Here is a 72,089-nt window from a genome sequence, read left to right as displayed (position 1 = left end):
CCATTCAGTGAGCGGCAGGTGTCGCACGTGGGCCACCTGTTAGTTCGCGGTCTCCCTCCCTTTCTCTCTCTTCCTCGGCCTGACCCCTCATTCCCTTCTCCGACCTTGAGCCCGAGCCCGAGCCCGAGCCCGAGCCCGCCGTCATTGCCGGCCGTGGCAAAGGGCCCGCTCGGAGTCACCGGCAACGGGATCATTGCCGATGGATCCCTGGACGTTAAAAGTATATATTGAATTGAAAAAAAAGGTTATGTTGGACGAATCTAAAAAGTTTAAAGACTATATTGAATGAAAAAGAGTTCGTAAATCATATTGAACGTTAAGAATTTTTTCTTATGAACTATTAGAGATCGGACGTACTAGTAAATTAACTTAACGAGGTGGTGTGATTGCATGTACTACGAAGGTTTACATTTGCAAATAAATTTAGAGATAAATAACAGCCCCGGAACATTGGCATCATTGCGCAATAGCCACCAAACTTTGATATGTTATAATTACTTCCATGAACTTTGGCACCTTGCGTAATAAATCTCGAACTTCAAAAAGTTACCAATTTCTTCTTTGAACTTCGATTTTCTTTGTAGTCAATAATTTTTCCATCTACATTGCAATTAGGTGTAGCTTGAAGTAGGGGTGAGCATGATTCCTAGTAGAACCTGAAACCGGAGAACTTGATCGGTAGGAATATGTAGGTTCTAGGTTTCAAAGTATGTAGGTTAGGTTTCAGGTTCTAAAAATTAGGAAACCTGTTTTGTCGAGTAGGTTTCAAGTTCTAGATAGGCAGAACCTAGAATCTGAAACCTTAAATAAGTTTTTTGCGTTTTTTCTTAGTCTATGTCTTCGCTTAATCTTATGGTGTTCCATGGCATTAGATGATGAGTATATAATCTGAAACCACTAGTCTGAACTTCTATTTTATGACTTATTGATGTTTCATATATTTCGTGTATCTAAATATAAGTTGTAATCAATGTATCATAGAAGTAAATGGTGGTCACTAAATGTGAGAATTCACTGCAATTATTTAATTAATAATACATGGGGAAACTGGGTAGATACTGAAACCTGTAACAGGGTAGGTTCCACGTTCCAAGGTATATATAGTAATTTCCAGATTTCAAAAAATTAGGAACATGTTCCCATGGATAGGTTCCTGTACGGAAACGTGGAACTGTTCACCCCAAACTTGAAGATAGACTAACTCATATTTCTAAATTAAAAGAACCTCAAGAAACTTCCATAATTTCATCAACCATGTGTCATTCCCTAATTTTCTTTAAGTTCATTGATTATTACATGTTATTTTAGTAAAGAAAGATGAGTTACCCCATTTTCATGCTACATGTAAGTGTTTTATCACGTGCCATTACATCCACGAGACGGTTTCTTTTTTTTTCTCTTTTTGGGTCTCACTCCTCTCTTTCGTGTACATGTGTGTGCGATGCTCATGGGAATCGAACCCTGAATTTGGTCGAGCTTCAAAGCCCCAGCCTAGTAATTGAACATGGATTTTTTGTCCAACCCTGCCCAATGGGCCCAAAAAATTTAACAAGGACACCCTCCATTGATCAGGTTTAGTCTTTCATGACTTGTCGCTCAGGTTGTCACCACTGCATCGGGGGAACCTGGGTGCGCGCATGGACAGAAAACAAGCTTTACGGTTTTCCAAGAAGAAAAAGATTGGCTATCTCATCGGCCAGATATAGGTTGATTAACCCATTCTCATTAAAATTAACTTTGTGAAATAACATTTCTCAATGACATTTTAATTGTTCACGTCGAAACAAATGGAATTTTGTAGAATGGGGTCATGGGATAGGTGGTCTTTGAACTTTAATTGATGGTCAAGATGGTCATTTGAAATGTCTTTTCTTTCTCAATTTAATCGCCGAACTTTTAAAATCTGGTTTAGGACATGGCATCAAGGTCGTTAACTTGCCGTCAGTTTGTACACTTTGTCGTCTACGTTGCATGATGACCATCGAGGATGATGGAAATCCGAGACAAGGGTCGGATTGAAAGCACTAGAGTCGGCAAACAAATCACACTTCCAAGCAGAACTCACAAATGTTCGTATGAACCGGCTGCTACCCGCCGCCGCTAAAGGGCTGCCATCGACGAGTTTGTCGAAGCTCTCTCGAAATGCATTCCGGCGAAGGGAGGGTTCTCTTTGTTCGAACGCGCAGGGCCCCTTCTGGGAGAACTCGCCGCTCTGCATCGTGGCGGGTACCGAGAAAAGCCGCCGACGGTCTCCCTCCGCGCCTTCCTCGAGGTTTATCCGTGACGAGCGGCTTACCGCCAAGGCGAGCTACTGAGGGGGACACCACACTCCACGTCGCAGCGAGAGCTGGCAAGGATCTGCACGGCCGAGCTCCTCCCTCAGCCGCCGCAGGATCGTGGAATGGCGAACGACAAGGGAGGAGCATGTCGTTGCATGAGGCTGTGTAAGAGTAGTCGACGGTCAAGTTCAGTGTATCGGGAGGGAGAGAGAGAGAGAGACTAAACGAGATCCTCTTATGTTAATACCATGATTAGCATGTTCTTATGTTCTCGTGTTTATTCGGCGAAGATCGCCAGAGATTATTATTACACGAGACTGCTGTGGGACAGCGTTCAGGGACTGTCCGCTTTCTATGTATCCGAACTACTTTTGTGTCTCTTTTTATATGGTAACAACGGGCAAAATCCTCTTTGATTCATCATCATCATCATCATCTTGATCTGATGACCTCTCCCTTCATGGCGAGCGAGAGTGCGCTCAAGCTCCCTCCGCTCTCCACCGCCACTCCAGGCATGGCCACCGCCCTGCTCCCGACGAACCCGCCCTCCCCGACCACGATCTTGCCGAACTTCACCGCCCCGCCTTCCCCGTCGTACACGTGCCCGAACAGCAGAGCCTCCCTCTCCACGCTCCCGCCTCCCTCGACCTCCACCATCTCGGGGTTCAGCACCGCTCCCATGGAGTCCACGTAAGTCCCGTTGTCCAGCTCGATGTGCGACCCCATCAGCTTCATCCACATCAGGAACAACGCCGACCCGGTCGTCATCTCCACGAAGTAGTCCCCGACCACGGTCCTGATGGCCTGCCATATGGTATCCATGAACACCCCTCTGCTCCATATATGCACCGTTTCGTCCTCTCTCTTCTTTCCCACCAGGATGTACTTCGCCGCCACGCAGGCCAATGCGGCTAAAATCCCGGTTGACACCCAGAAGAAGGGGAACGTCCAGTGGACGGGCATATTCCTGGTGTTCTTGCAGTGGAGGAGCAAGTTCAGGGGGAAGTAGATGATTAGTCCGAGGAGAAAGTAGGGCAGTATTGTTTGCAGCAGCGGCTGAGCGAAAACAGCCCAAGTGGTTAAGTACCAGGGCCTCGAAAGGGTCACTTTCTCGGCGTCTTTTCTCTCGAGTGAAGCGGCCATTGGACACCCGGAGAGGTTGACCTTCACGTCCGACTGCTCCAGGAAGACCCTCCATGCCTCGGGAAGAGGATCTCCATTCCTCAGGTGCTGGCAGATCTCATAGATTAGTGAACGCCCGTGATCGATCGATGCGCTCTGACTGCTTGAAGTCGCCCGGATTACATCCACCTCGTGGCATCGGAGGAATGGATTAAATTCTAGCCTTTCTGAGCCTTCTTTTGTCAGATTTTCATTGATAATGACCTCCCCAACATCAATGTAGGGAAACTCCGATTCGTCCCAAGGTTTCGTGCAATCGAGAGCAATGTCGCATGCAGCTTCGTCTTGTGGAATTGGCCTGACTTGAAGCTGGAATATGTAACGGACCCCATTCGGAGAGTTCACACGGTTCTGGAAATCTTCAGCTAGGAAAAGTAATGGGCGGGTGTCATTAGCATCTCTCGGTATCGCACCAGTTTCAGGCGGAAGGATCCCCAAGGGCTCCACCTTACCAGCATCTTCCCCAACGTTGTCATCAGAGGGCCTCAACTTGAACTTCACATACATTTCTTGTCCATCCTTAAAGCGGAAGAGCCTACAGATGTTCGAGTAGTAATGCATATCCACATAGGAGTCAGCTTGACGGAGGGAGGTCCACACTGCATCCCGCACGTGCGGCGCCCGCTTAACGTGCTCCTCCCTTGCGGCAAGCCCGCACACCAGCCAGGTTGCGAAATCGGAGATTGTGCGGGCATAGAATGCCTTCCCTGTCTTCAATGTCAAGTCGAGAAGTGGAGAATCATCCCCCTTTTCATCCGAGAGTATCCTTAGTGCCGCTCCTCGCGCATCTAACCTTGCATCATCATCAGCACTCAAGCTATTGCTGTGGCGGACAATGACTGTATACTTCTTTCCAGGGCCAAATATATTGTGCTCTGGCAATCCTTGAATGTCATCGTAGAGTTTCAAGTATCCCTTCCCGCTAACACCAATACGATGGAAGTATCTCGATTTCACCTTCAGAGTCGTCGCTGCCAAGTTTGCAGCCAAATTGCCAACTATCTTTTTGTATCTCTGATCCATCTCCTCTATCCTGTCATCCAAAGCGTGTATTGTGTTTTTTACCATAACTGGATTTTGAGACCCCATGTAAACACCACCGCTTTGGAGAACTGAATTCACTGGAGCAACTGAAATTGCCCCGAGAATAACATCCTTTTCGACTACAGAGCCGGGAAGTATAAGGCTTTGGCTCCCAGTAACTGAATTATCTTTTACATCAACATTACTCTGGATGTATCCACTCCGGGAATAGAAACCTGTGATGATCTTGCTAAAATCACCTAAATGGACACCGGCACCTATTGAGACCATCCTTGGATCCGCAATTGGGTTGATGGATCTGATGGAACAATACCTGCCTACTTTTACACCTAACAAGCGCAAGTACACGCAGAAGGCTTCTGTTCCAGAAAGAAGCTTTGCAAAACGGAGGTGGCAAGCAATGGCAAGTCGGTGGCCAAACCAGGTTTTGATTTGAGTCTGCTTCTTGTCTTTACCAGCAAGCAAATGGGTAAAGATGGATGTCAATAAACTAAGGACCAGGCCGTGAGCAAAGTATGCGATTGCCAAAGAAATGGCAAACTCGAATGGATTAGGCGGGGCGTTCGTAAACATGGTGGCGTATGCCATGATAGTGAACGGAACCCAGTGTAAGGCTCCCGAAATGCAAAGAAAAGCCAACTGTTCAAGGGAAGGAACTTTCTGAGATAGCCTCATGTAGAGCAAGTAAACGGCAGCGGCGGACAACGAGCTGAGGAAACCAACCATGTAGATGCCCATGAACTGTTGTATGGTCTCTTTCAGAGTTCCAGGGGAAACCTGAAATGTTGCAAAAGTAGATGCCAGATTATTGAATTGCACAATCAAAACAGGAACAAAAGATGCATGTATCATTCTCCCAGCAGTTTATTAATGTCACAGATACAACTCTGAGCATCAGAGACCTCATGAGCGACTGCCAAAACCAAAAAATTAGATTAATTACAACGAAGGATACTGATAAAAAGAAGAAAAACCAAATAGTTCGATTGACTATTTTGTCCTTCATTTTCATACATTTAACTGCTAATTTACCCTCAAAACAAAAACACAAAACTTTCAGCATCCTAAAAAATAAGTCAACCAATAGTGCACATGCTTTGGAAATTCTAAAAGGAACTTCAAGAGTAGGATGACTGCGAAATTTCCACCCACTCCCTTGTGAAATAACGTCAGGAAAACAATGACAGCTCAACTGGATGCTTCCATCAAGGGTTTGGAAATTTTTTCTTCATCTCAGTCCACATTGATTGAGTCAATTCACTATTTGTAGGAAGATATTAGATGCCCTTTATTATCCGGACCAAAAAGCAGACATCCTTTTCCCTTTTGACACCGTTGCAAATAGTAACCCCAATATACATTTCACTACCAAGAAAACAAAACCAAGAAAAGGTAATTAAAGAAAGTATTCTTACTAAGCAAGTAGATAAGATAGGGCATTATTAGAAATACTTACTAGAGACTATAGTTAGATTTTGCTATCCGGAAAACCATAAACAGATATATAACTATATAAATAAGTAAAAAGCATATTTTGATTGATTTGGAGCATAATGAAATTTTGCAATGAATAGATTTTGGTGCACAGACTTCGCTTGAGAGTGCAACTCTGCGTGCTCTAATTAAGTAATTGTCATAGTTACCTATAATCTAATCTATCATCAGGATGTTTTTATTATTGAAAGAAAGATAGTTGCCTCTCAGAGCTGACTTTTGGACCGATTAAACATATAAAAATGGGTAGAGCACAAACAGAGAGTTCATATGAATAAAACAAGTACCTATGAGAAGTGCTTAAAGTTTTTACCAAGAAACCTGCGCCTCTTATCAGAAAAGAAAAGGAAAACAGCATTTACCTTCAGTATGTTTTCTGCCTCGGCCATCTTAAGGGCAGACTTCCCACCTTCACTTTTCTGCAAGGCCGGTACTTCAGCTCCTTCTCCTAAAACACTTCCTTTCTGGACAACAGCATAAGGGCCAACTGAGCAATTCCTGCCAATCCTTATTGGCTGGAATCTCAAGACACTGTTCCGCACTTCGTGACTTTGAAGCAAAGCACCTTCTGCAATCACTGCTCCATCTCCGATTGAAACCAGAGAAGGGTCTGTTATGTCAACTGTGTCTAGTAAAACTGACGATCCGATCCTTGCTCCAAGCATCTCAAACCAGTGTTTAAGGAACACCGTTCCTCTGAGATGCACCGCGAGGACTTTGGAGGAAACCTCCTGAGCCTTGTAAAGTGCCCACCACTTGACAAAATCCACAGACCAGACAGATACTTCAGGAGTCAAGGCGTAATTTATGCGTAGGAAAGAATTACCGAACAAGGCAATGGATATGCTGGTCAAGGCAATACAGAGGATCCAGGAAAGAGGTGCAAGAAGCACGACACTTGTATGATGCAACCAGGGAAGTCCATGAATCATTGTTTGGCTGGCCGAAACCAAATTTTGAAAAGTGGAAACTGATAAATAAGCAGGGAAAACCAGAATGAAAGAGACATAGAGAAGAGCAAGAAGTTGGTAGGACCAGATACGCCAGCGGTGAAGTCTGGAAATTTCCTTAGAGAAGTCAGCAGTGAGGATTTCTGGCTCTGGATGGTTGGATTGGGTGGTGACTAGATGGGGTTGAGACTTCCTTAACAAATTCTCGGCAAAGTTTGCCAAGTCTGCTATGCAGGTTGCAGTGAATATGTCTACGGCTCCAACTGGGACTCCAAGAAAATCCGAAAGCTTTTGAGCAGCTCTGACCACGCCTATCGAATCAATGCCATAGGACACAAGGCTTTCCGTGGCTGAAATGTTCTTGATTGCGATTCCTGTCTGTTCACTGACTAGCTGCTTCAGAAACTCCACAATATCTCTACTGCTTAATTTTGGGCTTGGTGGTAGAGAACTTTTAGCAAGGTGAGATCGAGGAGTGTTTCCCTCCCTACACGTCCCAGTGGTAAAAGATCTGGTCAGTGATCTCTTTGTCACAATTGGATCTGGAACTATGTTGAGAGTTCCATCAATAAACTGCTTGAGGCATTCGAACCTCTTGATCTTCCCTGAGGTTGTCTTGCTTATGGTTCTAGGCCTAATCAACTTGACAGAGGCGACAGTTACCCCATGTTCTTCCACCACACGGGATTCAATTTGCTTTATGATGTCCTTCTCGACAGGTTTACCGTCTTTTAACTCTGCAATCACAACCAAGCCAACCTGGTCAGAAGCATCCGAAAGTGAAATGCCTTTTGCTGATAGGACATCTTCAGGAACACCGATGACGGCACAGCAACCAGGGCGTAGAAGCTCAGATGAGCTCTCAACCGTCTTCTCAACATCTGCCGAGTAAATGTTTCTCCCAGCTACAATAATGAGATCCTTGATTCTTCCTGTGATGAACAAGTTACCCTGGATTACCCGTCCCAAGTCTCCAGTTCTTGTGTACTTTCTTCCAGGGTACTTCTGAAGCTTGTTTCTGAAAGTTTTCTGGCTAAGTTCTTCCTTGCCCCAGTACCCAATTCCAGCACTCGGACTACTAATCCATATCTCTCCTTCCTTCCCATCTTCATCAACCTCTAAATCTGCATCAACAATTCTTATATCAACATCTACATCATCGGGATCCACGTATCCACAGCAAATTCTTCCCTGCCAATCTACCAAGATAGGCTTCTTTTTGCCATATGCACAGCTGACAAAGACACAATTTTCTGCCAAGCCGTAGCCTGGAGCCATCACCTCCTGAGAAAGGCCAAAGGGACGAGTGAGCTCAATAAATCTTTTGAGCGTTTTCTGCCTCACTGGTTCAGCAGCTACCATGAAAAAAATCATGGAAGAGAGATCATAATCGAGCACCTTGGCCTTGTCTGCTTCTAATCTTCGAATTACTAGCTCAAAGGCAAAATTGGGTCCTGCACTGTGTGTGCCCTTGTAATCACTGATCGTTTGAAGCCACAGGAGCGGATTCTTGATAAACGTCAATGGAGAAAAAAGGATTGCTGATCCGCCACAAACCATTGCTGTAAAAAGTCCTCCAATCAAACCCATGTCATGATACTGAGGAAGCCAACTTACCAGCACAGTGTTTGAAGTGCTTTGGTATCTCCTCCGCATCAATTTGACGTTATGAATGAGTCCACCATGTGTTATCATAACACCCTTAGCATCACCAGTTGAACCCGATGTAAATTGCAAAAAGCACAGATCATCCGGGTGAGATTCTGATTGAATGGCAACGTTTAGAGCAGGCAAGACCTTAGAGCTTTTGATCCAAGAATCTGTGTGCAGCCATGGAAGATTAGGCCACTGAGCTGTGCTTTTCGCAGTTTTTGTGGTGAAAGAGATCAGATTCTTTACTGACCCTGCCCTAACTGCAGCATGATAGCCAACGGTTGACAGAATGGCCACTGCATTGCACGACTTAGCAATGTTCTCAATCTTCATAAGAGCCTGTCCACCTCTTTGCAATGGATCAGGTGGAAGTACTGGAACGGGTATGACGCTGGCTCTTAAACAACCAAAAAAAGCATCAACGAAGTCCAGACCTGGAACATGGACAAGTAAAACCCTGTCACCTGGCTTGATAGTAGGTTTCCGGCTTGTCAAGAGCTTATGAGCAATACAAGAAGCATTGGAGTCAAGCTCTCCATATGTCCTCTGGCACACCACTGCCCCTTCTTCATTGATCCAAGTATAGAGAGACTTGTTTTGAGTAATTTCTTGAGCAGCCCAGTGCTTTAAATAGCTATCAAGTGTGGGGAGGTTGGGGAAATCGACTCCACATGCTTCACTCAATGTTTTAAGTCTGGTCGCTTCTTGGTCCAGTTGCAACGTGAACAAACTCTGCACAAAAAAAGTATATAGCAGTAAATCATAGCTGCAGTAATACTCTTTCCGTTTTCAGTAATCATAGATCTAGTGAGCTGACTCACCTTCACATAAGGAAATGTTGGGAGGGAATTTGCACTGGCAAAGTGCTTGCAGATTAGAGCCATGGCATAAGATGAATTTCTTTCTGTAAGCTCGAAAGCGAAAAGACCTCCTACGTAATATGTGTTTCGGTGACCCTGAAGTTCAGATTCTACTCTCTCATAAAATCCGTCCTTCATATCTGCGTCAAATCACAGAGAAAGTTATAAAAAGTTTTGTACTTGAGCTTGTGGCTTGCACGAATCACCTGGGTATGCGTTGTTTAACATACCTTCGCTGCCTACATGAGGAAAGTACTTGAAACGCCTCTGCAGAACGACCTTCTCAACTTGTCCACCCATTCTTTTAACTACTTCAATTGCGAGATCAATGACGTTAGATCCCCTAATATTCACAGAGTCGCCGTAGGACCAGAACAAGAAGATATTGGTGTCAGCATAAAATCTTTGCATTGCAACCGGATGTCCGATTGTTGAAGGGTCGTCCATGTATTCGCCCAAATAATAAAAGCCAACAGGGATGCGTTCAAGCCCCTTAATCTTCAAGACAGTGGTGTAATAATCTATTGTTTGCACTTTGCTGAAAAGCTCCCTTTCAAGGTCGCTCACATCCAACAATCCGATCTCAGCTTCTGCAGTGACAGCATGTTTATGAAATCCTTCCAAACAAAAGACAACTATTAGAGGGGGAGTAAAATACTCGACAAACCTGCAGAAGACGGAGGTGATCTGTACGTTCTCGAATTCTTGAAGGGGAATGCACCTGAGATGATTATCTTATCAAATTCCTTATGCTCAGTTTCTCCTCTAGAATTGGTGATATCAACATTAACACCTGAGCTGTTGCGTCTGACTGCTTGTACTACAGTATTACAGCACACTTTTATCAGAAGAGACTGGCTGATTTTCTTCCAAAGGCTCATATATCCACCTTTCATACGTCGGATTTTTCCAGCCATGCTAGTGCGAGTGAACTCATGAAGGTAAGCATAAGGCATGTCTTGGACAAATCCATACCCTGATGCGGTGTATCCATATTGGACAGACTTGGGAACACTTTTGATTCCATGAGCTTCCAGATATGCTGGGGTTAAGTCTGATGCAATGTCACTCACTGCATGGATGCCTATACGATTCGAATCCTTTGCCTTATCCTGCACATGACATGAAAAGCCGACTAAATGAAAATGTAGCAACGGCCAAAACCAACAGTTACTAGTGCAAATGGACACTTCTCTGCGTTACTAAAAGAAGGGTACCTGGATTTCTAAGGTGAGCGAGACTAGAGACATATAATCTTCCGCAACATTAATATCATGATAGTCCCCAGTAAAACTGTCAATGAGTGCTAGTTTGTGGAGGTCCATTTCCTCTAATTCAGTCCCAGATTCCTTTGCCAAGTGAAAAATGACTGGTGCGCTGTTAGCCGCAAGAACTTGACCACCCAAATCATAAACCTTTTCTGTACGGATGATCAAAAGATGTTAGTAAAGGTGGACAGCCAAGAAGAAAATAAGACACCCTTCTCTTTGGTACCTTCAATTTCTACTGATTCACACATGCCTCCGACAGAATTGTGCTTCTCTATAACAGTGATGTCTCTATAACCGAGCCTCGCTAGTGCATAGGCAGCTGATATTCCACTTGGACCCCCTCCAATTATCCCGATTCTGGTATCCATTGGCAAGCACGGATGCAACTTGGAAAACTGATCTTCTACTGATTTTCGGGAGTCCATAGTTGATGTTGTCGCACACTATCAACACCTGTTGGGATCAATCACACCAAACTGAGTCTAGTTATATTGTTTGCATTACCACTTCCCCTAAGTGCAACACAAATAAGAAGGTTCATATTGCTGTACACCCAAAGGACAAATTGGAAAAAAAAAGGGAAAAAAATAAATCCTAAACTATGCCTTCATGTCTATACTGCTAAAAAGCAAGGACATAATACAGCTCAGAACTCCATTCAAGACAGAAGAAAGAAGTGTAAAGAAAAATCGACTGTTGACAGAAATCAACAGCGTTTAAAGCAAAGCTCCAAATCATCAACCAGAGTCAGACATGGCAGACAAGTGCTTAACACATTTTTAACACCTAAGAAGATCCGGATACGCATTATAAAATTCTTCCTGAAATCTTGTAGCCTACCATTACTTATACTGATATCTGCTGAACTAAAATCTGATTCAGTCGACTTCAACAGATAAGAAATGTACGATAGTTTGTTCTGATCTACAAATGGATCACAGCCAAAACCAAATGATACCATCTGATAGTCTCTCTATGTTATAGAAAAGTGCTTAGTATAGGATGCTTGAAGAATAAGCTCTGTTCTTAGATTTAACAGCTAGACTTGCAACAGAAATGAGATTGCAAAGTGGAAGGATCCAAAAGATGCCTTCGGGAACAACTTTGAATTTGGAAAATGCCGTCTTTAGTCAAAAGGACAATAGCCCCAGAATGCCTGTACCACACCCCAAGAATCACATTACCGACACTGTTTCCACAACCACGAAAATGAAGCTCAGCTGTATCGAACCTTAGGATGACGATAGATCAAAACTCGCACCAGAGACTCCTGCCGTGACAGCTTGACGCTCTTTCCGTACCTCACCCTGTAATGCCATCGTCAGTGGAAGTGAGGAGACCGAATACTCAAGAGACCCATCAAAGCATAACAAATTCTTTTTCACCCGGCAAAGCACGATGCATTCCTTTTCAACCATCTCTACACAACTCATTACTCAGACATTATGGTGGCGATGCACAAATCTCACTGTTGAAAATTATCAAATACTTCTATAGCACATGAACATATATCTTCACCCACATCCAGAAAGCTCTGGATAACTGAAAATTCTCTCTTTCTCTGTCTCTCCCAAGGTGTCAAAGTTTGTGGCAGGGACACAATAATTCAAAAACCGAAAACAAGAACAATGCAGAAAGGCTCAACATCAGTTGGTGGACTAACCCAAGAGTGCGAAATACGTTGCCAAATGGCGAGTCATATCCCTCGAAGAGAAAAATCCACAGCGTCAGCGACAGCAGCGGCCGTTCTTCCACACACCAGAAACGCTGAACTCACGCTCGAATTTAACCAGTCCAGATGCCACATCAGTCCAACAAGAAAACGACAAGAACCACAACTTTCTTTCAGACCAAAGCGAACGCTTTGGAATCAACCACTCTCTTCGGCAACTCCGAAGGATCTCCCAGCCGGGGCGCGAGATATTCCCCCATCCGTGCCCCGCAGGAACCTTGCGTCGCATGATCATTCGCGCGAACAAGAAGAAAGAGCCTCGATCGGTTTCGAGGCAATCGGCAACGTATTAAATATGCGAATTCGGCAAATGGGTCGTGTCGGAACAGGGATCTGTTTTGGTCGCTTGCTCCTTCAAAGGCGAAACATGATTCTCGCATGTAAACTTTTGCCGGTAGTTTTGGCGGCAAAGGCCTTTTTGGGCCGTTTTTGGTGGTTGATGACCGATAATCAAGTCATCATGTTTCTTCTCAAATGACAAGATCCGGATGAATGGTATAAAATACGAAATTTTATGGTATGATTATATTACAATGAAAGATTATCGTGCTAGAGGTCACGCTTGAAACTTTTCAGATATGATGAAGTTATGATCTTCTCCTATTCCTTCGAACCTCTTGATTGGATATGAGTCAATGATAATTCATCCACGGTGGGACTGATTTCTCCATGTCTGGGTATCATTATTATTTGGGAAAATTACCAAAACAGTCCTAAGGCAGCGCATGACAACGATTCGTGCTTAATGTATTCTGTTTCGAAATAATTCTTTTTATTCATGTACCCGGAATTGATTCCGAGCATTTTAAGGCGTTTGTTAACGGCCCAAAATTTCATTCCTCGAATAGAAAAAGAATAGAAATGCGTTTGGTAACGCCACAAAATTTCTTTTTATTAATAATATTTTTTAATATTTTAATATTTCTTTGTTTTTTTTTTCTTTTTCTCCTTTTTGGCCATGGCCTGCTCGCCGGCCATGATCGGTAAAATATTTTTTTATTAATAATATTTTATTAAAAGTATTTTTTCTTTTTTTTTGCCATGGCTTGGTCGCCGGCCATGACCGGTAAAATATTTTTTTTATTAATAATTTTTTTATTAAAATATTTTTATTAAAAATATATATTTTTATTTTTTTTTACCATGGCTGGTAAAATATTTTTTTTATTAATAATATTTTTTATTAAAAATATACATTTTTATTTTTTTGGGTCATGGCCTGATCGCCGGCCATGGCCGGTAAAATATTTTTTTTATTAATAATATTTTTTTATTAAAAATATATATTTTTATTTTTTTGGCCATGGTCTGGTCGCCGGCCATGGCTGGTAAAATATTTTTATTAAAAATATATTTTTTTCTTTTTTTGGCCATGGTCTGGTCGCCGGCCATGGCTGGTAAAATATTTTTTTTATTAAAAATATATTTTTTTCTTTTTTTGGCCATGGCCTGTAAAATATTTTTTTTATTAATAATATTTTTATTTAAAATATACATTTTTATTTTTTTTGGCCATAGCCTGGTCGCTGGCCATGGCCGGTAAAATATTTTTTTTATTAATAATATTTTTTATTAAAATATTTTTATTAAAAATATATACTTTTTTTTGCCATGGCCTGGTCACCGGCCATGGCAGGTAAAATATTTTTTTTATTAATAATTTTTTTATTAAAAATATATTTTTTTCTTTTTTTTTTTGCCATGGCCTGGTCGCCGGCCATGGCCGGTAAAATATTTTTTTATTTTAATAATATTTTTTATTAAAATATTTTATTCTCGTCAGATCCGGCAAGGGCGGTCCTCGGGCCGGACATTAGAAGCTACATTAAAAACCAAGAAAAGGAAGAAGAAAAAAAAATTGATTCTCAAAATTGTTCCCAGAATCAAGAAGCTACTTTTTTTTTATTCTTGAAAACTGATTCTGGGAACAATTTTTGACAAAATTGTGCCCAGAATCAAAAAATTAAACAAACGCATTTCTGTTCCCAAACTGATTCTGGGAACAAAAGAACAGAATCAAACACTGTTTGGCAAGTTATCATGCGCAGCCTAAACCTATTAAAATTATGCCAATTTAGTCTTAAACATTTTGCATTTGTATCAATTCAGTCCATCCGGTTAATTTTGGCTGGCCGACGCTGACGTGGACGCCGGGCGGCCGGCCAATGCTAACGTGACAATTTTTTAATATTATTTTTTTTTCGAATTTTTTTATTAAATTTTTTCTTTTTTCTTTTCTTTTTCTTTCTTTTTTCTTTTCTCATCTTCATCTTCAACCTCTGGCTGGCGAGGCTCGACCTCGCCATCGTTGGGTGAGGCTGACCTCGCCAGTTGTCGACGAGGTCTCGCCCAGCAACGGCGAGGTCGAACCTCACCAGGGGCAGGTGAGTTCGAGCCTTGCCTGCCCCTGGCGAGGTTCGACCTCGCCAGTTGCCGGAGAGTTCGAGCCTCGTCAAATCTGGCGAGGGCTTATCCTCGCCAGGGTCGGCCTCGCCCGCCCTTGCTAAGGTTCGACCTCGCCGAGGTCGGCCTTGTCCAGTTGTCGGCGAGGAAAATGGCGAGGATCGTCCTTGCCGTTGCTGGGCGAGGCCAACCCCGGCGAGGTCGAACCTCAGCAGGGGCGGGCGAGGCCGACCCTGGTGAGGACGAGCCCTCGCCAGATCTGACGAGGCTCAAACTCTCCGGCAACTGGCGAGGTTGAACCTCGCCAAGGGTAGGCGAGGCTGACCCCGGCGAGGACGAGCCCTCGCCAGATCTGGTGAGGCTCAAACTCATCAGATCCTCGCCATTGTCCTCTCTGGCAATTGGCGAGGTTGGCCTCGCCCAACGAGGTCAAGCCTCGCCAATGGCCGGCGGGGCCAACCTCTTGGGCCAGAGGTTGAAGATGAAGATGAGGAAAAAAAAATAAAAGGAAAAAAAAGAAAAGAAAAAATTTAAAAAATTCGAAAAAAATAAAAATAATATTAAAAAATTGTTGCGTTAGCATTGCCCCGCCGGCCGGCGTCCACATCAGCGCCGGCCGGCCAAAATTGGCCGGATAGATTGAATTGGCACAAAAAAAAAAGGTTTAAGACTGAATTGGCACAATTGCAATAGGTTTAGGACTGTTTTGGTAATTTTCCGTTATTATTTTTGTCATTTTCTTCTAACGCGGAGATACTTTCTCAAATAATGTGTTGAAACATCATACGTCACTTGACATTGAGGTTTATATGCTCTTTATATATCATGTGATCAATTTCTGGATTGAATTGATGATGTGATATTGGAGCCAGGTTCTGCCCTTTTCGCATGTGCGTCCACCCCCATTAGTCAAATTTCATGCTCCGCTCCCTAATCCTAACATGTGGTATCTTGCCACCTATCGGCGTATCCTTTTTAGTTGGATTTTCTAGCGTAAGCACCGTTCTTAACAAAACACCCAGATTAGGACTTTCTAATAGAGTGGTGGTTGCTGCATTTAGGACGGAAACTACCTTTCAGTAGAAATGAAAAGTTTATGACTCCACTCGTTACATGACGCATTCAAAAATATATAATCAATCGAGCTTCTTCAAAACGATGTGGTGAACAGAAGTCAATATAAAGAGCCATGCCGTGGTAGGCACAATGAACAATCTCCAATTGGCACTTAGGCTATAATTCGATTAAGAAGGAAAAACCGTAAAAACACAAATGAAATCTATCAAACTCGAGTGTAATGACAAATACCCATCAAACCATCTGCAACTAGCTAGAAGAATAGCACATTCTAGTGAATATAAAAAAAATCATAACAATAATTGGGTTGGTTTCAACGATGCAGATGCTACAAACTTGAACATGGAGAATCCTTTCCGGCCTTCGTTTCCTTCGTCGAGACATTTTGCCCGAAAAGTCCCTAAACTAAGGTCAAGATTTGCAGGATCTGTCGAGACGTGCCACATGTCGGAAGCCGATTCGCGGCAGCCAACAGTAAAAGGCCAGCAATGAAGAGTGACAGATGGAATATGCTCCCCGCAGGTAGAGCTAGAGTGAATAAATACAACCAGTAAGCCAAAACAATGGGGTAAATGGTATCCTTTGGGTTTGGAGAATCGACAATTTCGAAGGAGAAGCACAGCACCAACTTGTTTGCCTTTTCAATCTTATTTTAATAACAGCAGATCATTTTGTGACAGTGATGCTTATATACCAAATTGCTAGGGTAATAAAATATTACATAGTTGGCATTCGAATTGGCATTCACAATGTAAATCTAGCATATCTCGTAGCATAAGCTTAGATCTTATAAGACAAGCATGGATATATTCGCATTGAATAAACAGCCGAAAGTGAGGAAATTTAGGTTGTCGCGAAAGCGACTTCACGGTACACAAGCATATGATCGAAATGGGAATTATCATAAAGGGCTAATCTTGATCACGATATAAGCTTTGGCGAAATTGAAAGGGCCACCAGGTCAAAAAAGGTGTGCTATGTCCTACCATGGAAAGGGTCTGCAATTAAAGGACACAGAGGTGCTGCCGACGCTAGTGATCTCCATGCGGGTATTTACCATAAGGGTCTTACCCTCGAAACGATGCTGCATAATTCATGACCCAAATGTTCAAGATTGGCGAGCCCCTTACTATAGCCCCACTAAAATGCCGATAGCCAGGAAGTCTCTCAACACGAGATATGCCGCGATTAGACAGCACAACATTGGTTGTTTTGGAAGTTCGCTCACAACGTAAATCGAACTCATGACCTGTCGAAAGACGGGTGACTCTTTTACTACCAGGCCAAATACCTTGACGGTTAGTCGATAGAACAGATGAATAGTATGAATATGCAAACTTCATTTGTCGCACTACCGAAGGCAAGTTGGGTTGGGTAAGGCTAGTCATGGCCACGGGCCGATTTTGGATCGGAACCGGCCTGGTCAAACCCGGGCCCGGCCTGGTCAAACCCGGGCCCGGCCCGTTGACCAGGCCCGCGGTTCGGAACCGGAACCGGCCCGTGGCCTACGGGCCCGGTTCCAAAATTTTTGAACCGGCGGTTCCGGTTCCAAATTATTTTAAAAAAAAATAATAATGAATATTTTTTTTATAAAAAAATTATTATTTAATTTTTTTTAATAAAAAAATTGAACTCTAATTGCCATGCATTGTAAGTGCATTGATCTCCAATTACAATGCTTGGCTTGAGTGTATTGAACTCTAATTACAAAGCTTGGCTTGGGTTTTATAAACAACCCCTTTGATGGTCTCTTTATTTCCATTCGATGTGGGACTCTCGGCTTGCCTTGAACACCTTCAATGTGAGACTTTTGGCTTGTCTTCATGCAAATGCCAAGAGTCCCACATCGAATGGGAATGAAGAGACCATCAAAGGGGTTGTTTATAAAACCCAAACCAAGCCATGAGCATGTGAAGTTGTATGCCTTTAGTGGCTACGATCCTTTGCTAGTTAAGAGCAAAGGGTTCCATTGGACCGCCTAGAACCGGACCAATGGTCCGGTTCTCGGTTCTATGATTTGCCGGTCCGGTTCCTAGTTCTAAAATTAAAAGACCGGTCTTACCGATTCGGTTCCCGGTTCCGACAGGAAACCGATCACCCCTATAATTTTCATTTTGATTATAATTTATATTGAATAATTCATTATTTCATATTTTTATAATTAATTATTTTTTTATTTCATAATTTATTTTTTTAATTTTTAAATTACGAACCGGAACCGGCCGGTTCGAAACCGGAACCGCTAGGGGCGGTTCTGGTTTCGGTTCACACATGACCACGAACCGGAACCGGTTGGTTCCGAACCGTGGCCATGACTAGGTAAGGCAAATTGAAATTTTCATCGAAACCAGAATTGGTGTGCGTCGCGCGCATGTTTGGTGACTCCCACGAAATCATACTGTCAAGGAGAACATTCCATACACACAGAGAGCGAGAGAGAGTTATAATGAATGGTGGAATAGTCAACTTCGTGAGACACCATTTGTTAAATCTCTCCTTTGATGGGCAGTTACATTTGTTTTTGACAGTTTAAAAAGACTGTTAAAGACGATGGCTGACAGAGACAGGAATGCTATCCTAGGGACCATTGCTAGGCACGGGCTGGTTTCGATATCGGCCCAAAATTGGAGAAGCAAAGCCCTTAATGGGCCGACAACGATGAAGCAAATCCGAGGTCGGAATTTCGTCACGACAGGCTTCATCAGCGACATTGTAGTTGGCCCCAATAGTTCCGACATGAATCGATCGTGAACATCCGTGGAGATTCTGACTTATGATGTGATGCACGATGAAGCTAGAAGAAATCTTGTAGTATGGTTTTTTTTTCCAAAATAGTGACTTTGTTTTTTTATCGAAAGAAAATTTTATTCATTGCTCAAAAAGATACATGATAAGTACATTGACTTTAATGACAAAGAAAATCGACGCAAAGTGAAGCCTAGAATACAACAAGACAAAGCCAAATCCAGAAAATAAGGAGGATCAATAGAGCACCGGCAGAGTTAAGCATATATTCTGTCCATAAAAACGAATTAGTCGAGTAAAATAATTTGCGGCCGATCACTGGATCTCGTATCATCATCAGTGATGAGCACACGTCGGAAAGTCCTTCTCCAATAATTACGGCATTGCCTATTGGCGGCGCACGCCTAGGTTCGGCTTCCTTTATACCATCGTCATACGGAGACAACTAAAATGGGTTGAAAAAAATACAAATCTAACTTTTGGAAGAGCAAATCTTCGTGGTTCAGCCAAAGGCCAAAGCTCTCACGATCATCATTGAAATTGGAGACAGACGACCTGTACACGGATAGAGCACGGGATATCGAATCCCTGTAAACATTATTAAACTCCCAGAACTAAATAAGGAGAAAAAAAGCTCTTAGATATAGAACTAAATCAGAAGAGTTCAAACTCTCATATATAGAATTAGACCGAGAGAAGAGAGCTCTCGATTTTAGATCGGAAGAGAAGAAATAGTGACTTGACTTAGGCTAAACTTTAAGGTTCATTAAGGGGGGAAAGTATGTTTAGGATGAAAATGTGGTTCTATCTACTTTAGGGGCTAATGAGGGAAAATGTGCTGGTTCTATGCACCATTAAAGCTATTTTCCCATTTATTAAAAATTATTCATGGTTAAGACAAGATGATCGAAAAAGAAAAATTATAAATTGATACGTCAAGAACCAAAGGGGCAATCGCTAAATAAATTTTACACAATGTCTTGGTATTTTCAATTTTCATTTTGATCAATAGGGTCTATTTGCATTCTCTTTTAATGCGCTTGCGTAGTTTTCTTCCATTCCTCGTGCAATATTATAATGAAGTAATAATGACATTAACACTAACTTCTTTCATTCTAAAGAGCAAACATTGACGAATCGTAGGCTAGGGGAACCGGGTTGGATTGACTTAAAGTTCTCCCCAGATATTTCGGTTCGCGGCGCGGACTAGCCACGGAGCATGGATACGGTTTCCGATCGCAAATTCATCCGAATATTCTGTCATCCATTCGATAACTAAAAGCAAACATATGCTCAAAAATTAGAAAAACAAAATTAAAATAATATGCAATGATGGCCAATTGGGTAATCAATATCAAAGAAGTCATCAAATGATTAAAGAAATCAAATCGACAGATAAGGGCAATACAAGTGCTTATCTCTACCCTTTTTAAACATTTTGTAAACGTGTTTATCGATAAAAAAATCATAATATCATCGGTTGGCCTTGCCGACATTGAAACTCTTCATGAAAAACGCTCTTCGTTATAAAATAAATATTTCTACTACTATGCACTTTATTATGACTAGATATGTCTACTACAGTGGCTGCTTGGAGTCCATTTGGTAACCATTTTGTTTCCGGAAATAATTTCTGTTCAGAAATTGTTCTTTTTGATTTCGTGCCCGGGAACAATTTCTAAGTATTTGAAGGTATTTGGTAATCGCCAAAAATTTCTATTTTTTGAATGGAAAAAGAACAGAAATGCATTTGGTAACTGCACAAAATTTCTTTTTATTAATAATAATTTGAAATTTTTGATATTTCTTTCTTTTTTTTTTCTTCCATTCCTTAGCCATGGCTAGGTCACCGGCGCCGGTGAGGGCAGCCCTCGCCCAGGCCACGAGCTGCCCTCGCCGGATTTGGCGAGGGCAGTGACGAGGGTAGCCCACATCAAATCCGGTGAGGGCGGCCCTCGCCCAGGCGGCAAGGGTCTAGCCCTCGCCCTTGCCGGCCCTAACCTGTGGCCAGTGGTCAGTGGCCGGCGACTGGCCGCAGGTCAAGAAGAAGAAGAAGAAGAAGAAAAAAAATTTTCTATTCTATTTGTAATTCTTATTCCCAAAATCAAGAAGCAACTTTTTTTGTGTTTCTTGATTCTGTTCCAAAATTAATTCTGGGAACAAATTTTTGCAAATTTATGTCCGAAAATAAAAAATTTACCAAACGGATTTCGGTTCCAAAACTGATTATGGAAACAAAAGAATAGAAATAGTTACTGTTTTGCCGGTTGCCAAACGCGCCCTTGGACTATTGAATATTACTGGTTTAAAGCGTGCTGCTAAAGGAAAATCTTTCTCTGCATCAAATTTTGAAGATTTCTTTGTGGGCGACTACCTCTTGAAGATCTAACCACTTTTACTTTTCAAGCAATTGGCTATGCTCACATTTTGAAATGTCGAATTAAACTATTCCAAAACGAGAAAGATTCTTTAAAGGGACAATGATAAATAGTCTCTGAATTTTGGCCCAATGTGCAATGTGATTCATGTATTTTTTATTTGTTAAATGTAGTCCCTGAACTTTGGCCTAATATACAATGTGATCTCTGAACTTTTGATTTGTTAAATTGGGTCCATGAACTTCGGCCCAATGTGTAATATGATCCCTGAACTTTTGATTTGTTAAATGTAGTCCCTGAACTTTAGCTTAATGTTCAATGCTGTTCCTAAACTTTTAACTTGTTCAATATGGTCCTTAGACTTTTGGTACAAGTTCAATGTAGTCCCTGAACTATATGAAAATATTAAATACAATAAAGGATTATATTGAACATTTTCATATAGTTCATGGACTAAATTGAACATGTACCAAAAGTTCAGGGATGACATTGAACAAATTAAAAATTCAATAATAACATTACACATTGGGTTAAAGTTCAAGGACTACATTAAATAAATTAAAGGTTTATGGATCACATTGCACATTGAGTCAAAGTACAGAGATTGTTTATGTCATTTTTCCTCCTTTAAATTTGAAATTCACGAGAAACTAATGGGGTAAAAACACTAGAAGAACTTTTAGTGGCAATTATTTTGTGTTGCCATTTAATTTAAATTACCATATTATGCCCATAATATACGGTCATTACATATCTTATAGCAAGTATGAACTTTTCACGAACTTTTTCGGGGAGAATTAAAAGGCTAAATATTGCTTTTGAATTCACTTCATAATATAATGAAGAATATGAGCTCGACAATGCATTGATGTCCAAAAGTGAAGAAGATGCTCTCGAGAACCTTTCACAATTTTAAATTGGGGAAAACTAACACGAGATGGTACAACCATATCGCTTCGGTACCGTCCCAAGATAATGTTATTTAAAAATCATCGTAGTCTCGGGAAAAACAAAAGCATTTACCACAAATTTCACGAGGCGTGGGTCGCGTTCACACGAGCGGTTGCTTTCTCCGCTTCTTTTATCGACTAGAAAAATAAAATAAAAAAAACGGGATAAAAACAAAAGGGAAGAAAGGTCGAGCATCTTTCGAACGAAGGGCGCACCCATGCAAAGCCATAGTGGAAATGGTCCATGCACAAAGCTGGAAGCTCACAACGAGACATCAAAGGATGAAGACCCGTGCTTGATCTTCTTAGCTCGAGGATGGCGTGTGCTTGCATCCTGGCATCATCGTCCATCATCTGAAAATGCGACTGAATGCCCTAAATTTCATATCGGGTTCCTCATTTCTGTCGTGCGTTGAGTGGGTGGTCCGAAAGAACGCGCAGCAAGTGGTCCTGAACATTGCAGTCCTTTCGAGGAAACTTACAATGGAATGTCTTGGTCCTGAACATTGCAGTCCTCTCTCTTTGTGGGTCCAAATTAGGGTGGATCTGACCATTAATTGATGAAGGCATTCGATTTATCTTCTTTTTGCCTTTTGGTATTTTTACTAGATAATGAGCTGATGGTGAAGGACTCACACGTCGCGTTCAAATTTTGTTATTTTTGGTTCTTTCGAGACTTCTACCTAAGTACGCAATTGCTCTCAATCGAAAATAAGAAAAGCGTGCGTGGTTTTGAGGTAGAAACATGGTACTGAAAAGATGCCATGCGAAAAGTATTGCGAATTGATGTCTTGTTTTTTCATCGAAATCAGATAAGTTCAGGCATGCACACGTGTCACGACTTTTCCAGAGATGAACCACCAAGGAAAAACTAATGAATCACTAAGCAAACAATTTGTGCAAATTTTTCCAAACTCATACGAACAGCAACTTTGGGGTTTTGGAATAATTATCTAAACATGCAAATCAATTCACTCACCACTAATTTATCGTGAATCGATTAAGAACTCAAGTAAAAGGTGTTTCTGCGAATTAGAGATTATAGGGACTTGGTTACGCTAGATATATCAAAAGCCCTTTTTGATACGTTTTCTCTTATTTCAAAAAAAAATTTCTTTCGTTTGTGGATTTTCGCTCTCTAAAAAACTCCTTCCTATTTACAAGCAACGATAACGCTTGCAAGGGTTTAAGTCGCACCCGTCAAACTATAACTCGATCAGGCTTCCCGTGCATAGAGTTAAGGCGTAAAAGCATTGTACGAAAGTATTTGATTTTCGACCTTTTAAAGTAGTGGTCGAAATATAGACCGTTGTGTGCTAAACTTTGGTACAATTCGATGAGAATCTGGCAATTTTTTCGTGTCATACCAGATTTTAATTCCCTCTTTTTTTCTGAACGCTCTAACTAACCTTTAGCGAGTGTCCTTACATTATTTGCTCCGATAAATATTGCGCGATTCATAAAACGTAGAATCGAGCTATTGTCTCAACCTTTGCACATGGGCCCCGTGACGAAGCTCATATAATTAATGATTGAAATGATATCATCCGCATGGTTTATTAAATCAGCCTATAAGCCATGTGCAACTCGCGCATTTATAGAGCCTCCCGATTCCAAAGGACATGTTGAGATTTTAGCCAACTACTTTTTATCTAACTTTTAGCCAGCATTCAATCAATTTAAGGCCAAGACCTCCTCCTTTCAAATTTACCCCTTTAGCACTAGAATTATCACCTTTCCATAAGAGAGGTTTAATCTTAGTAACCTTCTTAGGAAGATAAAAAAATATCAAACCAGTAGTTCATCATTTATTACATGTCATAAATACATAGAAGAGTAGAAAGAAGTTTCTCAAAAAAACTCTTATTGTACATATATTTAATGTGATTGGACCTAAAAGGTTTACCCTTATTTGTAATGCATCAATGTATTCTGTGTTCGTGTCGACACGTAACAACTTTAATTCTACTTGCCAAATAGTTGAATTACAATGAAAATGTGTTAATTCGTATAAAATCGAGTGTGTTGTGTCATGTCAGGTTCAAATTTTATCTAGGTAATTCGTGTTTTACCTCGTGGGGCATTCCTATCGTGCAGACAGGTTGGGTGCAATGCTGTCTGCCCGAATCTTGTCTATGGACCGGAAAGCGCAGGTCCTATCACAATTATATCAAAACTAATTAAAGATAAGACGACGAGGGAAGATGAAAAATTATACAAAAAAAGCAGAGAAGTTATCGTATCGTTTCTATCGGCAATAAAAGCGTATGGGAAAAAGTGGGGTACGTGAGCCCAATTCTAGGGATGATCTCGATTGGGTTCGCACCATGTGTCGATTTTCCATTAGGTCGGTCCTCCACGTAAGCTTCATTATTTAGTGAATAGTTCCAAGTATCGAAGGTGATTGATGTTTAAATTTGCGTGAGCTCTCTGAACTCCTAGATTTCATTTGTACGGTTCACGTTTGCATTGGAAGCACGTGATTCACCGTCCGAAATTAGAAAATCCAAAGACGCTCGACTTTTGTATAATTGACGCATTTTCTATTCAGGAATTGTGGGAGGCTCGGTTCCTGACATCGGCATTCATTGGCGGATATTCATATCCTGGACGGGGTTTTATCAAATACGATTACATGGAAAATGGAGTCCCCTTTAGATTTGATGACCAAAAATTGGCCCTCACAAATAGAGTAATGCTTTCCAAATTCATTCCAACCATTTGATAACAAAACTATCTCATCACATTTTTCCAATTCCACGGGACACTAAAAGATCTTCACCATATTTTCTCAAGGAAGATTAACAAAAAAGTCCTAAACTTATTGCAACTATGTCAATTCAGTCTAAATTTTTTTTTTTTGTCGATTGAGTCCTAAACCTTTTGTATTTGTGCCAATTCAGTCTATCTAGCCAACTTTGGCTAGCCGGCTGACATGGATGCCGGCTGTTCTACGTGGCACCGTCGACGCTTACATGGATAATTTTTAATAACATTTTAATATTTTTGAATTATTTATTCTTTTTTTGTTTTCTTTTTCTTCCCAACTTCTTCTTCCTCTAGCCGATCGCCGAGGTTCGGCGATCGGCCGGAGATGAGGACACGCGAGGTCTTGCCAGCCTCGGACGAGCCTCACATTGGCTAGGCGAGGCACGACCTTGCGAGGGCTCCCTCGCTAGAGGCCACAAGGGTAGCCTCACCGTATCTGGCGAGGGTCGAACCTTACTGGCCATGGGCGAGTCATCCCTTGCCCAACCACTAGCGAGGCTTGAGCACTTGCCAGAGGCCGCTAGGTCAAGGCCGTGAACTTGCTAGAGGACTAGGCGAGGCACGACCTTGCTAGATCTTAATTGCAAGGTCAAGTCTTGCCCGGTTATGGTGAGGCTCGCCCCCTGCCAGTCCTCACCTTTGGCTAGTTGTTGAGGTCCGGCGACCGATTATAAGACGAAGAAGAAGGGAAGAAAAAAAAAAGAATAAGAATAAAAAATTTGAAATATATTAAAATATTATAAAAAATTATCCACATCAGTGCCGTTGGTGCCACATAGACGTAGGATGACTGGCGTCTACGTCAGCGCCGGTCGGCCAAAATAGGCAGGATGGATTGAATTGGCACAAATGCAAAAAATTTAGAACTCAATTAGAAAAAAAAGTTTACGATCGAATTTGCATAATTGCAATAGATTTAGGATTTTTTTGGCAATTTTCCATATTTTCTCATGAACCTCTTTGGTATTCCCTGTGAGAAGAACGCCACATGCTTGTGTGGATACCTCATCTACACGGGCCACGATATTTATAAAGAAAGACCATATATACTCACGAGAAGAAGCACACAAGATGTAGATTTAGGACAGTAAATTGCTAGTTTGAGGAGTTGCGCATTTAGACTTTAAGGTGGGCTACATGATCTGAAGTCACTGGTGCAAGGAAAAAACCTAACAAAAATGAGCATAGATAACTCGAGTGAGGTATAAGAACTGCAACTGGTAATCTTAGGGGCCCAAAGGAACAATATAACCAAGTGGGAACTGTCCCACGGATTTGCACTCTTTAGGAAAGGAGTACTTTACAATATCACCATAGACAAATTTACAGGAAAAAAGCACATAACATATCGAATACCATTAACCAATTATCTAATCAATTAATTAAATCATTTACAAAAAGGCATTCACATATAGTCAAATTTTACCGTTAAATTTTACCCAAATGATTAGCATGAACTTGCTTCGAGGCACTTGATTATGTGGGTGAGACCATAATTTTACACGTGACAATTTGATGGAAGCTAACGGAGACCATAAGGTAAAATTTGTTGGAAGCTAATAGAAGGTAAATGTGTCAAGCGTATACCAGTTTGAAATTTTTGGTGACCCAAAAATTAATTTGGGGTAAATTTATTACAGATATATAAATTTGGAGTAAATTCATCACATGTGTACCAGCTTAGAGTTTTTCGTAGTATTAACCCGTTAATTGATCCACATGTGCCAATAATTAACGGCAATATTTAATGGAAGCTAATGGAGGATAAATATGTCATGCGAATACCAATTTGAGATTTTTGATGATAAAAAAATAGTTTGGAGTAAATTTGTCACTAGTATACTAGTTTAAGATTTTTCGTGGTACCAACCAAAAAAAAAAAAAAACTACTCATGGCAATGGTGATACGTAGAAAAAAGGGTCACATGTTTTGTAGCCACTATAAATCCGCTAAGAATAAATATCAAATACATACACCAGTTATGTAACTTTTTTCTACACGTCCTGCGTCCATTGTCGTCGATGTGAATAGTTAGTTTTTTTTTATTATAAAAATAATAAAACTACTCATATCTTTTTGACTTACTAAATCGCACGTTTCACTAACCTTTTTTCTTTTTCCAACATACTTCTAATATTAAAAAGTTGTCATCTCAGTAATCACGCCTGCATGATAAACATGTTGATGATGAATTTACATGATTCCACACAATTAAAAAGCTGAAAATTGTACAGATTAAAAGGTTTGACTTTGAGGTCAATTTCCATAAGTTGGAAACGGTCTTTAACTTTCTTCAAAGATTGTCCAACGTGGTGTTGCAAGTGGCCGTGTCGTTGAATTATGAACATCAAATAACGGATATGCACTTGTTTATGCAGGTCACACGTAGAGCCCGTCGATTAGTTTGACCCTAACCCTATCCGTATGACGACCCAAAAGTTTGTGCAAAAGAATGTCTAAGATTCTTAAAGAAAGACCGAGATAGAACAATATGTGGCGAAAAAACCTAGATTCGGGAGGGTGACGATGGGAGCACATGATAGAAACTATACCTTCATCTGGGAGATCACTAAAAGGGAGTCTAAGTTAGCACTTGTCAATATATTCAGTTTGATCCACTTACACTTAAAAGTTTAAATCAATGGATAATTGGCAAACTAAGATAAATTAACTGCTTCACAATACACCACACTAATTCTCCGATCTATAATTTTTTATAACACAACTCACGCGTGCATTTTAACAAATCTCCCCCTTCACATGTAAGTTCATTGTTAAACATGTTCCCCTTAATTCATGTATTCTTTCTATATCAACATGTTATTCCCATCGGGATCACGTTGCTACACCACGACGTCCACCTCTGCTTGAAAACCGCGTTGGCCACGAGATTTATTCACCAAATACTGATACACATTAGAGTGGGCTACCAATTAGCTATCGGCTCTGATACCATCTATTAAGAATGCGCGTAAAAATCCAATATCTTCACCTGGGGAGATCAAGTATGAGTCCGTCAGTTTAACCCACCATCACAAAAAAACTTAAGCCAATGAGTTATGAGTCAATTATGACATATTAATTGCTCCACACTACTTCAATATAGGACTTTCCTAACATAACTTATAAATACATCTCAATCGGTGAGAAGACAAAACTTTATCTGAGTAGTGTCAAGATAACAAATAGTCAAAGACATGACAAACGAATGCACGACACGTTTAGCAAGCATAAGAACACGAAATGTCAAGATAACCAATGGTCGAAGATGATCAAGCAATAATTCAACAACCTGATAGCTCTCACATCAAATATCCACGACTAGCAAAACACAGGACGTGCGATTTTCTAAGATTATGAGTCTCTTCCAAACAGAAGAAGAGGGCATATACCTCAATGATTTAAGTGGTGGAAGATTAACGCCGGGTCAAGTATATCTCAAATTTTCCAGGTTGGTCCAAAACAATCTCTTTCATCACATATACTTTTTGAGTTTTTAGGCTAATACCACAAAAAAAATTCAAACTGGTACATATAACTAATTTTTTTATTACCAAAAATTTCAAATTAGTACACTTGTAATAATTTTATCCTCAATTAGTTTTCGTTAAATTTTACTGTCAAATTACTGAGTTGGATGACATGTCATTGTTGATGGGTGTACCAGTTTGAGATTTACCCTCCGTTTGTCATAAATGTAACAGTTTGCGATTTTTTATGGTATTAATCTAATTAACAGAAACTAACGGATGGTAAATTTGTCACAAATGTATTAGTATAAAATTTTTGGTGATAAAAAATTTAGTTTTGAATAAATTTGTCATAAGTATACCGATTTTAGAATTTTCCGTGATATTAATGATTGATTTTTTTCTAGTCTTTGAAATATCTTTGCACTGCAGATCCTGCAGAGTCTATTTCACTAAGATGACAAGTCTACTTTATCGTCTGATCTCCTCCTCTTATCCCATTTCCTACGTCATTTTCACGGGCCATGCTCCTGCATTTACGGCAAAACAAAGCCCAAAACAAGAATCATAAGAGAGCACATGCCCTATTTTTCTTCTGCCCCTCCCTCTATAAAAACCACTACGCCAACTCTCCAAAACCCCATCAAACCAAAGTCTCAATAACACTCCCTTTCTTTCACATCTCTCCTTCAAGAACGCACCAGAAAAGATCATCACCACCATCATCATGCTGAAGCCACAGCTCCATCAATCCCGATCCGCCTCCCCAGCCTTGTTCCCCTTAAGCAAGCCATTTTGCCAAGGCAATGGCGGGATCGCGATGTTACCGGTACTGTCAGTGCCTGAGCTCCGAAAGAGCCGTAGAAGCGCTCGATTGGGGCGTGCCTCAAGAAAGATCAAGGCGGTAGCGAGCCAGAGCGCCACCGAGAAGTCGCTGTCGGTTAAAGCGGTGGTAACCGTGAAACCGAGCGCTGGTGGGCTGTTCTCAGAAATCGGGATAAACCGGGGGCTCGATGACATTACTGATTTGGTGGGGAAAACGCTCCTCTTGGAGCTTGTTAGTGCAGAGCTCGACCCCAGTAAGTATTGAGCATTCAGTTTTAAACTTGAACTGGTTAAGGCAACTTGAAAGTTGGGGTAGAAATAGGCAGGACTTGATTGAGACCTTTTGTTTTTAATTTTTAGAAATTTTGCGATGTTCATAATTTGACTTTCATTTTAGGCGAAACATTTGAAATTTTTCAAAGAGCAAAGATGAAGATTTTTGAATCATATATGTATTTTTAACAATTTTTGTAAGAGTAAAATACCTTTTTTCAGGTCTAGGGAAAATGTCAGATAAGTTTGTTTATAACTTGCAACAAGCAACGATGTTTGATAGTTTAATTCACAAACATTCCATAATTAAATTGTCTGTGGACGTAGGTTTGTATTAAAAGATCTGATGCATGTTATCCAAATTAGTACTATATGTGAAAAATAATATATTAATAGAGGTCTTCTTTTCTTGTTATTAATCCACATTACTAGAGTATATATATATGTCTAGAAAATCTTGATCTACGATTAATCTATGATTTGGAGAAGTTTTTCCAGTTATCAAGCAAATTGCTTTACTATATGTATACAGATTTTCAATCTATGATATAATATGATGTTCACTTAGGGAATAAGTACAAAATTATTCATTAACATTTTAGTCATTGGTGAATTTAGCCCTTTGTGTTTTATGTTTGGTTAATTAAGTTCTTAACATTTTAAAATATGTTCAATCAAGTTCTGAGCTTACCATCAACGTAATTTCAACGCTAGAAACTTTTTATGACTCTCAAATCCGTGGCCATGTGGCATTAGAACAGAGGCTAGTGGAAGCCAAGTACGATTTCCAACATCGGAAACCTTTAATTAGGACTTGGTTGCACGTTTTTTTTTTCAAATGTTAAGAACTTAATGGACCAACGTAAAACGTTAAGAACTCAATTGACCAGTGGTCAAAATGTTATGGACTAATTCTCTAATTATCCTGTTATGTTGATCTTTTCTCTAAAGTTGCAAAAAGTATCGAATACAACAAGTATCTTGCAAAACATGGCGCGACAAGCCAATTACATTTTTTCTATAAAGTAATTGTCTGTGTTACAATGAGAAAATCAGCCACTTAATCAGTCCGCATGTTTGAACTACATACATATAAAGAAATAAGTCATTGTTCGGTAGGTACACACATCTCAGAGTTAGAGATCAGGATCTTTACCATAAAAAAAACATATTTTCAAGTACCACACTCTACAACATCTGATTGATTTTTGCCCATATTTATCATGGTCCAACGCAAATCTTGGATTCTAAGCCATGATCTTGCATTTGAGAGAGAGAGAGAGAGAGAGATGGTTCTAGCCCGCTTTAATTAGAGAGCATCTCGGACAAGAAGGGAGCGACATTTCCTAGATTTTTGCAGAGTGAATCGAACATCATGTTCGGGATAAAAAAACTCTAGAATGGTCCCTCGAAGATGAAATAAATCCAAAAACAGCAGCCAAATGTCAATAGTCAAGCCGAAAGCGATCTCTCGAAATCGAACATTATCTCTTCGAAGAAATATTCAGCTCTGAGCCCCCGATTCGACGATCTTTTGTTAGAGATTCGCTCCCATATACTTTCGCGGCTTAATTACAGCTTCCTAACACCAAACCCTAGCCCTCCCCTGGTGTGCGAGAGCCAACTATGATTTCGATCCTGTTATGCTATTCAAAGTATCAATCTCTTGTATCCACGATGTCGAAGATTTAAACACAGTCCTGATTTTCTGAACTTTGTTGACAGAGACGGGACAAGAGAAGGGGACAATCAAAGGGTACGCGCGCAAGAAGGGCCAGAACAAGGACGAGGTGATGTACGAGTGTGAGTTCAAGGTCGGAGAGGAATTCGGGGAGGTCGGGGCTATTTTGGTGGAAAATGAGCACCACAAGGAGATGCACCTCAAGGACATCGTCCTTGACGGGTTCGTGGCCGGTCCTCTTAGCATCACATGCAACTCATGGGTTCACTCCAAATTCGATAACCCACAAAAGAGGGTCTTTTTCACTAATAAGGTCAGATCATACCCATAGCTACATAGTTTCCTATCTAGAGTTTTTCTCATCATTTTTCCTGAGGTTATTACACATAAGAAAAGATCAGGACCATTTAGGATTATGACTTGAATAGATAGTATCCATATGTGATACTTGAAAATTGGAAACTGCTTAATATTAAGTATGATACTGTTGTGACACGCTTGAAGGCACTTAAGGAGGAGAGGATTGTCAAAAACGAGAGTACTTGTGCAGAGAGCGAGTGAATCAATTATCTCATGTGTCATGAAATGCAACTTTAATCGCATTAATTAGCTGTAATCGCCAAACAGTACTAAACAGGTAACATCAAAGTTATCTCAAGGCGTCATTGGAGGTAAAATTCTAACTTGGACAAGAAAAAAATGGGGTTCAAATGAAAACCAACATCATTATGACCATTGGTAAAGTTCTTGAAATGACCCTACAGCAAGGACTGGTGAAACTAACGTACCATGCACGTGAACGAAAAGCGTCTACATTCATGTAAGTCTTTTAACTTTCTCACACCACCACACACCAACCCCCCCCGGTCCTTCTCCCCAGTGTCCGTTTTTAAGGAGAAAAATCAAAGACAGCTTTTAGGACTCACAGTACAGATGAAAGCTGGTGTTACTTCTTTTGAGTCGAGGACTCGAGACCACCAAGTACAACGCCCCAACAGCAACTAGGTAGTGAAAGACAGAGTCTTTCAACTCTCTCTCGCCTCTACAGTGTCCTTTTTAAGAAGAAAAATCAAAGACAGCTTGTGTGACAGGTGCCCGATACCCTAAACTTGAGAAAGAAATTCAGTCATATAAGAAAATTAATTAGAGATAGAGAGAGTCGATGATTATTATCTGAATTGTTGAGTAATGTTTAGATAGGTTCAACTTGGAGCTTGATTGTTTTTGTTTTCAATGTTGCGCCTGCTTGTGGCGGCAGTGCTATTTGCCGACAGAAACGCCGAGTGGGCTGAGGAGACTGAGAGAGGAGGAGCTGGTGATCCTACGAGGGAATGGCAAAGGCGAGAGGAAGTCGTATGAGAGGATATACGATTACGATGTCTACAACGATCTTGGAAATCCGGACAGCGGCGCGGATAAGAAGAGACCTGTGCTCGGTAGCAAAGAGTTTCCGTACCCCAGACGATGTCGGACAGGGCGCCCTCGGTGCGAGACCGGTGAGTAGAGGTGGCAAAATGAGTTTAGAACCCATATTTAAACTTATTTTTAATGGTGTGAGTCATATATGGGTTACCTAAAAACTCAATGGGTTTGAAATGGGTCATAAATGTGTTACCTAACGCTAAGTGAATCATAAACATATCATTTTAAATTTTTTTTTAAATTTTCTGAGTTTTTAATAATTTTTTATTTTATTTCCTGTCGAACGTAGAAAGAAAAAAAAAAGGAAAAGAAAGAAAAGAAAACAGAAAAAATACATAAAATATAAAAATTCAAAATTTTAAAAAAATTATAAATATTATCTGCTAGATTTGCATTGCTTGTATGTGTTTTAACGATACAATTTTTTTTGAAAAAAATCATAAGAAACAAGTTTTCTTAGATTGAGTGAAATATGAAAGTGTTTTAGCAATATGAGTCAGGTAAGGTAAATGTTGGGTCGAGAAATTTACATTACGAATAAAATGGTTATAAACGGGTTAATTGATCAATTTGGGTCGGACAATTTATGACCAGACCCGATTCACCCGTTTGACAGGTCTATGCTGAGCTGAGAAATTATTGTTATCACTTCATAATAATGAATAACTTAACACAACTTCAGATTTGAACAAGGCCCATTCGCATGATTTTTCTTGTCGGCCACATGAATGATTTGAATAAAGTTCTTTTTGGACTTGAAATGCACTCCATAATAACCTGTCCTAAGGTGAAATTCCTTTGTCTCTTCCTACTCTTGATGAGAAGCTGACGTGGCGAATGCCGATTCGTATATTTTTTTATCGAGAGAGAGGGAGTCCAAAAAATTGATAAAAAATTGGGAAAGGAACTTTTGTATTATTCTCTCGCGAAACCATAGTCACAAAAACATCTGGCATTCATAATTTCTATCAATTGATTATAACTACACGTTTCTTCAGATGATAATTTACAAGCTCAGTGTATTGTTAGCTAGTGTTAAACATTCACATATAATGTCAAGCAGATCCACAGTCTGAATCGAGGAGCGGGAGCATATACGTGCCTCGAGACGAAGAGTTCTCGACGATAAAGGAATTGACGTTCTCGGCGAAGACGGTGTACTCGGTGGTGCACGCGCTGGTGCCGTCGCTCGAGACGGCGATAGTCGACGCCGACCTGGGGTTCCCCTACTTTACCTCCATCGACGAGCTCTTCAACGAAGGCGTCAACTTGCCCCCGCTGCAGAAGCAAGGCTTCTTCAAGGACCTCATACCTCGGCTCGTCAAGGCGGCCACCGATGCCGCCGAAGATGTCTTGCGCTTCGAAACCCCCGAAACCATGAACCGTGAGCAAACTCTTTCCCTCTCCCTCTCTCCGTGATTTCTGATGCATAACAATCAGCCGAGTTGTTTCACCGTGTGCAGGAGACAGATTTTTTTGGTTTAGTGACGATGAGTTTGCTCGTCAGACCCTAGCGGGAATTAACCCCTACACGATCCAATTGGTCACGGTAATAATTATATGTATCATGCACCCAACTGTATAATCTGCTCACATACAATTAATTTGAATCCATGATGATAAATTTTCCTAGAAAATTAATAAATAAGTGGTGTTAAATTGTATTCTCAGGAGTGGCCCTTAAAGAGCAAGCTCGACCCTAAGATCTATGGCCCGCCTGAATCAGCAATCACGACAGAGATCATTGAACGGGAAATTAAAGGCTTTATGACCGTCAATGAGGTACAGGGAAACTCCCTCGATGAAGTATCGCCTCATACAACCTATCCATGCTTTAAAATCGAGCATAAACGTAAATCAAACCAACCAAAAATTAATGAAGTTCCACCCAAATCGCACCTTTTCGGGTCGGTTCGGTCCAATTCAATGTTGTGCAGGCCGTGAAGCAAAAGAAGCTGTTCATGCTGGACTACCACGACCTTTTCCTACCGTATGTGAACAAAGTGAGGCAGCTCAAGGGGAGGACCATGTACGGGTCGAGGACCCTCTTCTTCTTGACCCCCGATGGGACGTTGAAGCCCCTTGCCATCGAGCTCACACGGCCGCCGACCGATGACGGGAAGCCACAATGGAAGGAGGTGTTCACCCCGTCGTGGCACGCCACTGGCAAGTGGCTCTGGCGGCTCGCCAAGGCCCATGTCCTCGCCCACGACTCCGGATACCACCAGCTTGTCAGCCACTGGTAACTAAACAAGCCGATCATCACTTCTAAACGCTGGTGATGCAATTGATGTTCATCTGGTTTCCTTCGTCGCAGGTTGCGGACTCATTGCGCCACGGAGCCCTACATAATAGCGGCTAACCGACAACTGAGCGCGATGCATCCGATCTACAAGTTGTTGCACCCGCACTTCCGGTACACGATGGAGATCAATGCGCTGGCTCGCGGGTTTCTCATCAACGGCGAGGGCATCATCGAGAGTTCCTTCTCCCCCGGCAAGTACTCCATGGAGCTCAGCTCCGTCGCCTATGACAAGCAGTGGCAATTCGACTTACAAGCCTTGCCCAATGACTTGATTAGCAGGTATCGTACATCAATTGATTAGTTGCATACCTCATTTTTTTCGCACTTAGAATAAGTTAGCCATATGATTACTGCATCCTTTACACTTTCCATGCTTTTCTAATCGTGTCAATTCTTGCCAGGGGATTGGCAGTGGAGGACGCGACGGCACCACACTGCCTCAAGCTAGCGATCGAGGACTACCCCTTCGCTAACGACGGCCTCCTCTTGTGGGCCACCATCAAGGAGTGGGTCGCCGACTACGTCAGCCACTACTACCCCGACCCGAGCCGCATTGCGTCGGACCAGGAGCTCCAATCTTGGTGGACTGAGAGCCGGACCGTTGGCCACGGCGACAAGAAAGACTCCCCCGGGTGGCCTGACCTCAAGACACCGTCCGACCTCATCCACATTATCACCACCATGGTCTGGGTCGCCTCTGGCCACCACGCTGCCGTCAACTTCGGCCAGTACACCTACGCTGGCTACTTCCCGAACCGGCCCACCATCGCCCGAACCAAGATGCCCGTCGAGGACCCGACGGAAGAAGAGCTCAAGAGGTTCTGGGACAAGCCTGAGGGCACGCTCCTCACGTGCTTCCCGTCGCAGATACAGGCGACGAAGGTGATGGCAATCCTCGATGTGTTGTCAAACCACTCGCCGGATGAGGAGTACCTAGGACAAGCTCCTGAACCGGCATGGAAGGAGGAGCCGGTGATAAACGCGGCGTTCGAGAGGTTCAACGGGAGGCTGAAGGAGCTTGAGGGCATCATCGATGGGAGGAACACTGACCCAAAGTTGAAGAATCGGAACGGAGCTGGGGTCGTGCCGTATGAGCTGTTGAAGCCCTTCTCCGAGCCAGGCGTGACCGGGAAGGGAGTTCCATACAGCATTTCCATTTGAGAAAACGTCATTCTTGTTCATGGCGGCGGCGATGGTGGCAGCAGAGAAAATGCTTTTGTTTATATTTTGTAGAAGAAGGGAAAGTGTAGTATATGCCGACGATAATGTGATCATCCTAATTTGTGGACAACAATTTCTGATTTCATTATCCAATCTGTCATGTGTTACGAATATCTACGTCATTGTGATTAGATTGAGCTATCATTGCCAGCAGCCGGACTATATGAAATCTAGCTTATATGTACTCCTAGGTAAATTGAACATGTGTCAAAACTCTAGGGACTACATCGAACAATTTAAAAGTTTTAGGGACAGCATTGAATATTAAGCTAAAATTTAGGAACCATATTAAACAAATTAAAAGTTCATGGACCACATTGCACATTGAGCCAAAGTTTATGGGCCGTTTATGTCATTTTCCTTTAGAGATATAAGAGCGGAGCAAACTTCATCTTAACCTAAAAAACAACCTTCATAGAGTCAAAGCAAGGATTTCATGTTGATAAGTCCAAGCTCCAATGTCCGAATTCAGAAGATTAAGTATGACCGAATTGAAACTGGACCGTCTATTGAGCTATGACTTATTTCTCACATACCAACCGCACGGGGCAGGTAAAATATCAATTCCTATTGTATAACTTATGATTGTACCCAAAGTTTATCATGTCACGTAGAGGTCAAAGGTGGTTGGCTAGAGTTTGACTACTATGAATAAAAAGGTGAGGACTAAAATCAGGCAAGTCATTCGTAACCAACACTAGCAGTTTCACATCTAGAATTTTCTTGCCTAAACATTTTTTCTCTCGGTTTTTCTCAAACCGTTACTCACTCAAGCATCGGAGGGTCTTTACTAATCCGAAGAGACTTTCTTGTTTTTGACGCTCAACGATCTTCTTAGGATCGATCTATTTTGAAGCTCATCTTGAACTTGTGCATCAACGGGCTCGGGACACCATTTTCTATGCTTGACGGCAGCTAGGGGTGAGCGGTTCCCGGTCCGGTCCGGTTCCAAGGTGGAACCGGGAACCGGACCGAGAAAACCGGTTCCCAATTTTGGGAACCGCGGACCGGACCGGTTGGTTCTAGGACCGGGAACCGGTTACTTAGAGTTTAGGATTTTTTTTTTGTCAAACACTTAAGGTTTGGTTCACATTTTACTAATTTTTATTTTATGTCAATGAAGTTCACTTAGGGTTTAATTTACATTTTACTATTTTTTATCAATGAATTTATGATAATGAAGTTCACCTAGAGTTTAGTTCACATTTTATTAATTTTTTTAAAGAAAAAAATTACAAAAATATATATTAAATAGTCGGTCCGGTCCGGTCGGTCCGGTCCGGTTCCCCCTTGGAACCGGGAACCGGACCGCCCGGAAACCGGTTCCGCTTTTAGGAACCGGGAACCGGACCGATAGTCCCAAGAACCGGACCAAACTCGTCGGTCCGGTCCGGTCCGGTTCGGTCCCGGTTTGGGCGGTCCAAGTTGCTCACCCTTAACGGCAGCCATGCCCAGGCATCCGGTTCCCATGCCGAAGTCACTAGCGCTCAGGACCTGGCCAATCAACTTTGGGCTCGATTCCTTGGTGGTCGCCCTCGGGTCCACAAGGTTGGGCCCAAGTTGCTCGACCAGGCCCAAGACCCCAATGCCGGTGCTAAGGTACTTGACTCTCGCGCCTATGCAATTAATGCTAGGGCATGGGTCAATCAAGGCCAAACTCAGGTCTAAAGAAACCAAGCCCGGGTCTCTTGAGGCTAGGCTCACCCAGGCTCGAGACCCTAGTGCCCATGCTGGGTCTTTAGTGGTCATGCTGGAGACCTAATGCCCATGCCCAATGCAGGGCTACGAAAATCCTCTCTCTACGAAAATCCTCTCTCTCTCTCTCTCTCTCTCTCTCTCTCTCTCTCTCTCTCTCTCTCTCTCTCTCTCTCTCTCTCTCTCTCTCTCTCTCTCTCTCTCTCGCTAGATTTCTTGCAAACAATTTGTATAATGAAAATCTAATTAATTATCAATAATTCATCACAAGAAAACATACAGTTTTGAAACGTCTATGAATATGAGAATGAGCGTGATCGTATAGTCATCCATACCGGTTAACTACCTAAGTTTTGCCAGAAATAGTGCGAATATGGCAACTTCATTTCTTGCATTACTGAAGGCAAGTGATTTTGGGCTACGCAAAATTGGAATTTCATATCAAAACAATAACTGGTGTGCGCTACGCACGCATGGTTGCTAACTTTCATAAGATCATATTGGTCAGTACAAACGTTAAGAAAAATGAAAATTATAAGTGCTCAAAATAAACTATGGAAGTTAAGACAGAGAACGAAGAGTAAATAAGTTCTTATAAATGGAAAGTTCATCGAGTTTGCGAGACACCCTCGGTCAAATCTCTCCTTTCATAACGTAGACACATGCGATTGAATCTTTTCAGACATGCACCGGTGGCTCCAACGAAATCGAGCAAGAAGTAGAATTCGATAGAGTCTGGCTCGGAGCGTACTTTGATTATATGTTGAAGTATAAGCAAACAGCTGAGATGTGATGCTCTCTGAATTGACAATCAGAGTCGCGGAATGTCACAATGGAGCTCAAGCCCTCCAAATCTGGGGATTTGAGCTCCATGCAACGGGAGAGGTCGAGCACTCCAAATCCGGGGCTCAGGCTCGAAGCCACTTCGGAGCTCGAGGTCGTCTAGCTCGGCGTCGAGCTTATTCAAGATATGGGAGTGGCCGAGCTCGAAAGACATCCTAGACAAAGTGAGGATTAGAAATTTGAGGAAAAAAATTAAGAAGAAGATTAACAGTAAAGATTGTAAGAAGAAGAAGATGATGAGCAGAAAGAAAAAAGTAAAAGGAAAAGAAAAGAAAAAAAGAGAGAAAAAAGAATGAAAAATTGAAAATACACAGTAAAATTATCTATGCCAGATCACCAGCATGTCACGTAGGATGACTGGCAATAATTAGACCGCAATATTATTAATTTCAGGCGAAAATCAATTGGAAGGATTATATTAAAACAATTGAAAAGGTTGGCACTATATCAAAATGTATAGATTTATAATTGAAATTGGTAACTTTCCCTTCAAAGCACCATGTTTAAGGCATTGTGCTTCATCTAAAACGTGGCTTGCATCGAGTGGGTGGTCGTGGTCCAAAAGAAGCGGCGCAAATGATCCCTGATTTTTCTTAGTCGTTTTAAAAGAAACCTACAATGGAACGTCTCCATCGTTTTGACTTTTCTACCTCCATCTTCACGGCTGTTCTTTCATGGGTCCAAAACTGTGGGTAGATCTGACCGTTGAAGGAGGCATCCGATTTGTCTTTTTCAATTATTTATTTTTGTTGCCTTTTGGGGGATCGTCCCTAGAAAATGAGCAGATGATGGCGAAGGACTCGCAAGTCGCGTTCAGAAAATAAGAAAGGCGTGGCTCTGGAGAAGGAAAATCGTACGGAGAAGATTCCGTGAAGCAGTCCTTACTATTGCTAGGCCGGATGGATGGCATGTGTTATCTTGCATACATGTATGAGGGCCACGAGGTCCCTCCCTCCTTCTCCTGTATTTAGTCACCCAATCGCGCCGTCAACAAGCCGGTAATAGAGAACTTAGGTGCCGACAAGCCGTATCTGAATTGAAAGGTACGAGGAATGAGAGGAAAAATTGGTGAATTTTGGCAAGATATATGACTCCATTGGACTTCTTGTGCAAAGGGTTAAAGTGTAAAAGAGTTGTTCTTTAGTGTATGTGCACGTGTGCTAAACTTCGAAGAAATTCAACATGAATCTCATAATTTTCCGAGCCGTATGAGATCCCAGTCGTCTCTCCCTTTCGTAAAAGGCCATAACTAACCTTTTGAGCATGTCATTACATTTCTCGATTTGAAATCATGTAAATTAAGTCCATTTTAACCTTTGATCATGTGGGTGCCACGATGAAATCGTTGTGATTAATCGATTAAGTCCACATTGGTCTACGTGATTGATAGAACTTTCTAATTCCCAAGGACACGTGGAGATCTTGGCCAACTTATCTAAATTTGGGCCAAAAACAGAGGTGGGTCCAAATTCTGACGTCACTACCATCCAATGCATGAATCGTGTATTCCGCATATAACCGGGTTGAATCGTAATTATTATTATTTTTATCTAAATTTGTTTGCATGGTTCACGTTGCAGGGGAAGCAAGTGTTTCACCGTCCGGAATACGAAACTCCAAGACATTCCACTTTTGTGCTAATTGACATGTTTTATTTTTTACCATTCAGGAATTATTCCCATAGAAACCATAGGTCTCGTATCGTTTAATTAATCGGCAAAACCCAATAATTAAAATTGTGGATTTTAAAAGTGAGAATGATACTTGATTATGTCAGTGCAAAACTGTGTTTTTTTTTTTTGTAATTATCCAAAGATTAAATCCCTTAATGGAACAAGACTATATGTATGTAAAGCCCATTAAAATCCCTTATTCAAGTATGTGAAATAAAACTTTAAATCATATAGTATTTTCCTTTAACTCAAGAACATACACCTAAGAAATCCAAACACTATCCAAGAGTCCCCCTGTCTGAAAAGCATGTTTCGTTAGAGACGTGCCACCTTTCATGTAGTTTCTTACATGCATATTGGACTAAAATCGTTAATGGCTTCGATCCATGTGGATTGTGGATCTTACTTACGAATCACTCAAGAAAATCTCTCCTATTTGATGTGGGATTTACGAAGTCACAAAACACCTCCAATTAAAGTACGGACATAAATCATGTTGAAAAATGGACTTGAAACAGCTTTTCTTACCTTTCTTTTTAATCTTTATTACTTATTAAATCGTATTTGTGAACAGCTTTTCTCTTATGTACACATTTTTGAAATAAAAAAGTTGTCATGTCAGTAATCATTAATCACGTTAATGATGAAGTTGCATGATTTCACAAAATTAAAAAGCTGAAATACGCGATTTTGTACAGATTAGTTTAAATTGCATAAGTTGGAAAAGTCTTGAACTTCCTTCGAAGATTGTCCCCTACGATATTGCAAGGAGAAAATACAAAGTGGCTGCGTCGTACTGTGAGCATTTAGTGCAACCTTTCGATTTCTTTCCCAATCCAAAGAGAATTCGTCCGAAGTTTCATCGCGAGGCCGCTTCTAAAATTCTCAACCACTAGTCTTGTTAATTTGGAAGGAATGCAGGTCACACGTAGAGCCAGTCAACTATTTTGATATTAGAGTCCCAAGATATATGCACGTAGAGTCACCCTATCCTTATCGTGACCCAAAAATATCATGCCAAAATTGTCTAGATACATGCACTAGCGCACAAAAACTTAGTTGAAGAAAGACGAGACAGACAAATTTGTGCGAAAAAACCTAACTTCGAGAAGGTGAGGCCGCTGAACTTTCATGGAAATTCGTAAGTTATAACGTGTCTCTAAAAATTATATCGAGCAACATGAGAGCAGCGACCCACCCTCACTAACTTGGCTCTTAGTCTGGCAATGAATGCATGACACGTTTAATAAGGTTAAGAACACATAGTGTGTCAAGATAACTAATAGTCAGAGACAATCAAGCAAAAATTCAAGAACCTGGTAGCTCTCACAATTAAAGATCCGCAACTTGCAAAACACGAGGTACGACCACGATTAAGATGATCTTCCAAACACAAGAACAAGACACATTTATTCTTGAATTTTCCCAAGCCTTTGAAAGATACACGAAGACAAGTCTAGTCCACCGTCTTCTTTCCTCCTCTCTTCGCATTTCTCACTTCGTTTTCACGTGCCTTTTACATGCAATCTAGGGCAAAATGAATCCCAGAACAATAACAAAGCACATTCCACATTTTTCTTCTTCCTCTCCCTCTAAAAAAACCACTAGGCCAACTCTCCAAAACCCCATCATACCAAAGTCCCAATAACCATTGTCTCAAGCAATTGTTGTCTACACCATCTTTTTTTCACATCTCTCCTTCAAGAACACAACAAAGAAGATCATCACCACCATCATCATGTTGAAGCCACAGCTTCATCAATCCCAATCTGCCTCCCCAACCTTGTTCCCCTTCAGCAAGCCATTTAGCCAAGGCAATGGTGGGATCGCAGTTTTTCAGGTACGATCCACGCTTGCGCTCCAAAAGAGCCGTAGAAGCGCTCGAGTGGGGCTTGCCTCGAGAAAGATCAAAGCGATAGCGAGCCCGAGCACTACCGAGAAGTTGCTTTCGGTTAAAGCGGTAGTGACCCTGAAACAGAGAGCCGATGGGTTGTTCTCAGGAATTGGGATAAAGGGATGGCTCGATGAGATTACTGACTTGGTGGGGAAAACCCTCCTCTTGGAGCTTGTTAGTGCAGAGCTTGACCCCGGTAAGTATTGAGCATTCAGATTTAACCTTTAATTTGTTAACACAACTTGTAACAGAAAGTAGGGGCAGATATAGGATGAATATGATCGAAACGTTCTCTTTTACTTTGTAACATATATTATGATGTTCATCATTCGACTTTTATTTGAAGTGAAACATTTGATAATTGTCAAAGTACAAAGCTTGTGATATTTAGAATCATATGAGTTTATAACATTTATTTTAAGCCTACAATGCATTTTTAAGATTCGGAGAATAAGTCACAGAAGTACAAAGTCGTTTATAACTTGCTACAAGCAAGGATGTTTGATAGTTTAATTAACAACCGTATTATTAATAGATTCTCCGTGGAGGTTTGTATTAAAAGATCTGATGCATTTTATCCAAATTAATACTATATGTAAAAAATAATATGTTAATAGAGGTGTAATTTTCTTGACTTTCATTATGCCACATTAATAGACTGTATATAGGTCTAGAAATTCTTGATCTACCATCATTCTATAACTTTTTTGCCCTAATTTACTATACTCCAGCCCAAATCCAAGATTTTAAGCTATGATACAGACTATGGAATTAAATCGTTACCCCTGCCATGTTCGACCTTCCACAGAGAGAGAGAGGTGGTCCAACCATGCATTAATTAGAGAGCATCTTGGACAAGAAGGGAACCACATAGCCTGGATGTAACTTCGCAAAATCAATCGAATATCACACATGTTCGGGGCAAATAGCTCTAGAATGGTCCCTCGAAGATGAAATAAATCCAAAAACAGCAGCCGAATGTCTATAGTTAAGCCGAAAGCGATTTCACGAAAACGAACATTATCTCTTCGAAGAAATATTCAGCTCCGAGCCACCGATTCGCCAATCTTTTGTTAGATTCGCCCCATTTACTGTCATGGCTTAATTTCAGCTTCCTAGCACCAAACCCTAGCCCTCGCATGGTGGGCGAGAGCCAACTATAATTTGGTTCCAGTTATGATATTAAAACAATTAATCTCTTGTATTTGTTATGCTCAAGATTTGAATACAGTCCTGATTTGCTGAGCTTTATTTACAGAGACGAGACAAGAGAAGGGGACGATCAAAGGGTACGCGCGTAAGAAGAGCCAGAACGTGGAGGAGGTAACTTATGAGTGCGAGTTTGAGGTCGGAGAGGAGTTCGGGGAGGTCGGGGCGATTTTGGTGGAGAATGAGCACCACAAGGAGATGTACCTCAAGGACATTGTCCTCGACGGGTTCGTGGGCGGTCCCCTTAGCATCACATGCGACTCATGGGTTCACTCCAAGTTCGATAACCCACAAAAGAGGGTCTTCTTCACCAATAAGGTTAGATCATACCGATAGCTACATGGCTTCCTATCTAGGGTTTTTCTCATTGTTTTTTTTTTTTGCTATTTAGTGATTCGTTTTCAAAAAGAAAAGACTTAAAGGCAGCATGTGTAACAGGTGCCCTTTCGTCCGCGGTAATTTATAAAAAAATGTATGTACTTTTGGGTAACATAGTAGATCAAAGCTGGTCACCATCGTATATGCACTCATTCAATCGTGGTCAATAGATGGATCGGGTATTTAATTTCGCGGGTCTTGATTTTCACACCTTAACTTGTAAAATAAATTCTGTTTAATCAGAAGATTAATTAGAGGGAGTCGATTATCACTACCTGAGTTATGAGTATTATTTAGATAGATCTAAATTTTGGAGCTTGATGATTTTGATTTTCAATGTTGCCCACGCTTGTGGGGCCAGTGCTATTTACCGAAGGAAACGCCAAGCGGGCTGAGGAGGCTCAGAGAGGAGGAGCTAGCGATCCTACGAGGGAACGGCCAAGGCGAGAGAGAGTCGTACGAGAGGATATACAATTACGATGTGTACAACGACCTCGGGAATCCGGACAGCGGTGCGGATAAGAAGAGACCAGTGCTTGGTGGCAAAGAGCTTCCGTACCCCAGACGGTGCCGGACCGGGCGCCCTCGGTGCAGGACCGGTGAGTCGACATATCATTTGTTATCACTTCATAATGATGACTTACACCAATTACTTTAGATAATTGGTGGTGAAAAGAGCTTGTGAATTCTTTTTTATTTATTTATTATTTTATTTTAGGATGAATCCTTTTGCTAAAAACCCAGCGAACTTTTATATAAATTCATAATGAAGTCCAATTCTTTGATTTTCATTTTTGCTTGTAAGTCGCATTCGTATAATTTCTTTATTTAGCCGAAAGGCCAAATGTATGACTTGAATAGAGTTATTTTTGGACGGGAAATGCACTCCAAAATAATAAGTCCAAAGGTATATTTTCTTTCTCTCTTCTAACTATTTCATCAGGAGAAAATATTGGATAGAGCTTTGATGCCAGCGTGGTAAAATCCAAGTCCCATTCACCGGGCGACACCCACCATGTCAGCCAGCTTATATTCGAACGAAAAAGCGACTCTCTCTCTCCAGTTTGCGCTCTCTATCTCTCTCTCCATTTAGAAAATGACGTGATGGATACCAATTGAAATATTCCTTATCGAGAGAGAGAGAGAGAGAGAGAGAGAGAGAGAGAGAGAGAGAGAGAGAGAACCATGAGATTGAGAGTGCTCAACCCTATTAGCAATTGGAAAATGGAACTTTTGTATTCTTCTCTCGTAAAATCATAGTCACAGAAACATCAGCCATTCATAATTTCATATCCTCTTTGCATGCTTCTGGCTATCATCATATCTTTATTAATGTAATGTGTAAACTATCCTAGCTAGTATATCAATGATTATAACTATTTGTTTCTTCGGATAATAAATTACAAGCTCGGTACTATGTTAGCTAGTGTTAAATGTAAAAACTCGTTGATTTTGATTTTTCTTCCTAACGAACAAGTTAAACATTCACACGTAATATCAAACAGATCCACAGTCGGAATCGAGGAGCGGGAGCATATACGTGCCTCGAGACGAACAGTTCTCGACGATAAAGAGCTTGACGTTCTCGACGAAGACAGTGTATTCGGTGGTGCACGCTCTGGTGCCGTCGCTAGAGACGGCGATAGTCGACGCTGACCTGGGGTTCCCCTTCTTCACAGCCATCGACCAGCTCTTCAACGAAGGCATCAACTTGCCCCCGTTGCGGAAGCAAGGCTTCCTCAAGGACCTCTTCCCTCGGCTCGTCAAGACCGTCACCGATGCCTCCCAAGATATCTTGCGGTTCGAAACACCTGAAACCATGGAACGTAAGCAAACTCGCTCTCCCTCTCTCTCTCTCTCCCTCTGTCTTTAGTCAGATTCTATGTCCTTATTCAAGTGTGTTTGGACAGCCGTCTCCCATAAGTTTCTACGGTATCTTTGATTCAATGCGTTCAATGAAAGGAAACTAACAAGTGGTCTAGTAGACATTATTTATTCGGAGAAAGTTACGTGATAATCGCTCATTCTCTCTTTAGAAAAATACTCCATTAGTCAATCAACGGATAATGTATTATTTATTATATATGGCAGAGATAATTATATATCTCCGAGATTCCTCATGCATCATAATTAGCTATATTGTTGCACCCTGCAGGAGATAGATTCTTTTGGTTTAATGATGAAGAGTTCGCGCGTCAAACCCTAGCGGGAATCAACCCCTACACGATCCAGTTGGTCACGGTAATAATTATAGGCATTTGTACACATTTCAATTATATAATTTGCTCACGTATACTTAATTTAGTTCAGTGATGATTATTTTCCTAGGAAGACTAAAAGTATTTCATATTACCATGGTGGGTATATCCTTTCTATAAACAAGTGCTATTAAAATTTGTACTCAGGAATGGCCTTTGAAGAGCAAGCTTGACCCTAAGATTTATGGTCCGCCCAAATCGGTCATCACGACAGAGATCGTCGAAATAGAAATCAAAGGCTTCATGACAATTGAAGAGGTACGACAGTACTCTCGCCTAATAGAACCTATCGGCAATCTAGGGTCGAGTATAAACCTAAATCATACCGCCCCAACTAATGAAATTTGACCTGAAGCCTTTCCGGTTCGGTATAATTGGATTTTGTGCAGGCCATAAAGCAAAAGAAGCTGTTCATGCTGGACTACCACGACCTGTTCCTACCGTACGTGAACAAAGTGAGGCAACTCAAGGGGACAACCCTGTACGGGTCGAGGACCCTCTTCTTCTTGACCCCAGATGAGACATTGAAACCGCTTGCCATTGAGCTCACCCGGCCGCCGACCGAAGACGGGAAGCCGCAATGGAAGCAGGTGTTCACCCCATTTTGCCACTCAACTAGCATGTGGCTCTGGCGGCTCGCCAAGGCCCATGTCCTCGCCCACGACTCTGGATACCACCAGCTCGTCAGCCACTGGTAACGAAATAAGCCGATCATTACTTTTCGACGGGGAAAAAGAATCTTATAACTATTACGTAGATGTATACTAGTAAGGAAGTGGGCTAATGGCTCATTGTGAGATCTAAGTATGTAGGTAATTTCCTATTTGCATAAGCGCTGATGGGGTAATTGATGTTTCTCCGGTTTTGATCATCGCAGGTTGCGGACTCATTGTGCCACGGAACCCTACATTATAGCAGCAAATCGGCAACTGAGCGAGATGCACCCAATCTACAAGCTGTTGCACCCGCACTTCCGGTACACGATGGAGATCAATGCGCTGGCTCGCGGGTATCTCGTCAACGGTGAGGGCATCATTGAGAGCTCCTTCTCTCCCGGCAAGTTTTCCATGGAGCTCAGCGCCGTCGCCTATGACAAGCAGTGGCAATTCGACTTACAAGCCTTGCCCAATGACTTGATTAGCAGGTATCGTACATCTATTGATCAGTTGCACACCTCTTTTTTGTTTTTTTCGCATTTAGAATAAATTAGCCATATAACAACTGCATCCTAACACTTTTCACGCTTTTCTAATCGTTTAAAATCCTGCCAGGGGGTTGGCAGTGGAGGACCCGACGGCACCGCACGGCCTCAAGCTAGCGATCGAGGACTACCCCTTCGCTAACGACGGCCTCCTCTTGTGGGACACCATCAAGGAGTGGGTCACCGACTATGTCAACCACTACTACCCTGACCCGAGCCGCATTGCGTCAGACAAGGAGCTGCAATCCTGGTGGACCGAGATCCGGACCGTCGGCCATGGCGACAAGAAAGACTCCCCCGGGTGGCCTGACCTCAAGACCCCGTCCGACCTCATCCACATTATCACCACCATGGTCTGGGTCGCCTCTGGCCACCACGCTGCCGTCAACTTCGGCCAGTACACCTACGCCGGCTACTTCCCGAACCGGCCCACCATTGCCCGAACCAAGATGCCCGTCGAGGACCCGATCGAAGAAGAGCTCAAGATGTTCTGGGAAAAGCCTGAGGGCGTGCTGCTCAAGTGCTTCCCGTCGCAGATACAGGCGACGAAGGTGATGGCGATCCTTGACGTGTTGTCAAACCACTCACCGGATGAGGAGTACCTGGGACAAGATCCGGAACCAGCGTGGAAAGAGGAGCCGGAGATAAAAGCGGCGTTCGAGAGGTTCAGCGGGAGGCTGAAGGAGCTTGAGGGCATCATCGACGCGAGGAACACCGACCAAAGGTTCAAGAATCGGAGCGGAGCCGGGATCGTGCCGTATGAGCTCTTGAAGCCGTTCTCCGAGCCCGGCGTGACAGGGAAGGGAGTTCCATACAGCATTTCCATCTGAGCAAATGACATTCTTGTTCGTGGTGGCGGCCACAGTGGATGCAGAGAAAAACCATCTCTTTTTATTTTGTAGAAGAATAGGATTGTGGTATCCGCCGATGATAATGTGAGCATCCCAATTTGTGGACAACATTTTTTTCAATTTCAGGATCTAATTTGTCATTTGTTACCAATATCTAATGGAATTATGAATAAAGGATTAATTTCAGTTCTAGTCTTCTATCAACTGCAAAAATAAATAAAATAAAGTGACGATGTGCATAAAACGTTATCTTCACAACATCTATCTTCTTCATTAATACCATATTCCATTACTGTTACATACTAATGCAGAATCTAAAAATGGGGGTAAATAGTCAGTGAGATGGAGTTATTGTTGCTAGCATCACGCAAGTCCAGTTCCAATGCACTCTTAGATTTGGTGGTGCCGTCAATATATTCAGTTTTGGGCCAATTAGGATATAATAATTATTACTTCACCCTATACCAATTCTCCTATGCAAGACTCTCCTAACATAAGTCATTCTAAACCAAACAACTAGAATTTTCCGGCCTAAATATTTTTTTTCTCGTTTTTCTCGAGCACTTACTCACTTAAGCATCTAAGGGTCCTACTGAGAAAATCCTAGGAGACTTTCTTGATGTTAGTGCGCAATGATACAATGTAGAAGAAGATCAATCTAGTTGGAAGCTCATCTTGAACATGCGCATAAACATAAATCATTTTCTTATACTTTTACATGAAACACAATTGGTAAAAAAATTTCTTTCCACAAGTAGACTTGAGATTGTATTGTGAGTGCGCTTAACAAGGTGACATTTGTTTTGCGAAAAAATTTTCGCTGGAAAATATTTTCCTCATTTTTCGATGTTTGGAATGCTTAAAAAATGAGTCAATAGAAAATATTTTCAGAGTCAACAAAAGACCCATACTTAGATTCAAGAAAATGATTTTCTCTTAAAAAATCAAAATTTATTTTTCAAAATATGACTAGATATCGGTGCTTGCACAAGAGATCTTCGTGCTTAGGCACAACAACCTCAACACCTATGCCCCAAGACACCAATGCTTGTGCCCAACTCCTCGACGGCCATGCCCGAGTACCCGATTATCGTTCCCAAGTCAATAGCGCTTGGGCATGAGCTGATCGAGGCCGAGCTTGGTTCTTTGGCGGTGGCGCCTGGGGTCATAAAGGCTAGGCCTAAGATCCCAATGCCCATGCCGAGATACTCAACTCCTGCGGTCATGTGACCGAAGCTAGGCCCCAGGTCTCTTAAGGCCGAGCTCGAGACCCCAGTGCCCATGCCTGGGTCCCTGGCAGCCATCCACAGGAGCTTGGTGCCCGTGCCTGGTTTCTCGACGTCCATGTCCTGGTGTTATGGTTAAATGTGCAATGTAGAGAGGGTGAATAGGTTAATATTAAAAAGTTGGTGTATTCTTTAAAAAGTTGATGTATTCTTGTGGAATTATCAAAATTAAGTTTGATATGTGCAAAAATAGTTTAATTCGTGTGTTGACACTTAAATTTTGGCTACCATACTTAGTCATTTATTGCATGAGAAAATTAGGGCTTGGTCCAACCCCTTAAAAGAAAAACGCAATTAGCATTGCATCACATGTAAATCACATGGCTCAAGCACAGTGCTATCACGAACCATCTTACTTGTAATCGAAGGGACTTGTTAAAGATGTGACCGGCCATGGCAAGTTTAAACTCCGCACTGAACTTTTTGTTGATGAAATTCGATATCAGGTGTTTATTAGGTTCAATGGTTATCTGCAGCTATCAATTCCATTCTTTTTTTCTTTTTTCTTTTATCTTCAAGAGATAGATTGGGATAGAATAATTTCGAAATCAAAAGAAAAGAGAAAAATTTGGGAGTGAAAACTTCTAGAGATAAGAAATATCCACATCAAACCATTCTATAAGTTTTGAAGAGGAAATCTGATCGGGGAGTTGAAGTTTGAATAATAATAAAAAAAAAGAGGGAAAAAGACACGAACAATCATTGAACGTTGACTCAATGTACCATTTTATCTCTCAACTTTTAATTTATTCAATTTAGTCCCTGAACTTTATTCAAACGTTTGATGTGGTTTCTAGATTTTTAATTTGTTTAATGCCGTCCTTAAACTTTTAGTACATGTTCAATTCAATCCCTAAACTATATGAAAATATTCAATGTAGTCCTTCCATTGATTCAAGTTCAGGGACTACATTGAACATTTTAATATAGTTCATGGACTAAATTGAACATGTACTAAAAGTCTAGGGATCACATTGAATTAATTAAAAGTTCAGGGACCATATTGAACATTAGACTAAAGTTCAGGGACTACATTGAACAAATTAAAAATTCAAGAACCAAATTGCACATTGTCCTAAAGTTCAGGGACTATTTGTGTCATTATCCCAAAAAAGATGCCATTCAACCTTGGGGATATTGAACAAGTCCTTTCTCATTCCTAGTTCAAAATCTTGCCACAATATAACGTGCTAGCTTTGGGATACGCCTTCGCAGGAAAAATTGTCCAAAAAGTCATAAACTTATTACACGGTGGCCAATTCAGTCCTAAATCTTTCAATTGTGTCAATATAGCTATAAACATTTTGACGATTTGCTAATTTAGTCCTAAACCTTTTGACGATTTGTCAATGTAATCGTTTCGGCCAATTATCCAAATAACAAGTTTAGAACTAAAATGGCAAATCTTCGAAAGGTTAAGGATTAAATTGGCATATTTGAAAGGTTTAGAACTAAATTGGCAAATCGTCAAAAGGTCTAGGACTAAATTGACACAATTAAAAGGCTTAGGATTGAATTGATCGCCGTACAATAGGTTTAGAACTACTTGGACAATTATCCCCACCTTTGCAATATCATCATCCCACAAAGATACATAAAAATTAGATAAACAGCCATGGAACCGACAAATTCAAAAAGCAAAATTCCTTTAATTGAATAGATCGTTTACTACTAACCATTAAATACATGGACCTCACATCCAATCGGACATTACAACATCCAATCTGACATTACAAATCCGGATTGTCCTTTTGGACGTAAAGTGTAGAACCTACTCAGGATCAACACGCGATTTCTTAATAGCCTTTTTCTTGTTCTTGTGTCGCGCTTTACCAGAACTCGTAGCAGCAATAGGCTGCTGTTCGGTACTCTAAGGAACAAAGGAGATCAAGGAATTGCCTACTGCAGAGGATGCTACAGCCGCTGCTCTTGGTTCACGCCTCTGGTCCGCTCTCGCGGAAACTGAACAGCGTACGACGGAGGCGATCGGAGGAGGAGCTTCGGGTCTGGCAAGAGGCTTTTGGAGTTGAACTGTGGGAGCGAGCTTATCAAGTGAGACGAACGGTCTGTTTTTGAACAAGTCAAAGTTGCCACGTCAAACGAGCCTTCCTATTCTCCTGCGCAAGACTCGGTTCCATTTAGTTACATCCTTATCCCATGCAGATATTTAAATCCTTCTAAACTCACTCATGATGAAATGGACGATATGCTGCTAGAAATGTATGATAAATTAAGGAAATTTATGGAGAATCGCGTTCTCCTTGCTTAACATGAAAATCAAACTAAGAAAGAAAATAATTCGGTCCTTCTATACTACAAAAGTTCAATTACTAGTGCATAATCTATTTGTCAAAACATGTCATCCATCTAATGGTGTATCGAACCGACCTACCGAATAATTCAATCAATTCACTACTCTCATTAGCATTACGCCATGTCTTGCGACTCATTTTATTAAGTCGTCGTTTAGGTACATAGTTTTTACTTTGTACAAAACGGTTAGAAATTATATTTTCGCAAGTAGGAATAAGGGGATGCCCCATATGTTTTATATGATCAATTCATAGATTTTCTTTCAAACTAAAGATTGTCCCCCACAAAGAGTTGATTACATTGACACAATTAAATGTAAAAATGCGAAAGAGAGAACATAAAGAATTTGCATATATTTCGATATATTAAAAAAGAATACATGGAGAGGCTTTAATATATGACTTTCTAAGGAAATTAAATCAGATTTGCAAAATCAAAATAGATATTAAAAATCAGAAGAAAGATATTTAAATATCTCTAACATCCTCCCTCAGACTCATGATGACTAGGTGAGCTTGAGTTTGAAATCAAGCCAAGCAGCATCCAGCAGCTAAGATGTGGTGGATGATGCTGCGTCCGATGTTGTCCGTGGTGAAACTGCAAGATCTAGCTGGTCTGAGGGCGACGAGTTTGATGGTGGTGTTGACTATATTGAAATTTTACACAAAAGTTTAGAACGACATTTGAACAATCAAAATATTTAGCACATATATTAAAATTCATAAATTTAGGATTGAATTGGTAATGTTCCCTTCAAAGCACGCGCTTATATAATGACGAGAAAAACGGTCAATGCAATGAGACATTTAAAGGTCGAAGATGGCCGTGTGTGTACGGCATTGTTGTTCATCTAAAACGTGCCAGCAAGCCCTACTTTGACATTCGAGTTCTCATTTATGTCGTGTGTTGACTGGTGGACGGATAAAACTTGCGGAAATGGTCCTGAGATTGCAATCTTTTCGTAGAAACTTACTGTAGCGTGCTCAACTTGTTTCACGAAAAATAAATAATTTAAGTTTAATTTTTTATATTACTTAAAATAATTAATTGATGGAAAATATTTTTATTATTGATAATAATTTTATTCAAATGTTTTCGTACATGATAAAAATATTTTTCGTTCATTCATTTTTATAAGGAAGATGAACGATTAATCTCTATAAATTTTTTTTCAAATAATTCAATTTTCGAGAAACAAACGAAGGCTTAGCCGTATTTTTTAATTTTTCTTCTTCATCTTTATGGGTGCTTTTGTTTTCGGGGCTTGAAATTCGGGTAAATCCGACCATAGATGAAGGCATAATTCGGTTTTATCTTTTCATTTTAACCCACATCTATGGTCGGACGACTCCCAGGTCGCATTGAAACTAATTTTTGTTCGGCTCTTTCGAGACTTGTAGCTGAGAACGCAATCACTCCAATCAAAATTTAAGAAAGCCGTGGCTTTGACTCAGAAACGTTGCACGCAAAAGGTTCTACGTGATCACTGAACAGTAACTATTAATTAATGTGGTAACTGGCTTTTACTTAAGGAAACCGAATACCTTCTGGCATGCATCACATCTGATCCACCAATGCTTTGCCTTTTTTTTTTTTTTAGCGAAATCGAATAACTTCTTATACAAGTCATGTCTCATCGACCAATGCTATGTGTATTGGAGACTTCATTTGTTTTACGAAGAATAAATAATTTTAAATATTATTCTACCGATGCTTTGCCTTTTTCTTAGCGAAATCAAATAACCTCTTGCACGCGTCACATCTTATCGAATAATGCTATCTGAATTAAAGACTTTATTTATTTTGCGAAGAATAAATAATTTAAAAAATAATTTCCTAAATATAATCGCTTGTATCGTTCACAAAAATAAATGAATGAACAATATTTTCATCATTCACAAAAATGTTTAGATATAAATTGTTGTTGAGAATGAAAACATATCTAATTGACAAATTATTTAAAGTTATACAAGCGATCATTTCTAAGATAATGTTTTCAAAATTTTCATTATTTTCATAAAACAAACGGAGAAAAAAATTTCACTGAATTTCTTATTAAATGATGTGGTGATTTTCCAATTGAATATTCAAAATATGGAAGTTGCTACATGGCTTAATATAAGTAAATTTTAACAGGATTACTCAATATGTCTATCATTTTCCATACCGCTTTTAATGGAGATGATAGCTTTCACCGTCAGTATGCAAAAAAATTGCTCTTAATTGAACTTACTTGTCTAATAAGGGGCAAGATTACTGTTCTCGCATACAACACCCCATACTGGCCAAATTGCTCTTAGTTGAGCCATCGGCAGCAATAGCTTGATTTTTGGAGGTCGACAGTCGCAATCGACCCCGTACATGAGAGTTGCAAATCTAGGGTGGCTGTGGAAGAGACAAGAAGTGGGTTTGCTGGTGGCATCGTCGAACTTGGAAGGGCTGTGCTAGGGTAGCCAGCAGTGTCGCAGGGCTCAAACAGTGGTAGGGTTGGGTCGGTCAAGTGTGATTCGATAAGTGATGGTGGCGGGGCGAGGCGGGGCATGGCAGCGTGGCAATGAATTGGCACGAGGGTTGCAAAGTTGGTGGTGAAGAGCTTCCCGAAAATTACCAGACATAGGAAAAACAAAATCCAACAGTGATAATATATTATGGACACGTGTCTTCCATCGAGACGAGATAATAGTGCCCGGGTATGGTCTCCAAATCCCTCTAATAAGGGCTAGGTATAGTTTGCCAAATGGCTTTGCCAGCATAACAGTCTTTGAGCCATCATGAGGGTAACAACATGTTATAAGCCATAAATTCTTGAAGGAGTAGACCTTCCAATAATTTATAATAGTTTTTATTTATTTTTTGTTGTCTAGAACATTTTGTCAATCTAACAATAGATTAAGGGCCATCACTTAAACATTTCTCTTTGCCAAATTGAATTAATGAGGAAAATCATGAAACAAACATAACGAACAATTTGACTTTATTTCTTGTGTAATAGCGGATATATGACTCTTGATAGAGAGATCTTGAAGTTTTTCAAGAACCAGTTATTCGAAGAGTAACCGATGATTCTCATCACTCACCAAAGTCTCTATCTAATAATACTCACTAGGATCCTTACTCGAAGGCAACAAGATCTCTTCTATAACTTGAAATCTTATCTAACTATTATATTTATCGACAAATCAATAAAAGGGATAGCGTAAGAAACTCATTGGAGTTGAGTTCTTAGTCAAGAATAAGGAAGCGATGGACAGGTTATTATATTGTCATGGCTGTGGTTGTGGCGACAGGATAACCACGATGGTGGTATCGGGTCGATGTAGAAGAATTAACAAATGAGCGGGAGAAACAAAAAGACAAGAAAGAGGAGGATACGTAGAAACTCATTGAACTCGTGTTCTTAGTCAAGAACGATGAAGCGATTGGTAGGTCATTATGTCGTCATGGCTACAGTCCTGGCGATAGGACAATCGTGACGGTAGTTTTGGGTTGACATAGAAGAATTAACAAATGAGCGGGAGAAACAAAAAGACAAGAAAGAACAGGATACGTAGAAACTCATTGAACTCGTGTTCTTAGTCAAGAACGATGAAGCGATTGGTAGGTCATTATGCCGTCATGGCTACAGTCCTGGCGATAGGACAATCGTGACGGTAGTTTTGGGTTGACATAGAAGAATTAACAAATGAGCGGGAGAAACAAAAAGACAAGAAAGAGGGAGATATGTAGAAACTCAATGAACTCGAGTTCTTAGTCAAGAATGAGGAAGCGATGGGCATGTCATTATGCCGTCATGGCTACGGCCGTGGCGAAAGGACGACCATGATGGTAGTTTTGGGTCGACGTAGAAGAATTAACAAGTGAGCGGGAAAAACAAAAAAGACAAGAAAGAGGGAGATATGGAGAGATTCGGCTATTTGGAGGTTCATGTAGCATCCACGAGGTTTCGAGGTGTGTGCATAGTGGAATTAGGGTTCGAATCTTTTTATGGCATGTGATAATCCTTAAGTTAGTTTTACATGTGATTGGTTGGTAGAGAAAAACCCAAAAACCAACGCGGTAGTGGGTGAGATTGTATAGAGCCCGCCTCCTAATTCCCAAGCACGCGTTGAGATTTTGGCCAACTTTTTTTCACCTAACTTCTCGTACTCACCACTTGCCATATTTTGATCTGCCAATGAAGCAGTCGGTCCAAAATTCTGACGTCATGAGCATCCCATGCATTACTCTTATTCTGCAAAAATTTGTAAAACCCCTATTCATATATGGTGCAAACGACCATGCCTAATACACTAATTTAAGTTCAACAAACACACACGTGAAATAAACTAGGGCAGAACTAGCTTTGATACTATGTTAGAAAGTTCAACCCAAAAGTTTAAATTTATAAGTGGAGAGAGATCGCATATATGTAAAGAACATATAAATCTCTTACATGCGTACAAGACTAAAAACGTTAATGGCTCCAATCCACGTGAATCACCATATTAGATATTCTCCATTTACAAATGGATCTTTACTTATGAATTACTCAGAAAAATTTCTCCTGTTTGATGTGGGTCTTATGATGTCACAAAACTCCCCCAATTAAAGTATGGACCGAAACTATATTGAAGAATAGACTTAAAAATGAAGAACGAAAAGCTTGAACATTGTGAAATCATAATCTAAGAAAGATAAACTAAAAGATGATATATCACAACATGAATACAAAAACAATTGAAACTTGATATTCAAGGGATGTGACATTTTACCAACTACAATAATCTCTCCCCCCGCGCGCGAATGTTTGCGTGTACTCATGTATGTATATATATTGGGCGACTATTTCTTCTTCTATTTTTTTCTTGTTCTTTTTTTTTGTTGTCTTCTATTTTTTACACAATTTCATTATCGAAAAGTTGTCATGTCAGTAATCATGCCTGCATGATTAAATACATTAAAGATGAAGTTGACATGATTCCACAAAATCAAAAGGTGAAAAAACTTGATCATCCATATTAGAAAGTCGAGGTTAAATTGTAAGAGTTGGAACGGTCTTGAGCTTTCTCCAGAAATAGTCCACCATGACGTTGCAAGTGGTGGATATGCATTAAATTGGATATGCATTACGCGTCGTCGGACTATGAACATCAAATAGTGGATATATGCACGAGTGCATACTCAATTCAACCTTTTGCTTTCATTCTCAATCAAAAGAGATTTTATCTGAAATTTCATTGCCAGTCCACTTCTAAAATTCTCAACCGCTAGTCTTATTCTCAACCGCCAGTCAATTAGTTTGACCCTTATATAAGAGTATAGATGGAAACCCTATCAATATCACGACCCAAAAGATACACAAAAATGGTATAGATTCATGCCGAGACAAAAAAATAGGGTTTGGGCAAAAACAATATACCTTTGAGAGGGTGAGATGACAAAGCTTTACATGAAATGTCGTAAGTTATAACATGTGCTTAAAAATTGCACCGAGCAACCTAAGAGCCATGATCCTCACTAACCCGGCCCCTCAGTCCATAAATGAATCCATGCCATGTTTTTTTATTATTATTATATCAGAAATACATGACATGTTCAATAAGCGCAAGAACGCAAATAGTGTCATGATAACCAATAGTCAAAGACAAGCAATGACTCAAGAACCTAAGTGGTCTCACATCAAGAGTTAGCAAAGACTCTATCCCTTATAACTTCCTTCTGCAAAACCATTTAACGCTTAACGTTAGTGGCGTACTTTATCTCCGTGCTGCCAAGCACAAATATTTTACTTCTGCAAACTAGAGATTCAATGGGTTCAGAGACTTAGTTACGCTAGATTAATCTAACGTTTTTTGGTACCTGTTCTCTTTTTTTCAAAAATGTTTTTGCATGCAGTTTTGGTCAATTTTAATCTTAGTCCACTAACACGTGAGGGTGATCATGCAGGTGCACAATTAGGAAAGTAACACCCAATAATCAAAGTAGTGAATAGATTGCAGAAGAATTTAAGAATCTGGATACGTTAAGCAAAGTAAAGTACACCATTATTCATCACCATGAGGTTTCCGCAAACTATTAATTATGAAAATATGTAGACATAATGCATGAATTGTATGCATGATTGTGCATGAGTTAATGACTAACTAACATGCAATCTATTCTAAATTTTTTTATATTTTTTCACGATTAAGTAATATACAGGACTTAAGAAAATGCACAAATGAAACCTAAATTCTATGGGACAATAATTAACCTACATGCACTAATTAAATGACTAAATGACATGCGGGAATGATATAGCTACATGACATGCATGATGAGTTTTAAATTATATGTTATGAAATTAATTAAAGAAAATATCTACATGAGATGTCAATGAAGTTTAACCCTAAATGACGAGTGACTCGCTAAACGTCATGCAATATGAAGTTTAAGAAAATTGATTTGCCTAACTAATGCAATCTATATGACATATTCTAATTCAATTTTTTTCTTCTTATTAATTAACAAAAGACGAATGGCCCTAAAGTCTATAAATTAAATGAGCATGCATTTTCTATTATATATGCAAGATGACATATTTTAAATGTATGCAATCTTAGGTTAATTAACATAAATTAAACTAACCATGGACTAATCCTATAATGCCAACTATATGAAATGTTATTTTTATTAAAAAAAACAGCAAATTTAAAACCTAGGACTCCACATGTGAACTACCATTAAATTGCTATGTGAATGACAACTAAATGAGGCAATGCTAACTTTTTGTATAGTTTTTTTATTTTATTTTATATTATATGAACTATATGCAATGCGGATAACGTAATGCAATGCAATTAATAGCTAAGACTATCTATATGAATTAATTCTCGATAGATCAACCCTAAGAATTTATGATTTTCTAAATGACGTGAATTACATGATATGCGTGCGATGAGACCAATTAACTTTAAATCTTCAAGCAATCTAAATGATTCTGGTGACATTTTTTTTTTGTTTGGTTTTTGTTTAATGAAAACTATAGATTATCTTAAATTTATATGCATTCTAAAATTAACATGCATCTCCCTAACTATGACCCTAAAATGAAAACACCACAATTCTAAAAATGCATGTAACATGTGACGTGCCATATTATTATGGAAGACATTCATAACTCTTCATTAGGAGAGAATTGATTGGACATATTATGAGAATTATTGCTCAATTTGTGCCATCTAATATATGCCAATCAAAAGTAGAATTCCCTCTTTTGTCCATAGATGATTGGTCATAACCTCAAAAATTCAATTGAGTCCAAAACCTTTATACATAACCCATTCAATGCCAGTCTAGTTAAGGTGCAATTTTAAGAAAATACTTTTAATATGCAAATGTAATTTAGTAATTTTTTATTTATAGGTCAGGATCGACTCTTACTTTTCTATGTAATAAAAAATCAAGCAGATTGTCAAAATTTAAATATCAACCAGATTCGAATCTTTTTATGGCATGTGATAATTCTCAAGTTAGTTTTCCATGCGGTTGGTAGATAGAGCCGCCCATATGCAATTCGTGATACCCATATTCAACTCGTGCATTTATAGAGCCTCTCAATTCCGAGGCACACGTTGAGATTTTGGCCAACTATTTTTCACCATGTCCATCTTTTTTGGTCTGTCAATAAAGCCGTCGGTCCAAATTCTGACACCATGATCATTTACTCCTGCAAAAACTGTAAAACCGTACACATTTGACGGGTGCAAACGACATTGCCTAATACACTAATTGGAAATTAATGTGGTTTATTCCCATCTAATTGCCTGTCCTTTTATTCGGTTTTCTCAATCATAATTTTCTTTATAAGTCGGAACTCTTAAACACAGGAGCAAATTCTTATGCATACTCAAGAATCCGTGTACCAATCGGCTAGATCCCAATGACGACAGACAATTCTATGACTATCGATATTGATCTTCTTCTTGACCTCTTAACAGTTGATCAACCTCCCTCAAACAGCCCTCTCTATAATCAAGAGATGTTGAACATTTTAATGTCCTTCCTCATGTGCAAGCAGGATTAGGAATGACATGTGAAATTTGACAAATGGAGTAGACACACGGGTGAAATAAACTAGGGCATAATTAACTTTGATTCCATGTTAGAAAGTTCAACACAAAATTTTAAGCTAATATGTGAAGATAAATTTTTTTTTTGGTCGAAATATGTGAAAAGAAATTACATATATATAAAGCATATAAATCCACAATTGAGTAATATAAGATATTTCAACAGACATAAGGACGCCAATAAATGGCAACCATCATGCCATGGACAGGTGGATTGTTCATCTCCAACAATGTGCTTCATGCAGCTAAAAGTCATTAAGCATATTGTTGGAGATTTTCACGTGGTCGGTCCTCCACATGTCCGGCTGGAATCATCACGAAGTGAATAGTTTCAAATATAAGATGATTGATTTTTATTTTCCATTCTCTCTTTGAACTGAAAAAACTAGATTTTATTTTCATGGCTGACGTTTGCATTGGAAGCACGACATTCATCGTCCGAAATTCGAAAATCCAAGGCACCCATTTTTGCTTAAAATTATTCCCATAAGAACGAAACGTCTAGTATCATTTAAACGAAAAACCCAAGATTTTGATTGTGAGTTTTAAAAGTAGGAATGGTATTTGATATGTCCATTAAAATCCTTTATTCAAGTGGTGTGAATATAATTTTAATTCATATAATACTGTTCTCTAACTTAACAACATACACCTAAAAAATCCTAGCACTATCCATCAAAGCCCCATTTTTTTTTGGTCATAATCAAAGCCCCATTTAATATCATCTCTTACATGCATACAGGACTGAAAACGTTAATGGCTCCGATCCATGTGGATCACCATACTGGATATTCTCCATATTTACGGATGGATCTTCACTTACGAATCACTTCAAGAAAACTTCTCCCATTTGATGTGGGACTTATGGCGTCACAAAACTTCTCCAATTAAAGTACGGACATAAACCATAATTGACGAATTAGGAGCCACATAAGTGAAAGAAATGTGGGGCATAAATATTGTGAAATCCCAATCTAAAAAAGATAACTAACAGATGAAACATCACAACATGCATACAAGAACAATTGAAACTTGATACTCAAGCTGCGTGGAATAACATTTTGCCAACTACAAGGAGAAAATGTTCAGTAATTGCAAAGCGCCGCGTCAATCACTGATGTGGCGGACGTTTTTTATTCATACCCAATAATAAATTGACACGTATCTGGCAAGTTTGAATAAAAAATAAAAATCAGATTTTTATCTTTTTCCTCCATCACCCACTTTCCTCAGATGTTCTAGTTGTTTATGGCACATTAGCAATTGACGTGGCGCTCGCAAACTATTGAATATTTTCTCCAACTACAATCTATTTCTTCTTCTACTACTTCTTCTTCTTTTTTTCTTTTTTTGGTCTTTGTTACTTATGAAATTGTATTATCGAGTATCTTTTATCTTTTTTACACACTTTCATCACTAAAAAGTTGTCATGTCAGTGATCATGCTAATATCATGAAAAACCCTAAATTGGTACACCTATGACAAATTTATCTCATACTAATTTTTTGACCATCAAAAATCTCAAATTGGTACACCTGTGACAAATTTAACATAAAATAATTTTTTAACAATAAAAAACCCCAAATTGGTATACCTGTTATAAATTTACCCTTCGTTAGTTCCCTTTAAATTAGGTTAAGACCACGAAAAACTCTAAACCGATATACATGCGTCAAATGGAGGGTAAAACCCCAAATTAGAATACCCATCAACCGTCACGTGTCATCCAACCCAGCAATTTGATAGTAAAATTTAACGGAAACTAACGGAGATTAAATTTGTCACAGGTTTACTAGTTTGAGACTTTTTATAGTAAAAAAATTAGTTTGGGTTAAAATTGTCACAGGTGTACCAGTTTGGGCTTTTTCGTGATATTAACCCAATATGTTAAAGATGAAGTTTACATGATTCCACAAAATCAAAAGTTGAATAAACTTGATCATACATATTGGAAAGTCGAGGTTAAATTGCAAGAGTTGGAACGGTCTTGATCTTTCTCCAGAGATCGTCCACCATGATGTTGCAAGTAGTGGATATGCATTACATTGGAACGTGTCGTCGGACTATGAACATCAAATAGTGGATATATGCACGAGTTATTATTCAATTCAACCCTTTTGCTTTCATTCTCAATCAAAAGAGAATTCATTTGAAATTTCATTGCCAATCCACTTCTAAAATTCTCAACCACTAGTCCTATTCTCAACCACAAGTAGAGCCAGTCAAGTAATTTGACCCTTATATAAGAATCTATGGATGGAAACCATATCAATATCACGACCCAAAAGATGCACAAAAATGGTATAGATTCATGCCGAGACAAAAAAATAAAAAAGAAGGTTTGTGCAAAAAAACCCTAGCTTTGTGAGAGTAAGATGACAAAGTTTTACACAATGTCGTAAATTATAACATATACCTAAAAATTGCACCAAGCAACGTGAGAGCGATGATCCTCACTAGCTCGGCCCCCCAATCTAGCAATGAATGCATGACAACGTTTAATAAGCGCAAGAACGCATATTATGTCAAATAACCAATAGTCGAAGATGAGTAATGAATCAAGAACATAAGTGCTCTCACATCAAAGATTTATAACTAGCAGAACACGAGGTACGACCTCAACTGAGATAATGAGCCGATTAATACTCTTCCAAACATAAGAAGAAATATGCCCCGATGATTTAAGTGGTGGACTAGTAGTTGGTGGGTCGGGTCAAGTACAGCTGAAGTGTTCCGCATGGATCCAACACGAACTTTTCGTTCACATATATTTTTTGATTTTTTCCAAGCCTTTGAAGTAGCTTTGCCCGAATACCGTACGAAGACATAAAGTCAAAATTCAAACGAATACAAGTCTAGTCCACCGCCATATCTCCTCCCCTGTTACCATTCCGAGCTTCAATTTCACGTGCCGTGTACATGCATTTAGGCAAAACAAAGCCCAGAAAAAAAGAAGAATAATAAAGCACATGCCATACTTTTCTTCCTCCTCTCCCTCTATAAAAACCACTAGACCAACTCTCCAAAACCCCATCATCATTCATAAGTCTCGATAACCATTGTCTTAAGCAATTGTTGTCTACACCATTCTCACTTTCAAGAACACACCAGAAACGATCATCACCACCATCATCATGTTGAAGCCACAGCTTCATCAATCCCCATCTGCCTTCCCAACCTTGGTCCCATTAAGCAAGCCATCTAGCCAAGGCAATGGCGAGATCGCAATTTTACCGATACAGTCCTCACATGCGCTCCAAAAGAGCCCTAGAAGCGCTCAAGTGGGGGTTGTATCGAGTAAGATCACAGCGGTTGCCAGCCCGAGCTCTATCGAGAAGTCGCTGTCGGTCAAAGTGGTAGTGACCGTGAAACCCAGCACTGGTGGGTTCTTCTCGGAACTTGGGATAATAGGAGGGCTCGATAAGATTATTGATTTGATGGGGAAAACGCTCCTCTTAGAGCTTGTTAGTGCAGAGCTCGACCCCAGTAAGTATTGAGCATTCAATTTTGAGCTTGAAATTGTTAAACACAATTTGTAACAGAAAGCAGAGGGAGAAATAGACGTATTCTTCCACATTTTGAAAATTTTGCGATGTTCACAATTTGACTTTTATTTGAAGTGAAACATTTGAAGTTTTTCAAAGTTCAGAAAAAGCAATATTCAGAATCATATACGAATTTTTACCAATTTTTTAAAGACTAAAATAGCTATTTTTAGGTTTGGAGAAAAAAGTCACGGAAGTACATAAGTTGTTTATGACTTGCAACAAACAAGGATGCTTGCTTGTTTAATTAACAAACATTCCCTAAATAAATTCTCCGTGGACGTATGTTTGTACTAAAAGATCTGATGCATGTTATCCAATTTAGTACTATATGTGAGATATAACATGTTAATGAAGGTGTAATTTTCTTGTCTTGTTATTAAGCCACAATACTAGTGTGTGTGTGTGTGTGTGTGTGTGTGTGTGTGTGTGTGTGTCTGTGTGTGTGTGTGTGTGTATTTGTTTGGTTAATTGTCTGTGTTTAAATAATGAAAAAAATCAGCCACTTAGCCTGTGCGCATGTTTGAACTACATACATCAAAAGAATTAACTCATTGTTCAATAGGCACACACATCTTGGAGTTAGACATCATGATCTTTGCCAGAAAAAAAAATATTTGCAAGTACCGCACAGGATATATGTTCAAAATACAAAATAAAATTGACAATAACAGCATGAATTTCCCCCATATTTATCATGGTTCAGCCCAAAAGAAGATTCCAAGGCATAATATAGACCATATGGATTTTAATCCTTACCCTTGTTATGGCTTTATTTCAGCTTCCTAGTACCAAATCTTAGCCCTCTCATGGTGTGCGAGAGCCAACTATAATTTCGTTCCTGTTATGATATTCAAATTATTGATCTCTTGTGTCCGCGATGTTGAAGATTTAAATACAGTGCTGAACTTCATTTACAGAGACGGGACAAGAGAAGGGGACAATCAAAGGGTACGCGCACAAGACGGCCCTAAACGAGGAGGAGGCAAAGTACGAGTGCAAGTTCGAGGTCAAAGAGGAGTTCGGGGAGGTCGGGGCGATTCTCGTGGAGAATGAGCACCACAAGGAGATGTACCTCAAGGACATCGTCCTCGACGGGTTCACGGACGGTCCTCTTAGCATCGCATGCAACTCATGGGTTCACTCTAAGTATGATGACCCACAAAAGAGGGTCTTCTTCACCAATAAGGTTAGATCATAACGATAGCGACATAAGTACTTCTTATCTAGGTTCTTTCTCATTTTTCATGAGGCTACTACACATATCAAAAGATCAAGACCGTTTAGGGTTATAACTTATATAGATAGTATGTATATGTGTTCACTCAAAAATTAGGGTTTTTATATAAATATATATTTGTGCTGACGCACTGGAGGGCACTTAAGAGGAGAGGATTATAAAAAAAACGAGAGCGTTTGTGCAGATATCAAGTGAATCAATTAGCTTATGTGTCATAAAATGCAAGTTTAATTGCGATTTATTAGCTATAATCTCCAAACAGAAGTGTACCCAACATTTTTTTAATGGTTACTTCCTTTTGAGGAGACAGACATAGTACAACTCTTACGTGTTATATAGTCTTGAATTGACCCAAAAGCCACCGATGAAACTAAGGTTCAATGCATGTGAATGAAAAGCGTCTATCTTTATACAAATCTTTTGACTCTCTCGCCCTCACGTTGTCCTTTAAAGCACGTGTAACCGGTGCCCCATCGTCCGGGGTAAATAAATTCAAAGATGGTCTATCATTATCCTTACATGGATTGCGCATTGATTTCATGGGACTTGATTTTCACACCAAAACTTGAAAATCAAATTAATCAGGAAATTAATTAGAGAGATAGTGGATTATCACTATTCGAATTTCGAGCATTACTATTAGATAGGTTTACTTGAAAATCAAATTAATCAGGAAATTAATTAGAGAGATAGCGGGATTATCACTATTCGAATTTTGAGCATTACTTAGATATGTTTAATTTGGAGCTTGATGGTTTTCGTTGCACTTTATTGCGGAGCAGTGCTATTTACCGACGGAAACGCCGAGCGGGCTAAGGAGACTGAGAGAGGAGGAGCTAACGATCCTGCGAGGGAACGGCCAAGGCGAGAGAGAGTCGTTCGAGAGGATATATGATTACGATGTGTACAATGACCTCGGGAATCCGGATAGCGACGCGGATAAGAAGAGACCGGTGCTCGGTGGCAAAGAGCTTCCCTACCCTAGACGATGCCGGACTGGGCGCCCTCGGAGCAAGAACGGTGAGTCGTGTAAAATCAGCCTCATGCAGGCACAACCCTTTTAGCAATTGGAAAATGGAACTTTTTTATTCTTCTCTTGTAAATTCATAGTCACAAAAACACAAGCCATTCGTCCTAACAAACAAATTAAACATTCACATGTAATATCAAGCAGATCCACAATCGGAATCGAGGAGCGGGAGCATATACGTGCCTCGAGATGAACAGTTCTCGATGATAAAGAACTTGACGTTCTCCGCGAAGACGGTGTACTCAGTGGTGCACGCGCTGGTGCCGTCGCTGGAGACGGCAATAATCGACTCCGACCTGGGGTTCCCCTACTTCACCGCCATCGACGAGCTCTTCAACGAAGGCGTCAACTTGCCCCCGTTGCAGAAGCAAGGATTCCTCAAGGACGCCTTCCCTCGGCTCGTCAAGACCGTCACCGATGCCTCCCAAGATGTCTTGCGCTTCGAAACACCTGAAACCATGAACCGTAAGCAAACTCTCTTTCCCTCTCCCTCTCTCTTTAGTTAGATTCTATGTGCTTATTAAAGCATGTTTGGACAGCTGTTTCCCATAAATTTCTACGGTATCTTCGATTTAATTAGCCGTGTTGTTGCACTCCGCAGGAGACAGATTCTTTTGGTTTAGCGACGAAGAATTTGCTCGTCAAACCCTAGCGGGAATTAACCCCTACGCGATCCAGTTGGTCACGGTAATAATTATATGTATCTGTACACATTTCAACTATATAATTTGCTCACATATAATTAATCTATTTTGATGATGATTAATTTCCATTGAAGACTAAAATTATTTGACATCACCACCATGTTGGGTATATGCTTTCTGTAAATAAAGTGGTGCTAAAATATTTACTCAGGAATGGCCCTTGAGGAGCGAGCTCGACCCTAGGATCTACGGTCCGCCCGAATCGGCCATCACTGTAGAGATCATCGAAAGGGAAATCAAAGGTTTCATGACATTCAACGAGGTACGAGGATACTCCTAGTATGAAATATCACCTAAAACAACCTATCCGCACTCTAGGGTTGAGCATAAACCTAAATCCTACTGCCCCAATTACTGAAATTTGATCCGAACCCGACCTTTCCGGTTCGGTTCAATTCAATTTTGTGCAGGCCATAAAGCAAAAGAAGCTGTTCATGCTGGACTACCACGACCTGTTCCTACCGTATGTGAACAAAGTGAGACAGCTCAAGGGGACAACCCTGTACGGGTCAAGGACACTCTTCTTCTTGACCCCAGATGAGACGTTGAAACCGCTCGCCATTGAGCTCACCCGGCCGCCGACCGACGACGGGAAGCCACAATGGAAGCAGGTGTTCACCCCGTTCTGCCACTCAACTAGCATGTGGCTCTGGCGGCTTGCCAAGGCCCATGTCCTCGCCCACGACTCTGGACATCACCAGCTCGTCAGTCACTGGTAACAAAATAAGCTGATCATCACTTATCGACAAGCAAAAAAAATCATTGATCTATTACATAGAAGTATACTAGTAACAAAGCATTGTGAGATCTGAGTATGGAAATAATTTTTTTTTGCAATGAAATGATTTGCATGTAAAACGTGATATTATTTCGAGAAGTACCTATTTGCATAAACGCGGATGGGGTAATTGATGTTTCTCCGGTTTTGATCATCGCAGGTTGCGGACTCATTGTGCCACGGAACCCTACATAATAGCAGCAAATCGGCAACTGAGCGAGATGCACCCAATCTACAAGTTGTTGCACCCGCACTTCCGGTACACGATGGAGATCAATGCGCTGGCTCGCGGGTATCTAATCAACGGCGACGGCATTATCGAGAGCACCTTCTCTCCTGGCAAGTATTCCATGGAGCTCAGCGCTGTCGCCTATGACAAGCAGTGGCAATTCGACTTACAAGGCTTGCCCAATGACTTGATTAGCAGGTATTGCACATCAACTGATTAGTTTTTTCCTTTTCAAGATTAGGGAAAGAGAAATATATAAAAATAGTTGACACATGAAGTGTTTAGAACAAGCTAGGTTTTTACAGAAACCGAACAAGTCATCGCTTTCTTAATCGTGTCAATTCTTGCCAGGGGGTTGGCAGTGGAGGATCCGACGGCACCACACGGCCTCAAGCTAGCGATCGAGGACTACCCCTTCGCTAACGACGGCCTCCTCTTGTGGGACACCATCAAGGAGTGGGTCACCAACTACGTCAACCACTACTACCCCAACTCGAGTCGCATTGCGTCAGACAAGGAGCTGCAATCCTGGTGGACCGAGATCCGGACTGTCGGCCACGGCGACAAGAAAGACTCTCCTGGGTGGCCCGACCTCAAGACCCCGTCCGACCTCATACACATTATCACCACCATGGTCTGGGTCGCCTCCGGCCACCACGCTGCCGTCAACTTCGGCCAGTACACCTACGCCGGCTACTTCCCAAACCGGCCCACCATTGCCCGAACCAAGATGCCCGTCGAGGACCCGACGGAAGAAGAACTCAAGAGGTTCTGGGACAAGCCTGAGGGCACGCTCCTCACATGCTTCCCGTCGCAGATACAGGCGACGAAGGTGATGGCAATCCTCGACGTGTTGTCGAACCACTCGCCGGATGAGGAGTACCTGGGACAAAATCCGGAACCGGCGTGGAAAGAGGAGCCTGTGATAAAGGCGGCGTTCGAGAGGTTCAGCGGGAGGCTGAAGGAGCTTGAGGGCATTATCGACGCGAGGAATGCCGACCAAAGGTTTAAGAATCGGAGCGGAGCCGGGATCGTGCCGTATGAACTATTGAAGCCGTTCTCCGAGCCCGGCGTGACAGGGATGGGAGTTCCATACAGCATTTCCATCTGAGCAAATGACATTCTTGTTCGTGGTGGCGGCCACGGTGGCTGCAGAGAAAAACCTTTCTTTCTATTTTGTAGAAGAATAGGATTGCAGTATACGCCGATGATAATGGGAGCATCCCAAATTGTGGACAACATTTTTTTCAATTTCAGGATCTAATTTGTCATTTGTTACCAATATCTAATGGAATTATGAATAAAGGATTAATTTCAGTTCTAGTCTTCTATCAACTGCAAAAATAAATAAAATAAAGTGACGATATGCATAAAACGTTATCTTCACTACATCTATCTTCTTCATTAAAACCATATTCCATTACTGTTACATACTAATGCAGAATCTAAAAATGGGGGTAAATGGTCAGTTAGATGGAGTTATTGTTGCCAGCATCACCCAAGTCCAGTTCCCATGCACTCCTAGATTAGGTGGGGTCCTGTCAATATATTCAGTTTTGGGCCAATTAGAATATAGTAATTATTACTACACGCTATATTGATTCTGCTATGCGAGACTCTCCTAACATAAATCATTCATAACCAAACAACTAGAATTTTCCTGCCTAAATATTTTTCTCTCGTTTTTCTCGAACACTTACTCACTTAAGCATCAAAGGGTCCTACTGAGAAAATCCTAGGAGACTTTCTTGATGTTGGTGCGCAATGATACAATGTAGAAGAAGATCAATCTAGTTTGAAGCTCATCTTGAACATGCGCATAAACATAAATCATTTTCTTATACTTTTACATGAAACACAATTGGTAAAAAATTTTCTTTCCACAAGTAGACTTGAGATTGTATTGTGAGTGCGCTTAATAAGGTGACAGTTGTTTGGAATGCTTAAAAAATGAGTCGATGGAAAATATTTTCCTTATTTTCCAATGTTTGGAATGGTTAAAAAATGACTTGATAGAAAATATTTTCATAGTCAACGAAAGACTCATACTTAGATTCAGGAAAATGATTTTCTCTTAAAAAATAAAAATTTAATTTTCAAAATACGACTAGCTATCAATGCTTGTACAAGAGCTCTTCGCACTTGGGCACGAGAACCTCAACACCTATGCCCCAAGACACCAGTGCTTGTGCCCAACTCCTCGACGGCCATGCCCAAGTACCCGGTTATCGCTCCCAAGTCAATAGCGCTTAGGCATGAGCTGATCGTGGCCGAGCTCGATTCTTTGGTGGTGGCACTTGGGTTCACAAAGGCTAGGCCTAAGATCACAATGCCCACGCCGGGATACTCAACTCCTGCGGCCATGTGACCGACGCTAGGGCCCAGGTCTCTTGAGGCCGAGCTCGAGACCCCAGTGCCCATGCCTAGGTCCATGGCAGCCATCCACGGGAGCTTGTTGCCTGTGCCTGGTTTCTCGACGGCCATGTCTTGGTGTTATGGCTAAATGTGCAACGTAGAGGGAGTGAATAGGTTAATATTAAAAAGTTCATGTATTCTTCCGGAATTATCAAAATTAAGTTTGATATGTGCAAAAATAGTTTAATACATGTGTTGACACTTAAATTTTGGCTACCATATTTAGTCATTTATTGCATGAGATAATTAGGGGTTGGTCCAACCCCTTAAAAGAAAACCACAATTAGCATTGCATCACATGTAAATCACATGGCTCAAGCACGGTGCTATCACGTACCATCATACTTGTAATCGAAGGGGCTTGTTAAAGATGTGACCGGCGATGGCAAGTTTAAACTCCGCGCTCAACTTCTTGTTGATGAAATTCGATATCAGGTGGTTGTTAGGTCCAATGGTCATCTGCAGCTATCAATTCCATTCTATTTTTTTTTTTTATCTTCAAGAGATAGATTGGGATAGAATAATTTCGCAATCAAAAGAAAATATAAAAATTTGGGAGGGAAGGCTTCTAGAGATAAGAAATATCCACATCAAAGCCATTCTATAAGTTTCGAAGAGGAAATCTGATGGGGGAGTTGAAGTTTGAATAATAATAATAAAAAAGAGGGAAAAAGACACGAACAATTCCTGAACTTTGACTCAATGTGTCATTTAGTCCCTGAACTTTTAATTTTTTCAATGTAGTTCCTGAACTTTATTATAATGTTTGATGTGGTCCCTAGACTTTTAATTTGTTCAATACCGTCCCTGAACTTTTGGTACATATTCAATTTAGTCCCTGAATTATATGAAAATATTCAATGTAGTCCTTCCATTAATTCAAGTTCAGGAACTATATTGAATATTTTCATATAGTTCATGAACTAAATTGAACATGTACCAAAAGTCTAGAGACCACATTGAACAAATTAAAAGTTCAAGGACCATATTGAACATTAGGCTAAAGTTCAGGGACTACATTGAACAAATTAAAAATTCAAAGACCAAATTACACATTGAGTTAAAGTTCATGGATTGTTTGTGTCATTATCCAAAAAAAAGATGCCATTCAACCTTGGGGATACTGAACAAGTCCTTTCTCATTCCTAGTTCAAAATCTTGCCACAATCTAACGTGCTAGCTTTGGGATACGCCTTTGCAGGAAAAATTGTCCAAAAAGTCATAAACTTATTATACGGCGGCCAATACAATCCTAAATCTTTTAATTGTGCCAATTTAGCTACAATTTTTTTGACGATTTGTCAATGTAATCATTTCAGCCAATTATCCAAATAATGAGTTTAGAACTAAAATGGCAAATCTTCAAAAGGTTAAGGACTAAATTGGTACATTTGAAATGTTTATGACTAAATTGGCAAATCGTTAAAAGGTCTAGGACTAAATTGACACGATTGAAAGGCTTAGAATTGAATTGACCGCTGTACAATAGATTTAGGACTATTTGGACAATTATCCCCACCTTTGCAATATCATCATCCCTGAAAGATACATAAAAATTAGAGAAACAGCCATGGAACCGACAAATTCAAAAGGAAAAAATTCCTTTAATTGAATAGATCGTTTACTACTAACCATTAAATACAGGACCTCACATCCAATTCGACATTACAACATCCAATCTGACATTACAAATCCGGATTGTCCTTTTGGACGTAAAGTGTAGAACCTACTCAGGATCAACACGCGATTTCTTAATAGCCTTTTTCTTGTTCTTGTGTCGCGCTTAACCAGAACTCGTAGCAGCAATAGGCTGCTGTTCGGTACTCGAAGGAACGAAGGAGATCAAGGAATTCCCTACTGCAGAGGATGCTACAGCCGCTGCTCTTGGTTCACGCCTCAGGAACAGCATGACCAAGAATATAATTAGCTGGCCCCGAAGCTAAAGCTTCTCCATGCTTGGTATGTGAGATTTCAGAATCGCCTCCCACATTCGCTCCAACAGCATAAATACTCGGTCTCACGGTAGGCAGCATGAAGTTTCCACTTAGACTCGATCGACTTCAAAAGAACCATTGAGTCATCGTATAGGGATTGAATGGCAGCACGGGCTGCCAATTGTTCGGCCTCCTTTTTGCTTTTACCCAGGTCGCCGGTGTAAGTTACACCCTTGAATACCAAAGGAGATATAAACACTGGAACTGCCCCTTGTGGCTGAATAGTTGCGTAATTGGGCATCTCCAAGTTCGTCTTGGCTGCATACTCATTTAGATCAGACTTGCAAAAATCTAGATCCTGATGTACATTCATAGTTGGAGGCTCAGGAAACTAGAACAGATCGCTCATTTCACTTCCCTTCCTCTGGTCCGCTCGCTCGCCGAAACTGAACAGCGTACGACGGAGGCGCTCGGAGGAGGAGCTTTGGGTCTGGCGAGAGGCTTTTGGAGTTGAACTGTGGGAGCGAGCTTATCAAGT

The 72,089-nt window shown here is 40.5% G+C and overlaps 4 protein-coding genes across 4 annotated transcripts; 3 read left to right on the top strand and 1 right to left on the bottom strand.

The window, feature by feature from the left end:
- Positions 1–2,514: 2,514 nt before the first annotated feature.
- On the bottom strand, positions 2,515–12,609 carry LOC115674554 (uncharacterized). The gene is made up of 9 exons (XM_030596967.2): positions 12,397–12,609; positions 11,965–12,040; positions 10,957–11,186; positions 10,680–10,882; positions 10,130–10,574; positions 9,693–10,052; positions 9,424–9,602; positions 6,362–9,334; positions 2,515–5,282 (listed from the first exon to the last, which is right to left on the bottom strand). Exons 3-9 carry the CDS (start codon positions 11,156–11,158, stop codon positions 2,712–2,714), a joined length of 6,933 nt encoding a protein of 2,310 aa, XP_030452827.2. The 5' UTR covers positions 11,159–11,186; positions 11,965–12,040; positions 12,397–12,609; the 3' UTR covers positions 2,515–2,711.
- A 16,283-nt stretch (positions 12,610–28,892) lies between these two features.
- On the top strand, positions 28,893–36,098 carry LOC130134407 (linoleate 13S-lipoxygenase 2-1, chloroplastic-like). Its single transcript, XM_030599229.2, has 9 exons — positions 28,893–29,337; positions 31,082–31,350; positions 32,296–32,533; positions 33,523–33,843; positions 33,923–34,008; positions 34,131–34,241; positions 34,397–34,701; positions 34,777–35,043; positions 35,166–36,098. The coding sequence occupies exons 1-9, from the start codon at positions 28,986–28,988 to the stop codon at positions 35,923–35,925; spliced, it is 2,709 nt and encodes a 902-aa protein (XP_030455089.1). The 5' UTR covers positions 28,893–28,985; the 3' UTR covers positions 35,926–36,098.
- Positions 36,099–41,622: 5,524 nt separating this feature from the next.
- Positions 41,623–48,179, top strand: LOC115676361 (linoleate 13S-lipoxygenase 2-1, chloroplastic-like). Its single transcript, XM_030599257.2, has 9 exons — positions 41,623–42,286; positions 43,349–43,617; positions 44,039–44,276; positions 45,183–45,503; positions 45,833–45,918; positions 46,083–46,193; positions 46,325–46,629; positions 46,813–47,079; positions 47,207–48,179. Exons 1-9 carry the CDS (start codon positions 41,935–41,937, stop codon positions 47,964–47,966), a joined length of 2,709 nt encoding a protein of 902 aa, XP_030455117.1. The 5' UTR covers positions 41,623–41,934; the 3' UTR covers positions 47,967–48,179.
- A 14,521-nt stretch (positions 48,180–62,700) lies between these two features.
- On the top strand, positions 62,701–68,525 carry LOC115676342 (linoleate 13S-lipoxygenase 2-1, chloroplastic-like). The gene is made up of 9 exons (XM_030599237.2): positions 62,701–63,162; positions 64,142–64,410; positions 65,244–65,481; positions 65,636–65,956; positions 66,093–66,178; positions 66,347–66,457; positions 66,606–66,910; positions 67,134–67,400; positions 67,554–68,525. Exons 1-9 carry the CDS (start codon positions 62,811–62,813, stop codon positions 68,311–68,313), a joined length of 2,709 nt encoding a protein of 902 aa, XP_030455097.1. The 5' UTR covers positions 62,701–62,810; the 3' UTR covers positions 68,314–68,525.
- The last annotated feature ends 3,564 nt before the right edge of the window (positions 68,526–72,089 follow it).

Source organism: Syzygium oleosum, unplaced genomic scaffold (assembly GCF_021117445.2).
Source record: "Syzygium oleosum isolate NSW1041296 unplaced genomic scaffold, Sole_v2.1 Sole_v2.07, whole genome shotgun sequence".
Lineage (NCBI taxonomy): Eukaryota > Viridiplantae > Streptophyta > Magnoliopsida > Myrtales > Myrtaceae > Syzygium > Syzygium oleosum.
This window is presented reverse-complemented; position numbering and strand designations above follow the sequence as displayed.

Coding starts and splice junctions, on each gene's coding strand:
- LOC115676342 (XM_030599237.2), top strand. CDS start 62,811: ATGTTGAAGCCACAGCTTCATCAATCCCCATCTGCCTTCCCAACCTTG. Junction 64,411..65,243: donor GGGTCTTCTTCACCAATAAG/GTTAGATCATAA, acceptor ATTGCGGAGCAG/TGCTATTTACCGACGGAAAC. Junction 67,401..67,553: donor CCCAATGACTTGATTAGCAG/GTATTGCACATC, acceptor AATTCTTGCCAG/GGGGTTGGCAGTGGAGGATC.
- LOC130134407 (XM_030599229.2), top strand. CDS start 28,986: ATGCTGAAGCCACAGCTCCATCAATCCCGATCCGCCTCCCCAGCCTTG. Junction 29,338..31,081: donor TAGTGCAGAGCTCGACCCCA/GTAAGTATTGAG, acceptor CTTTGTTGACAG/AGACGGGACAAGAGAAGGGG. Junction 32,534..33,522: donor GCGCCCTCGGTGCGAGACCG/GTGAGTAGAGGT, acceptor AATGTCAAGCAG/ATCCACAGTCTGAATCGAGG.
- LOC115674554 (XM_030596967.2), bottom strand. CDS start 11,158: ATGGACTCCCGAAAATCAGTAGAAGATCAGTTTTCCAAGTTGCATCCG. Junction 10,883..10,956: donor TGAATCAGTAGAAATTGAAG/GTACCAAAGAGA, acceptor TCATCCGTACAG/AAAAGGTTTATGATTTGGGT. Junction 10,053..10,129: donor ATCACCTCCGTCTTCTGCAG/GTTTGTCGAGTA, acceptor CTGTCACTGCAG/AAGCTGAGATCGGATTGTTG.
- LOC115676361 (XM_030599257.2), top strand. CDS start 41,935: ATGTTGAAGCCACAGCTTCATCAATCCCAATCTGCCTCCCCAACCTTG. Junction 44,277..45,182: donor GCGCCCTCGGTGCAGGACCG/GTGAGTCGACAT, acceptor AATATCAAACAG/ATCCACAGTCGGAATCGAGG. Junction 46,630..46,812: donor CACCAGCTCGTCAGCCACTG/GTAACGAAATAA, acceptor TGATCATCGCAG/GTTGCGGACTCATTGTGCCA.